At 42.1% G+C, this 72,089-nt stretch overlaps 1 protein-coding gene across 1 annotated transcript; it reads left to right on the top strand.

Moving 5' to 3' along the window:
* The first annotated feature begins 48,914 nt into the window (after positions 1–48,914).
* LOC123167846 (uncharacterized) lies at positions 48,915–51,538 on the top strand. The gene is made up of 2 exons (XM_044585707.1): positions 48,915–50,272; positions 51,168–51,538. Exons 1-2 carry the CDS (start codon positions 49,079–49,081, stop codon positions 51,273–51,275), a joined length of 1,302 nt encoding a protein of 433 aa, XP_044441642.1. The 5' UTR covers positions 48,915–49,078; the 3' UTR covers positions 51,276–51,538.
* Positions 51,539–72,089: the final 20,551 nt, after the last annotated feature.

The raw sequence follows: 72,089 nt of genomic DNA, 5'->3' as shown, positions 1-72,089 counted from the left end.
AAGACAGATGTGGATAATGATATTGTTAAATCTAAGCTATTTCCTTTTTCGCTTAGAGATCGCACTAAAACTTGGTTTTCGTCTTTGCCTAAAAACAGTATTGATTCTTGGAATAAGTGCAAAGATGCTTTTATCTCTAATTATTTTCCTCCCGCTAAGATCATCTCTCTTAGAAACGATATTATGAATATTAAGCAACTTGATCATGAGCATGTTGCACAATCTTGGGAGAGGATGAAATTAATGATACGTAATTGCCATACGCATGGTTTGAATTTATGGATGATTATAGAAAAAAATTATGCTGGATTGAATTTTGCTTCTAGAAATCTTGTAGATTCGGCCGCGGGAGGCACTTTTATGGGAATCACTTGAGGAGAAGCTACTAAACTCCTAGATAATATTATGGTTAATTATTTTCAATGGCACACCAAAAGATCTACTAGTAAAAAGGTTCATGCGATAGAAGAGATTAATGTTTTGAGTGGAAAGATGGATGAACTTATGAAGTTGTTTGCTAATAAGAGTGCTCCTATTGATCCTAATGATATGCCTTTGTCTACTTTGATTGAAAATAATAATAAATCTATGGATGTGAATTTTGTTGGTAGGAACAATTTTGGTAACAACGCTTATAGAGGAAATTTTAATACTAGGCCATATCCTAGTAATTCCTCTAATAATTATGGTAATTCCTACAACAACTCTTATGGCAATTTTAATAAGATGCCCTCTGATTTTGAGACTAGTGTTAAAGAGTTTATGATTTCTCAAAAGAATTTCAATGCTTTGCTTGAAGAAAAATTGCTTAAGATTGATGAGTTGGCTAGGAACGTAGATAGAATTTCCCTTGATGTTGATTCTTTGAAACTTAGATCTATTCCACCTAAACATGATATCAATGAGTCTCTCAAATCCATGAGAATTTCCATTGATGAGTGCAAAAAAAGAACAGCTAGGATGCGTGCTAAGAAAGATTGCTTTGTAAAAGCGTGTTCTTCCAGTTTTCATGATAATAGGGATGAAGATCTAAGAATGATTGATGTGTCTCCTATTAAATATTTGTTTTGCATATAATGATGGGACTCTAGATGAGTCAACTTTAGTTAAAAGGCGTCCCAATGATTCAGAGTTTTTAGATCTTGATGCAAAATTTGGTAAAAGTGAGATTGAAGAGGTCAAAACTTTACATAGCAATGAACCCACTATTTTGGATTTCAAGGAATTTAATTATGATAATTGTTCTTTAATAGATTGTATTTCCTTGTTGCAATCCGTGCTAAATTCTCCTCATGCTTATAGTCAAAATAAAGCTTTTACTAAACATATCGTTGATGCTTTAATTCAATCTTATGAAGAAAAGCTTGAATTGGAAGTTTTTATACCTAGAAAACTTTATGATGAGTGGGAACCTACTATTAAAATTAAGATTAAAGATCATGAATGCTATGCTTTGTGTGATTTGGGTTCTAGTGTTTCCACGATTCCAAAAACTTTGTGTGATGTGTTAGGTTTCCGTGAATTTGATGATTGTTCTTTAAATTTGCAGCTTGCGGATTCCACCATTAAGAAACCTATGGGAAGAATTAATAATGTTCTTATTGGTGCAAATAGTAATTATGTGCCCGTAGATTTCATTGTTCTTGATATAGATTGCAATCCTACATGTCCTATTATTCTTGGTAGACCTTTCCTTAGAATGATTGGTGCAATTATTGATATGAAAGAAGGAAATATTAGATTCCAATTTCTGTTAAGGAAAGGCATGGAACACTTTCCTAGAAATAAAATTAAACTACCTTATGAATCTATTATGAGAGCCACTTATGGATTGCATGCCAAAGATTATAATACCTAGATCTATTCTTGTTTTTATGCCTAGCTAGGGGCGTTAAATGACAGGGCTTGTTGGGAGGCAACCCAATTTTATTTTTGTTTCTTGTTTTTGTTCCTTTTTAGTAATAAATAATTCATCTAGCCTCTCGTCAGATGTGGTTTTATGTTTTAATTAGTTTTTGTGCCAAGTAGAACCAATAGGATCTTCTTGGGTGATAGTTGTTTGATCTTGCTGAAAAAGACAGAAACTTTGCACTCACGAATATAATTGTTAAAATTCACCAGAACATGATAAAATATCAATTCATTTTGCAGTAGATCAGTACACAAATTTTCCAGGTTGTACTAGTTTTTCAGGATTGTTGGAGTTCCAGATGTATTCGAACAAATCTGATTGCTACAGACTGTTCTGTTTTTGACAGATTCTGTTTTTCGTGTGTTGTTTGCTTATTTTGATGAATCTATGGCTAGTATTGGAGGGTATAAACCATAAAAAAGTTAGAATGCAGTAGGTTTGACACCAATATAAATAAAGAATGAGTTCATTACAGTACCTTATGGTGGTGATTTGTTTTCTTAAACTAACGGAGCTCATAAGATTTTCTGTTGAGTTTTGTGTTGTGAAGTATTCAAATTTTGGGTAAAGATTTGATGGATTATGGAATAAGGAGTGGCAACAGCCTAAGCTTGGGGATGCCCAAGGCACCCCAAGGTAAAATTCAAAGGCAACCAAAAGCATAAGCTTGGGGATGCTCCGGAAGGCATCCCCTCTTTCGTCTTCGTCCATCGATAACTTTACTTGAGGCTATATTTTTATTCATCACATGATATGTGTTTTGCTTGGAACGTCTTGTATTATTTGAGTCTTTGCTTATTAGTTTACCACAATCATCCTTGCTGTACACACCTTTTGGGAGAGACACACATGAATCAAAATTTATTAGAATACTCTATGTGCTTCACTTATATCTTTTGAGCTAGATAATTTTGCTCTAGCTAGTGCTTCACTTGTATCTTTTTAGAGCACGGTGGTGGTTTTATTTTATAGAAATTATTAATCTCTCATGCTTCACTTATATTATTTTGAGAGTCTTTTAGAACAGCATGGTAGTTCGCTTTGGCTATAAAATTAGTCCTAATATGATGAACATCCAAGATGGGTATAATAAAAACTATCATATAAAGTGCATTGAATACTATGAGAAGTTTGATACTTGATAATTGTTTTGAGATATGAAGATGGTGATATTAGAGTCATGCTAGTTGAGTAGTTGTGAATTTGAGAAATACTGGTTCTAAAGTATGTGATTCCCGTAGCATGCACGTATGGTGAACCGTTATGTGATGAAGTCGGAGCATGATTTATTTATTGATTTTCTTCCTTATGAGTGGCGGTCGGGAACGAGCGATGGTCTTTTCCTACCAGTCTATCCCCCTAGGAGCATGCGCGTAGTACTTCGTTTCGATAACTAATAGATTTTTGCAATAAGTATGTGAGTTCTTTATGACTAATGTTGAGTCCATGGATTATACGCACTCTCACCCTTCCACCATTGCTAGCCCCTCTAATACCGCACACCTTTCGCCGGTATCATACACCCACCATATACCTTCCTCAAAACAGCCACCAGACCTACCTATTATGGCATTTCCATAGCCATTCCGAGATATATTTCCATGCAACTTACCACCGTTCAGTTTATTATGACACGTTTCATCATTGTCATATTGCTTTGCATGATCATGTAGTTGACATCGTATTTGTGGGAAGGCCACCTTTATAATTCTTTCATACATGTCACTCTTGATTCATTGCATATCCCGGTACACCGCCGGAGGCATTCACATAGAGTCATATTTTGTTCTAAGTATTGAGTTGTAATTTTTGAGTTGTAAGTAAATAAAAGTGTGATGATCATCATTATTAGAGCATTGTCCCAAGTGAGGAAAGGATGATGGAGACTATGATTCCCCCACAAGTCGGGATGAGACTCCGGACGAAGAAAAAGAAAAGAAAAAAGAGGCCATAAAAAGAGAAAAATGCCCAAATAAAAAATAAAAATAAAATGAGGGAAAAAGAGAGAAGGGACAATGTTACTATCCTTTTACCACACTTGTGCTTCAAAGTAGCACCATGATCTTCATAATAGAGAGTCTCCTATGTTGTCACTTTCATATACTAGTGGGAATTTTACATTATAGAACTTGTCTTGTATATTCCAATGATGGGCTTCCTTAAAATGCTCTAGGACTTCATGAGCAAGCAAGTTGGATGCACACCCACTTAGTTTCTTTTCTTGAGCTTTCATACACTTGTAGCTCTAGTGCATCCATTGCATGGCAAGCCCTACTCACTCACATTGATATCTATTGATGGGCATCTCCATAGCCCATTGATACGCCTAGTTGATGTGACACTATCTTCTCCTTTTTGTCTTCTCCACAACCACCATTCTATTCCACATATAGTGCTATGTCCATGGCTCACGCTCATGTATTGCGTGAAGATTGAAAAAGTTTGAGAACATCAAAAGTATGAAACAATTGCTTGGCTTGTCATCGGGGTTGTGCATGATTAAATAATTTGTGTGATGAAGATGGAGCATAGCCAGACTATATGATTTTGTAGGGATAACTTTCTTTGGCCATGTTATTTTGAGAAGACATGATTGCTTTGTTAGTATGCTTGAAGTATTATTATTTTTATGTCAATATTAAACTTTTGTCTTGAATCTTTCGGATCTGAAAATTCATGCCACAATAAAGGAAATTACAATGAGAAATATGCTAGGTAGAATTCCACATCAAAAATTCTGTTTTTATCATTTACCTACTCGAGGATGAGCAGGAATTAAGCTTGGGGATGCTTGATACGTCTCCAACGTATCTATAATTTTTATTGTTCCATGCTATTATATTATCTGTTTTGGATGTTTAATGGGCTTTACTAAGCACTTTTATATTATTTTTGGGACTAACCTATTAACCGAAGGCCCAGTGCAAATTGTTGTTTTTTTGCCTATTTCAGTGTTTCGCAGAAAAGGAATATCAAACGGAGTCCAAACGGAATGAAACCTTCGGGGGAGTTAGTTTTGGAACAAACGTGATCCAGAGGACTTGGAGTGGACGTCAAGAAAGAAGCAAGAGGCCACGAGGCAGGGAGGCGTGCCTGCCCCTCTCGGCGCGCCCCCCACCCTCGTGGGCCCCTCGCAGCTCCACCGACCTACTTCTTCCTCATATATATACCCATATACCCCGAAAACATCCAGGAGCACCACGAAACCCTATTTCCACCGTCGCAACCTTCTGTACACGTGAGATCCCATCTTGGGGCCTTTTCCAGCGCTCCGTCGAAGGGGGAATCGATCATGGAGGGCTTCTACATCAACACCATAGCCTCTTCGATGATGTGTGAGTAGTTTACCACAGACCTCTGGGTCCATAGTTATTAGCTAGATGGCTTCTTCTCTCTCTTTGGATCTCAATACAAAGTTCTCTTCGATCTTCTTGTAGATCTATTCGATGTAATTCTTTTTGTGGTGTGTTTGTCGAGATCCGATGAATTGTGGGTTTATGATCAAGATTGTCTATGAACAATATTTGAATCTCCTTTGAATTCTTTTATGTATGATTGGTTATCTTTGCAAGTCTCTTCGAATTATCAGTTTGGTTTGGCCTACTAGATTGATCTTTCTTGCAATGGGAGAAGTGCTTAGCTTTGGGTTCAATCTTGCGATGTCCTTTCCCAGTCACAGCAGGGGCAGCAAGGCACGTATTGTATTGTTGCCATCGAGGATAAAAAGATGGGGTTTATATCATATTGCTTGAGTTTATCCCTCTACATCATGTCATCTTGCCTAATGTGTTACTCTGTTCTTATGAACTTAATACTCTAGATGCATGCTGGATAGCGGTCGATGTGTGGAGTAATAGTAGTAGATGCAGAATCGTTTCGGTCTACTTGTCGTGGGCGTGATGCCTATATACATGATCATGCCTAGGTATTCTCATAATTATGCACTTTTCTATCAATTGCTCGACAGTAATTTGTTCACCTACCATAATACTTATGCTATCTTGAGAGAAGCCACTAGTGAAACCTATGGCCCCCGGGTCTATTTTCCATCATATAAGTTTCCAATCTATCTTTTATTTTGCAATCTTTACTTTCCAATCTATATCATAAAAATACCAAAAATATTTATCTTATTATCTCTATCAGATCTCACTTTTGCAAGTGGCCGTGAAGGGATTGACAACCCCTTTATCGCGTTGGTTGCAAGGTTCTAATTTTTTGTGTAGGTATGAGGCGACTTGCGTGTAGTCTCCTACTGGATTGATACCTTGGTTCTCAAAAACTGTGGGAAATACTGACGCTACTTTGCTGCATCACCCTTTCCTCTTCAAGGAAAAACCAACGCAAACTCAAGAGGTAGCAATAACTCACCCGTCCACCTCCGCGGCCCACTCTCCCGCCCGCGCCGACTTACAACACCGCGGCCAACTCAGCTGTCTGTGCCGCCTCTGATGCTACAGTTGTATTTACCGTCCGTCCCTCGCAGTCTGGTCTACGTCAACACACCGGGCCGCGCTTGTGTGCACAAGTTGTTTAATGAGCGCGTGCAAGTCACCGCTCCTCCTGCCCGGTCTATTGTTACAACAACTCTCAAGAAGGTCATGATATAGTGTCAGCCTCTGCCTCCACCAGAGGGCTCATTGGATAGGCATACAAATCGCCGCCACTGCATTTTGGTTAAACAACCAACTGGGATGAACCGCTGGCCGGGTTACTGACATAAATCATAAGGGGTCATTTATAACCTGCCACGGTCAACCTCAAGTTTCCGTGGATTCACATCGTGTTATCAACGCCAAGGATATATAATGAGTTCTGCGGAGATCATTAACTCGCCACCTTCCTTCCAGCTTTAACATATTACAGCGTTTCGCTGTTCAGCTATACGCCGGTTTATATCACGGCCAAGTATGGAGAATCTCAAGACAACTCCTCGAGTCATCTTAAGACTCGGGGGGCTATAGTGACATGACTCGGCAAAATTGGAGGAAAAAATAACCCGGCCCCGGAGACTACTGCTATATTGATAAAAATTTAAAGGCTGTCAGAAAAATTTGCGGCTCAAAATGAAGAATGCCGGTTTAAAATCCGGTTCAAGGGAAATATGTTCTCTCACAAAGCTCTAAAGCTCTCAAATCCAGTTTAAAATTCCGGCTCAAGAAGAATATTATCTCTCGCAAATTTTGAGTTCTCAGAAAAAATTAAAGGTTGCCGAAGAGGACCTGCTGCCATGATGCGCGGTTCAAACATGGGTATCCTGCCATTATTGGCTCATTATGGTCACTTGCGGGCTTCCTGCTCGTATTCGAAGCATAGCGTTACTACCCTCTTGACCGAATATGTCACTTGGGGGGCTTCCTGTTCAAACATAGGCGTATTCGACCAAAGAGAACATAGCGTGACTACCCTTTTTGACCAGGTTATATTCAAACATAGGCGTATTCGACCAAAGAGAATATAACCTTTCCGGGTCATCCTACCTATAGCCAGCTGCTTCAACTCCATCGGGTAATCTTGATTGACCCGCCATACTCTTAATGATCAATCTTTACGGCGTATTCGACCAAAGATCCTGAGCTTGTTAAGGTTAATATGGCGGTTTTTCATGCGAGAGCACGGTTTACAGATAGTCAAGATAGATCCGGGCTTCATAAGCCGCCTTCCTTGAAACTTGGATAAATCGGCCCGTGATGTATGTTGTTATTCTAACCCCGCGTACTCCTGATAAGTCTATAAAGCAAGACCTGACTTTATCTGGGTTCAAATGTCGATTGGGTACTGTGAGTCAGGCTCACGGAAAGCACATACCTTCCAGTGGCTTAGGCTAGTTTCATTGAAGTATTCTGTCATCATACACATACATCATCATACATTGCATCATACACATACATCATCATGCATTGCATCATCATTACATCATCATAGCATGTATCATATGTGCATGGATATACCGGTTTATATGGCAGGAATTGGTTTTTTCAAACCAGGTTATATTATTCAAATTTTTAATAGCCAACATGGCTGGATTTTTATTATGGTTATCAATTACCAATATTATGATTGAGGTTTTAAAAAGTCGCTTCAGCGCAATGGCTATTATTTTATCAATGAATATAATTTACTCTACAATCGAAGGAATAGTCCCGAGTCGCTGCAGGCTTACGACCCGGCACTTGGGGGCTACATTATCCAAGTTGAGATTACAACAAATATGCAAGTCCCATGTCACTGCCAGCATGCACCATGGCACTTGGGGGCTAATGCACAGTCTTTTTTGCTCACCTTATTAAAGACCCGACTCATCACATTGTAATGAGCCGGCCCTTGGGGGCTACCACTCATGTCAAAAATTCAAGGTACACAAGCCTTAATCCATTATATTGAAGGGTTCATTGCTCAGTTGCTCAGAGGACAAGACTCTTAACCTTGTATGATGTTATTTTCAATGAAGTATCTGTTGGGGAACGCAGTAATTTCAAAAAAATCCCTACGCACACGCAGGATCATGGTGATGCATAGCAAGGAGAGGGGAGAGTGTTCTCCACGTACCCTCGTAGACCAAAAGCGGAAGCGTTAGCACAACGCGGTTGATGTAGTCGTACGTCTTCACGATCCGACCGATCAAGTACCGAACGCACGGCACCTCTGAGTTCAGCACACGTTCAGCCCGATGATGTCCATCGAACTCCGATCCAGCCGAGTGTTGAGGGAGAGTTTCGTCAGCACGACGGTGTGGTGACGATGATGATGTTCTACCGACTCAGGGCTTCGCCTAAGCACCGCTACAGTATTATCGAGGTGGACTATGGTGGAGGGGGGCACCGCACACGGCTAAAAGATCAAACAATCAATTGTTGTGTCTCTAGGGTGCCCCCTGCCCCCGTATATAAAGGAGCAAGGGGGGAGGTGCGGCCGGCCAGGAGGGGCGCGCCAGGTGGAGTCCTACTCCCACCGGGAGTAGGACTCCGTCCCTTTTCCTAATTGGATTAGGAGTGGAGGGGGAAAGAGGAGGGAAAGAGGAAGGAAAGGGGGGCGGCGCCCCCCTCTCCTTGTCCTATTCGAACTAGGGGGAGGGGCGCGCGGCCCTGCCCTGGCCGCCTCTCCTCTTCTCCACAAAGGCCCACTATGGCCCATTAAGCCTCCGTGGGGTTCCTGTAACCCCTCGGTACTCCGGTAAAATCTCGATTTCACCCAGAACACTTCCGATATCCAAATATAGGCTTCCAATATATCAACCTTCATGTCTCGACCATTTCGAGACTCCTCGTCATGTCCGTGATCACATCCGGGACTCCGAACAACCTTCGGTACATCAAAACATATAAACTCATAATATAGCTGTCATCGAAACGTTAAGCGTGCGGACCCTACAGGTTCGAGAACTATGTAGACATGACCGAGACACGTCTCCGGTCAATAACCAATAGCGGAACTAGGATGCTCATATTGGCTCCCACATATTCTACGAAGATCTTTATCGGTCAGACCGCATAACAACATACGTTGTTCCCTTTGTCATCGGTATGTTACTTGCCCGAGATTCGATCGTCGGTAACTCAATACCTAGTTCAATCTCGTTACCGGCAAGTCTCTTTACTCGTTCTGTAATACATCATCCCACAACTAACTCATTAGTTGAAATGCTTGCAAGGCTTAAGTGATGTGCATTACCGAGAGGGCCCAGAGATACCTCTCCGACAATCGGAGTGACAAATCCTAATCTCGAAATACGCAAACCCAACAAGTACCTTCGGAGACACCTGTAGAGCACCTTTATAATCACCCAGTTACATTGTGACGTTTGGTAGCACACAAAGTGTTCCTCCGGTAAACGGGAGTTGCATAATCTCATAGTCATAGGAACATGTATAAGTCATGAAGAAAGCAATAGCAACATACTAAACGATCGAGTGCTAAGATAAAGGAATGGGTCAAGTCAATCACATCATTCTCCTAATGATGTGACCCCGTTAATCAAATGACAACTCATGTCTATGGCTAGGAAACATAACCATCTTTGATCAACGAGCTAGTCAAGTAGAAGCATACTAGTGACACTCTGTTTGTCTATGTATTCACACATGTATTATGTTTCCGGTTAATACAATTCTAGCATGAATAATAAACATTTATCATGATATAAGGAAATAAATAATAACTTTAATATTGCCTCTAGGGCATATTTCCTTCAGTCTCCCACTTGCACTAGAGTCAATAATCTAGTTCACATCACCATGTGATTTAATACCAATAGTTCACATCACCATGTGATTAACACCCATAGTTCACATCGTCATGTGACCAACACCAAAAGGGTTTACTAGAGTCAATAATCTAGTTCACATCGCTATGTGATTAACACCCAAAGAGTACTAAGGTGTGATCATGTTTTGCTTGTGAGAGAAGTTTAGTCAACGGGTCTGCCACATTCAGATCCGTATGTATTTTGCAAATTTCTATGTCAACAATGCTCTGCACGGAGCTACTCTAGCTAATTGCTCCCACTTTCAATATGTATCCAGATTGAGACTTAGAGTCATCTGGATCAGTGTCAAAATTTGCATCGACGTAACCCTTTATGACGAACCTTTTTGTCACCTCCATAATTGAGAAACATATCCTTATTCCACTAAGGATAATTTTGACCGTTGTCCAGTGATCTACTCCTAGATCACTATTGTACTCCCTTGCCAAAATCAGTGTAGGGTATACAATAGATCTGGTACACAGTATGGCATACTTTATAGAACCTATGGCCAAGGCATAGGGAATGACTTTCATTCTCTTTCTATCTTCTGCCTGGTCGGGCTTTGAGTCTTACTCAATTTCACACCTTGTAACACAGGCAAGACCTCTTTCTTTGACTGTTCCATTTTTAACTACTTCAAAATTTTGCCAAGGTATGTACTCATTGAAAAAACTTATCAAGCGTCTTGATCTATCTCTATGGATCTTGATGCTCAATATGTAAGTAGCTTCTCCGAGGTCTTTCTTTGAAAAACTCCTTTCAAACACAACTTTATGCTTTGCAGAATAATTCTATATTATTTCTGATCAACAATATGTCATTCACATATACTTATCAGAAATGTTGTAGTGCTCCCACTCACTTTCTTGTAAATACAGGCTTCACCGCAAGTCTGTATAAAACTATATCCTTTGATCAACTTATCAAAGCGTATATTCCAACTCCGAGATGCTTGCACCAGTCCATAGATGGATCGCTGGAGCTTGCATATTTTGTTAGCACCTTTAGGATTGACAAAACCTTCTGGTTGCATCATATACAACTCTTCTTTAATAAATCCATTAAGGAATGTAGTTTTGTTTATCCATTTGCCAGATATCATAAAATGCAACAATTGCTAACATGATTTGGACAGACTTAAGCATAGATACGAGTGAGAAACTCTCATCGTAGTCAACACCTTGAACTTGTCGAAACCCTTTTGCGACAATTCTAGCTTTGTAGATAGTAACACTACTATCAGCGTCCGTCTTCCTCTTGAAGATCCATTTAATTTCAATGGCTCGCCGATCATTGGGCAAGTCAATCAAAGTCCATACTTTGTTCTCATACATGGATCTCATCTCAGATTTCATGGCCTCAAGCCATTTCGCGGAATCTGGGCTCATCATCGCTTCCTCATAGTTCGTAGGTTCGTCATGGTCAAGTAACATGACCTCCAGAACAGGATTACCGTACCACTCTGGTGCGGATCTCACTCTAGTTTACCTGCGAGGTTCGATAGTAACTTGATCTGAAGTTACATGATCATCATCATTAGCTTCCTCACTAATTGGTGTAGTAGTCACAGGAACAGATTTTTGTGATGAATTACTTTCCAATAAGGGAGCAGGTACAGTTATCTCATCAAGTTCTACTTTCCTCCCACTCACTTCTTTCAAGAAAAACTCCTCTAGAAAGGATCCATTCTCAGCAACGAATATCTTGCCTTCGGATCTGTGATAGAAGGTGTACCCAACATTTTCTTTTGGGTATCCTCTGAAGACGCACTTCTCCGATTTGGGCTTGAGCTTATCAGGTTGAAACTTTTTCACATAAGCATTGCAACCTCAATCTTTAAGAAACGACAGCTTAGGTTTCTTGCCAAACCATAGTTCATACGGTGTCGTCTCAACGGATTTAAATGGTGCCCTATTTAACGTGAATGCAGCTGTCTCTAATACATAACCCCAAAGGATAGTGGTAGATCGGTAAGAGACATCATAGATCGCACCATATCTAATAAAGTACGGTTATGACGTTCGGACACACCATTACACTGAGGTGTTCCAGGTGGCGTGAGTAGTGAAACTATTTCACATTGTTTTAACTGAAGGCCAAACTCGTAACTCAAATATTTCATCTCCGCGATCTTATCGTAGAAACTTTTATTTTCTTGTTACGATGATTCTCCACTTCACTCTGAAATTCTTTGAACTTTTCAAATGTTTCAGACTTGTGTTTCATCAAGTAGATATACCCATATCTGCTCAAATCATCTGTGAAGGTCAGAAAATAACGATACTTGCCGCGAGCCTTAACACTCATCGCACCACATACATCAGTATGTATTATTTCCAATAAGTCAGTTGCTCGCTCCATTGTTCCAGAGAACGGAGTCTTAGTCATCTTGCCCATGAGGCATGGTTCGCAAGCATCAAGTGATTCATAATCAAGTGATTCCAAAAGTCCATCAGCATGGAGTTTCTTCATGCGCTTTACACCAATATGACCTAAACGGCAGTGCCACAAATAAGTTGCACTATCATTATTAACTTTGCATCTTTTGGCTTCAATATTATGAAAATGTGTATCACCACGATCGAGATCCAACAAACCATTTTCATTGGGTGTATGACCATAGAAGGTTTTATTCATGTAAACAGAACAACAATTATTCTCCAACTTACATGAATAACCGTTTTGCAATAAACATGATCCAATCATATTCATGCTCAACGCAAACACCAAATAACACTTATTTAGGTTCAACACTAATCCCAAAAGTTATATGGATTGTGCGATGATGATCACATCAATCTTGGAACTACTTCCAACACACATCGTCACTTCATCCTTAACTAGTCTCCGTTCATTTTGCAACTCCTGTTTTAAGTTACTACTCTTAGCAACTAAACCAGTATCAAATACTGAGGGGTTGCTATAAACACTAGTAAAGTACACATCAATAACATGTATATCAAATATACTTTTGTTCACTTTGCCATCCTTCTTATCCGCCAATTATTTGGGGTAGTTCTGCTTCGAGTGACCAGTCCTTTTGCAGTAGAAGCACTCAGTCTCAGGCTTAGGTCCAAACTTGGGCTTCTTCACTTGAGCAGCAACTTGCTTGCTGTTCTACATGAAGTTCCCTTTCTTTCCCTTTGCCCTTTTCTTGAAACTAGTGGTCTTGTTAATCATCAACACTTGATGCTCTTTCTTGATTTCTGATTTCATCGTCATGAAAAGCTCGGGAATCGTCTACGTTATCCCTTGCATACTATAGTTCATCAGAAGTTCTACTAACTTGGTGATGGTGACTAGAGAATTCTGTCAATCACTATCTTATCTGGAAGATTAACTCCCACTTGATTCAAGCGATTGTAGTACCCAGACAATCTGAGCACATGCTCACTGCTTGAGCTATTCTCCTCCATCTTTTAGCTATAGAACTTGTTGGAGACTTTATATCTCTCAACTCGGGTATTTGCTTGAAATATTAACTTCAACTCCTGGAACATATCATATGGTCCATGATGTTCAAAACATCTTTGAAGTCCCGATTCTAAGCCATTAAGCATGGTGCACTAAACTATCAAGTAGTCATCATATTGAGCTAGCCAAACGTTCATAACGTCTGCATCTGCTCCTGCAATAGGTCTATCACCTAGCGGTGCATCAAGGACATAATTCTTCTGTGCAGCAATGAGGATAAACCTCAGTTCATGGATCCAATCCGCATCATTGCTACTAACATCTTTCAACTTAGTTTTCTCTAGGAACATATAAAATTAAACGGGGAGCAACATCGCGAGCTATTGATCTACAACATAGATATGCTAATGCTACTAGGACTAAGTTCATGATAAATTAAAGTTCAATTAATCATATTACTTAAGAACTCCCACTTAGATAGACATCCCTCTAATCCTCTAAGTGATCACGTGATCCATATCAACTAAACCATGTCCGATCATCACGTGATATGGAGTAGTTTCAATGGTGAACATCATTTATGTTGATCAAATCTACTATATGATTCACGCTCGACCTTTCGGTCTCAGTGTTCCGAGGCCATATGTGTTATATGCTAGGCTCGTCAAGTTTAACCTGAGTATTCCGCGTGTGCAACTGTTTTGCACCCATTGTATTTGAACGTAGAGCCTATCACACCCGATCATCACGTGGTGTCTTAGCACGAAGAACTTTCGCAATAGTTCATACTCAGGGAGAACACTTATGCCTTGAAATTTAGTGAGAGATCATCTTATAAAGCTACCGCCGAACTAAGCAAAATAAGATGTATAAAAGATAAACATCACATGCAATCATAATATGTGACATGATATGGCCATCATCATCTTGTGCCTTTGATCTCCATCTCCAAAGCATGGTCATGATCTCCATCGTCACCGGCATGACACCATGATCTCCATCATCTTGATCTATATCAATGTGTCGTCACATGGTCGTCTCGACAACTATTGCTCTTGCAACTATTGCTATCGCATAGCGATAAAGTAAAGCAATTATTTGGCGCTTGCATCTTATGCAATAAAGAGACAACCATAAAGCTTTTGCCAGTTGCCGATAGCTTCAACAAAACATGATCATCTCATACAACAACTTATATCTCATCACGTCTTGACCATATCACATCACAACATGCCCTGCAAAAACAAGTTAGACGTCCTCTACTTTGTTGTTGCAAGTTTTACGTGGCTGCTATGGGCTGAGCAAGAACCGTTCTTACCTACGCATCAAAACCACAACAATAGTTCGTCAAGTTAGTGTTGTTTTAACCTTCTCAAGGAACGGACGTAGCCACACTCGGTTCAACTAAAGTTGGAGAAACTGACACCCGCTAGTCACCTGTGTGCAAAGCACGGCGGTAAAACCAGTCTCGCATAAGCGTACGCGTAATGTCGGTCCGGGCCACTTCATCCAACAATATCGTTGTACCAAAGTATGACATGCTGGTAAGCAGTATGACTTGTATCGCCCACAACTCACTTGTGTTCTACTCGTGCACATAACATCAACGCATAAAACCTGGCTCGGATGCCACTGTTGGGGAACGCGGTAATTTCAAAAAAATTCCTACGCACACGCAGGATCATGGTGATGCATAGCAACGAGAGGGGAGAGCGTTGTCCACGTACCCTCGTAGACCGAAAGCGGAATCGTTAGCACAACGCGATTGATGTAGTCGTACGTCTTCACGATCCGACCGATCAAGTACCCAACGCACGGCACCTCCGAGTTCTGCACACGTTCAGCCCGATGACGTCCCTCGAACTCCGATCCAGCCGAGTGTTGAGGGAGAGTTTCGTCAGCACGATGGTGTGGTGACGATGATGATGTTCTACCGACGCAGGGCTTCGCCTAAGCACCGCAACTGTATTATCGAGGTGGACTATGGTGGAGGGGGGCACCGCACACGGCTAAAAGATCAAACGATCAATTGTTGTGTCTCTAGGGTGCCCCCCTGCCCCCGTATATAAAGGAGCAAGGGGGAGGTGCGGCCGGCCAGGAGGGGCACCCCAGGTGGAGTCCTACTCCCACCGGGAGTAGGACTCCCTCCCTTTTCCTAGTTGGATTAGGAGCGGAGGGGGAAAGAGGAGGGAAAGAGGAAGGAAAGGGGGGTGCCGCCCCCCTCTCCTTGTCCTATTCGGACTAGGGGGAGGAGCACGCGGCCCTGCCCTGGCCGCCTCTCCTCTTCTCCACAAAGGCCCACTATGGCCCATTAAGCCCCCGGGGGGTTCCGGTAACCCCTCGGTACTCCGGTAAAATCCCGATTTCACTCGGAACACTACCGATATCCAAATATAGGCTTCCAATATATCAATCTTCATGTCTCGACCATTTCGAGACTCCTCGTCATGTCCGTGATCACATCCGGGACTCCGAACAACCTTTGGTACATCAAAACATATAAACTCATAATATAACTGTCATCGAAACGTTAAGCATGCGGACCCTACGGGTTCGGGAACTATGTAGACATGACCGAGACACGTCTCCGGTCAATAACCAATAGCGGAACCTGGATGCTCATATTGGCTCCCACATATTCTACGAAGATCTTTATCGGTCAGACCGCATAACAACATACGTTGTTCCCTTTGTCATCGGTATGTTACTTGCCCGAGATTCGATCGTCGGTATCTCAATACCTAGTTCAATCTTGTTACCGGCAAGTCTCTTTACTCGTTTCGTAATACATCATCCCACAACTAACTCATTAGTTGCAATGCTTGCAAGGCTTAAGTGATGTGCATTACCAAGAGGGCCCAAAGATACCTCTCCGACAATCGGAGTGACAAATCCTAATCTCGAAATACGCCAACCCAACAAGTACCATCGGAGACATCTGTAGAGCACCTTTATAATCACCCAGTTATGTTGTGACGTTTGGTAGCACACAAAGTGTTCCTCTGGTAAACGGGAGTTGCATAATCTCATAGTCATAGGAACATGTATATGTTATGAAGAAAGCAATAGCAACATACTAAACGATCGAGTGCTAAGCTAAGGGAATGGGTCATGTCAATATATGTTATGAAGAAAGCAATAGCAACATACTAAACGATCGAGTGCTAAGCTAAGGGAATGGGTCATGTCAATCACATCATTCTTCTAATGACGTGATCCCGTTAATCAAATGACAACTCATGTCTATGGCTAGGAAACATAACCATCTTTGATCAACGAGCTAGTCAAGTAGAGGCATACTAGTGACACTCTGTTTGTCTATGTATTCACACATGTATTATGTTTCCGGTTAATACAATTCTAGCATGAATAATAAACATTTATCATGATATAAGGAAATAAATAATAACTTTAGTATTGCCTCTAGGGCATATTTCCTTCAGTATCTACAAAGTCCCTGCTCATTATTGCATAATGACCCGGCCCTTGGGGGCTACACTGGTTGAAGTTTTTATGAGCATAAGGCAATTTCAAGTCCCGGGTTGCTGCAAGCATGACAATCCGGCACTTGGGGGCTACATATGTGGAATATTCCGTTTTGACTGGTGACTGAGATGAACAAACTTGGATTTCTTCAAAGTGGCAACATTTATATATTGAAGCAAGTCTTAAGCTATTACTACGCTCCCTTCTTAAGACTTGGGGGCTACAGGGTGATATGCATATAAAGGAGGAACATCTTAAAATTCTCAGTTTTGAGCAAATCAGGAAGATGAATTGTGTGACCCAGCGTTGGCAACAATCATGACTCGGCGTCTATAACAGTCATGACCCGGAATCATCAGTTTTTATAACCCGACGATTTTGGAAATCATAGCTCGGCAAGTTCTACATTTTCAAGTCGGCTGAATATCAGTTGAATGTTTGAAGACCAATATTTTTGTCAAGTCAGAGCATTGAAGGCCGACTCAAATGGAGTCTTTATTTACAATATTTCTTCTACAAGAAAATTGATTATGAAGTTGGTCTATTGACCTGGACTTTCCAAAAGGAGGAAATAACAAGGACTTAAGTATGATCAACTGCCGGCTTACAAGAAACTGTTAACCCGGAGCACAACCTGTCAAATTTGTTCTTGAGTTATTTTGCAGGATCTGTTTAACATGGATAAATCCAAATTAAACTGGGGGATAATGTCGGGGATATACCCCGCGGTATGACCCGGCCAGAGTTATGGCCCGGCTGGGACTTGGCGCTTCACCGTTAACCCGCCGGAGGACTAGCGACTCACGGGTCTGGCGGCTCAATGGTCTGCCGACTCACTAGCCTGGTGACTCATTGGTGACCCGGTGGGTGTTTTAGATGGATGACAAGGCCCAAGGCCCAGAAGGCTGGCTCATGCTATGGTGGGCCGGCTCACGAGGAAAGGCATAAGGAATATTCCCTTACAAAGGAAGCAAGACTAGGACTCCACTTGTAATAGAGTAATCCTAATCCTACTAGGACTAGTCATGTAACACGCCCCTTCAACATATATAAGGAGGGGCAGGGCACCCCAAGAGGGACAGGAAAATAACTTCTAAGGCTAGACACAACTAGAGGAGAGCCGGTTTATGCGGCGACTCATGAGCATAATGAGACCTAGCCACAAACAGCATGTAGGGTTGTTACCGGATGATGTTTCCCGGGGCCCGAAGCTGTCTAAATCCTTGTCTTGCGTTGCTTCTCTCGATTCCGATCAACCCCTCTCAAGCTACCACATAGATGCGTTGGCCTCACGACTAAGTCCTCACACTAGGACATCTGCCGTGACAATTCCGCGACACCTCTCATTTTCCTCTCCCCCACTTCTAAAATGATTTTCGAAAAGATTTGCCTTTTCTTCGCCCCTCTTCCGTTTGTTTTCTTTGCTTGTTTTTTGTGTGCTCGTGTGTTGGATTGCTTGCTTTGTCACGATGACCCAGGAGAATACCAAAATGTGTGACTTTTCCAACACCAATAATAATGATTTTATTAGTACTCCGATTGCTCCCACTACTAATGCGGAATCTTGTGAAATTAATACCGCTTTGCTGAATCTTGTTATGAAAGATCAATTTTCCGGGCTTCCCAATGAAGATGCCGCATCCCATCTTAATAATTTTTTTGATTTGTGTGATATGCAAAAGAAAAGAGATGTGGATAATGATATTTTTAAATTGAATCTATTTCCGTTCTCGCTTAGGGATCGTGCTAAAACTTGGTTTTCATCTTTGCCGAAAAGTACTATTGATTTATGGAATAAATGTAAAGATGCTTTTATTTTCAAGTATTTTTCTCCCGCTAAGATCATCTCCCTTAGGAACGATATTATGAATTTTAAGCAACTTGATCAAGAACATGTTGCACAATCTTGGGAGAGGATGAAATTGATGATATGAAATTGCCCTACTCATGGTTTAAATTTATGGATGATTATACAAAAAAACTATGCCAGATAGAATTTTGTTTCTAGAAATCTTTTAAATTCGGCCGCAGGAGGCACTTTTATGGAAATTACTTTAGGAGAAGCTGCTAAACTCTTAGATAATATTTTGGTTAATTATTCTCAATGGCGTACCGAAAGATCTTCCACTAGTATAAAAGTGCATGCGATTGAAGAGATTAATGTTTTGAGTGGAAACATGGATGAGCTTATGGAATTGTTTGCTAGCAAGAGTGCTCCTATTGATCCTAATGATATGCCTTTGTATACTTTGATTGAGAATAATAATGAATCTATGGATGTGAATTGTGTTGGTAGGAACAATTTTGGTAATAACGCGTATAGAGGTAATTTTAATCCTAGGCCGTTTCCTAGTAATTCCACTAATAATTATGGTAATTCCTACAACAATTCTTAAGGAAATTATAATAAGTTGCCCTCTGATTTTGAGAATAGTGTTAAAGAATTTATGAGTTCGCAAATTGATGATTTGGCTAGGAACGTGGATAGAATTTCTCTTGATGTTGATTCTTTGAAACTTAGATCTGTTCCATTCAAGTATGACATAAACGAGTCTCTCAAAGCCATGAGAATTTCCATTGATGAGTGCAAGGAAAGAACCGCTAAGATGCGTGCTAAAAAAGATTGGTTTATAAAGCATGTTCTTCTAGTTTCCGTGAAAATAATGATGAAGATCTTAAAGTAATTGATGTGACTCCTATTGAATCTTCTAGTTTCCAATATAAATCTTGATAAAGGTGGGACTGGAGATGAGTCAACTTTAGTTTAAAGGCGTCCGAAGGATTCAGAGTTTTTAGATGTTGATGCAAAAATTGATAAAAGTGGGATAGGAGAGGTCAAAACTTTAAGTAGCGATGAACCCACTCTTTTGGATCTCAAGGAATTTAATTATGGTAATTGGTCTTTAATAGATTGTATTTCCTTGTTGCAACCCATGTTGAATTTTCCTCATGCTTATAATCAAAATAAAGCTTTTACTAAACATATCGTTGATCCTATGATGCAATCTTTTGAAGAAAAGCTTGAATTGGAAGTTTCTATCCCTAGAAAACTTTATGATGAGTGAGTGGGAACCTACTATTATGATTATGATTAAAGATTGTGAGTGCCATGATTTGTGTTATTTGGGTGCTAGCGTTTCTACGATTCCAAAAACTTTATGTGATGTGTTGGGTTTCCGTGAATTTGATGATTGTTCTTTAAATTTGCATCTTGCGGATTCCACTATTAAGAAACCTATGTGGAGGATTAATGATGTTCTTATTATTGCAAATAGGAATTATGTGCATGTAGATTTCATTGTTCTTGATATAGATTGCAATCCTATATGTCCTATTATTCTTGGTAGACCTTTCCTTAGAATGATTGGTGCAATTATTGATATGAAAGAAAGAAACATTAGATTTCAATTTCCGTTAAGGAAAGGCATGAAACACTTTCCAAGAAAGAAAATTAAATTGCCTTATGAATCTATAATGAGAGCCACTTATGGATTGCATACCAAAGATGATAATACCTAGATCTATTCGTGTTTTTATGCCTAGCTAAGGGCGTTAATGTTGGAGATATGCCCTAGAGGCAATCATGTATGATGATATTTCCTATGTGTTTATGAATAAAGATAGTCCTTGGACATTATCAATGATGTGTATCACAAAGTACGTGACTTGTTTGTGGGACTATGCATTGTATGATGACTATCCTAAAAGGTCCCTAGTCAAAAGGGCTGTGTGGACGCGCAGCCGATTAGACTAGCATATGACACGGTCGATGGCTTGGTCTCACTAGCCATGGAGCATTGGATGCTAACCGGATAATATGGACTTGGAAAGGTCTGGTCGGATTCGACGTAGTCGGATCCGAGTCGAGATAAGGTCCGAGTCGGACAGACCCAACTATGAGATGCAGCGATATGTCATCTGTGAGTCTCTAGTACCACATATGTTCTATGTCCTAAGACCTGAGCTGGCACATGTACTCGGGATGGTGACAGACCTGCTTTGGGCCGACCAAACCTACTCCGTGACTGGGTAGTTACAAAGGTAGGTTTCGGGCTTGTCCAGACCCATGCTGCGAGACGTGGTCGAGCAAGATGGGATTTGCCCCTCCGATTAGGAGAGATATACTCTGGGCCCCTCGTGTGATCCGACCAGGATAAGCATGGCCATGCGACAAGGATTATGAGATAATCCGGTTTGTGGTCGGCATAACTGGAACGAGAAAGAGGTCGGGCTAGCACAAGGATGACATACTCGCCTTGAGCCCGGCAACATATATCGTGTGGCAAAAGGAATGGGAGTGTGATGTACAGGTTCGCTAACCAGCTTCATAGTCTGCTTGGTGTTCGGCATGCCTTGCTAGAGGCCGCTACCAACCGTGCAGTTCGGAGGTGATCCGAACTACGACCAAGCCGGCTTGAACCTAAAGGGTCGCGCGCTTAAGGGAAGGAACCTACGAGGTAGGATCCGAGGACACTGGTCGGATGTGATCCGGGCTGTATTCGTATTATGGCCGAGTAGACTTGTGGGCTTTAGGATCTGTGCGAGGCCCAAGAGTTGAGCCCGCGACAAATGCCTATATATATAGTGGAGGTGCAGCACACTCATGCGATTGATCGCTTCGGCGCTGTCACTAGGGTTTGCATGTGTTGCGAATAGACACCTCCACTCGTTGTCGACTGTGTGATCGGACCTAGCAGTCCGCCGCACGATGTTCCTCCTGCACGCGCGGATACCATTAGAGGCGGTGCACCTGCGTCGTTCCGGCGAACCTGTGCGAGGGATACGATGACCGGTTGTTCGAGGGAGATCGGACGAGGAGAAGATGATCCACGTGGACGCGCTACCCCAACTCTTCTTCCGCTGCACGGCACTGCGCGTCTAGTGGTAACGAATTGTGATCCATCTCCCGTAGCATGTTCTTGGTTGTTCTGCACGTAGGAAAATTTTAATTTGCAGTCGACGCACCCTACCATAGAAGCCAACAGTGGTATCAGAGCTCTGTTATAGGATTTGGATTCAGATCGTACGCATATTAGATATGTGGAGGCGGCAGATGAGATCTGTTGTCATTGTTGAGATCGGCTGTGTGCACGGTTGATGAGATCAACTGCACATGGGGATCCATGAGGCTATGTTTTCTGTCAATCGGGATCGAGAGGTCGTGACACGATCTACCCCTACCGGTCGGTTATCCGCCATCGGGGTTAACAGTGAAACGTAAATCTGAATCGGTAAAATGCGTCGTGTGCGTAGCGCCTTGTATTTCGTACACGATCACACAAACCGGTAGAATGCGATTCTATGCATAACTTTATTTTGCAGGGTTTGATGTGAATAGTATGGCTCATGTGTATGTGATGCATGTGTGTAAATTATACATGGCCTGCGTGTCATGTTTGTCAGCCGGCAGGAGCCAAAGTGTTGTCATTATATTGTATAACGACCTGCGTGTCGACTTGTGACTCTATGTAAAATTCATTACTAGTTGTAGTAGTTGGATAATAGAGATCATGTTGGTGGCTTGGCGTCCCGGTATGACAAACAAGATGGAGTTCCTAGATGGTCATCGGAGTCGGAGCTGACCTGGAAGAACGTCCATGAAGGAGCCATACTATTTCACAATATGTGTTTATTTGTGATTGTTATGCTTCTTTGTTTATATGCATGTTAGAATGGTAGAAAGATCCCTCGTTAATATCAAGCGAATTGTCATCCCCGATGTTGCACCTTCGCACGTCAAGTACGTCTAGTAGTGGGCTCATAAAATTAAGGTGCTGTTGTGTGTCCTTGAACTGAAGGGTTCGTGTCGGACACGGACATGCACTACGTCAGGTTAACTTGACAAGGCTATCAAAACAGTTTTGGGCCTTGTGGCAAAGAAGGTTGGGGGCCGGGGTATGAGATACCTTCCCGACCGACAGGAGTCGAATAGAGATACGATTAGCAAGGAGTTGCTTACCTAATAGGCATGTTGTCTAGCAGTGACGCTAAAGCTCACTAGTCGCATGTGCTAGTCGGATCCTGAATCACTGAGAGTTTGCGGAGGGATGCCAACTTCAGTGGGAGTATTTTCGTTTAAGGCTAGAATTACTCTACATAAACACATTGCTTAGTGATTGCATATTTTCTGTTGTAGATTAATGGCACCACCTGCTCAACCCAACTTTGCATTGAAATCAATTCTGGAAAAGGATAAACTGAATGGAACAAACTTTACCACCTGGTATAGAAATCTGAGTATTGTTCTCAAGCATGATAAAAAGGAACATGTTCTAGAGGATCCACTTCCAGAGGAACCTGCCGATAATGCTAGTGCCACAGCTAAGAATGCCTACCAAAAACTCGTTGATGAATCAACGGAGATCAGCTGTCTGATGCTGGCTTGTATGGAGCCCGATTTGCAACAGCATTTCAAAAACGTTGAGGCTTACGATATGATCGAGAGTCTCAAGAACATGTTTTAGACACAGGCTAGGACCGAAAGGTTCAATGTCTGGTGATCCTTGATGGATTGCAAGCTGAAGGAAGGTGATCGACTGAGCCCACATGTGATCAAGATGATCGGATATGTGCAAGCTTTGGATAGGTTGGGCTTCCCGCTCTTGGATGAGCTGGCTACAGATGCAGTTCTAGATTATCTTCCGCCCAGCTATGGGACGTTCATCTCGAACTATCATATGCATGGCATGGACAAGAAGCTCACTGAATTGCATGGGATGCTAAAAGTGGGAGAGCAGGATATTAAGAAAGGCACGCATCAAGTGTTCATGGTGCAGATCGGCTAAGTTCAAGAAGAGTTGGTCTAAGAAGAAGGCTAAGGCAAAGGGCACGGAGATGGTAACCTCCACCGCTGCGCCAAAGTCTGGACCGGACTCGAAGACCATTTGCTATCATTGCAAGGAAACTGGTCATTGGAAGAGGGACTGTAGCAAGTGGCTTGCAGAGCATGGCAAGAAGGTCGGAAATGCTTCTTCAGGCAAAGGTACACTTGTTGCATATGTTATAGACATTTACCTTGCTGACATACCTAGTAGCTCTTGGGTATTTGATACCGGATCGGTTCTTCATATTTGCAACCCGATGCAGGGGCTGGTAAGAACTAGGCGTGTGGCACAAGGGGAGATTGACATCAGGGTCGGCAACAAAGCAAGAGTTGCTGCGTTGGAGGTCGGCACGATGCAGCTCCAGCTTCCTTCTAGATTTATTTTGGAATTGAATAATTGTTATTACATTCCTGCACTTAGTCGGAACATTATTTCTGCCTCATGTTTGATGAGTCAGGGTTATGAATTCCATTTAAAGGACAATGGTTGTTCGTTTTATTTGAATGGTATGTTCCACGGCTATGCACCCATTGTTGATGGGCTATTTATATTGAATCTGGAACAGGAACCAGTCTATAACGTGAATGTCAAGAGGCTTAAGCCTAATGAGATAAATCCGACATACTTCTGGCATTGCCGGCTTGGACACTGCTACCTCTTGAGCACTGCGTTGGTTTTCCCTTGAAGAGGAAAGGGTGATGCAGTAAAGCAGCGTAAGTATTTCCCTTAGTTTTTGAGAACCAAGGTATCAATCCAGTAGGAGGCCACGCACGAGTCCCTCGCACCTACACAAACAAATAAATCCTCGCAACCAACGCAATAAAGGGGTTGTCAATCCCTTCATGGTCACTTACGAGAGTGAGATCTGATACATATGATAAGATAATATTTTTGGTATTTTTATGATAAAGATGCAAAGTAAAATAAAAGGCAATAAAAATAGCTAAGTGTTGGAAGATTAATATGATGGAAGATAGACCCGGGGGCCATAGGTTTCACTAGTGGCTTCTCTCGAGAGCATAAGTATTACGGTGGGTGAACAAATTACTGTTGAGCAATTGACAGAATTGAGCATAGTTATGAGAATATCTAGGTATGATCATGTATATAGGCATCATGTCCGCGACAAGTAGACCGACTCCTGCCTGCTTCTACTACTATTACTCCGCACATCAACCGCTATCCAGGATGCATCAAGAGTACTAAGTTCGTAAGAACAGAGTAACGCTTTAAGTAAGATGACATGATGTAGAGGGATAAACTCATGCAATATGATATAAACCCCATCTTGTTATCCTCGATGGCAACAATACAATACGTGCCTTGCTGCCCCTACTGTCACTAGGAAAGGACATCGCAAGATTGAACCCAAAGCTAAGCACTTCTCCCATTGCAAGAAAGATCAATCTAGTAGGCCAAACCAAACTGATAATTCGAAGAGACTTGCAAAGATAACCAATCATACATAAAAGAATTCAGAGAAGATTCAAATATTGTTCATAGATAAACTTGATCAAACACCCACAATTCGTCGGTCTCAACAAACACACCGCAAAAGAAGATTTCATCGAATAGATCTCCACGAGAATCGTGGAGAACTTTGTATTGAGATCCAAAGAGAGAGAAGAAGTCATCTAGCTAATAACTATGGTCCCGAAGGTCTGAGGTAAACTACTCACAAATCATCGGAGAGGCCCTCCGTGATCGATGCCCCCTCTGGCGGAGCTCCGGAAGAGGCCCCAAGATGGGATCTCATGGGTACAGAAGGTTGCGGCGGTGGAATTAGCTTTTTGGCTCCGTATCTGGTAGTTTGGGGGTACGTAGATATATATAGGAGGAAGAAGTACGTTGGTGGAGCAACATGGGGCCCACGTGGGTGGAGGGCGCGCTTGGGGGGGTAGGCGCGCCCCCCTACCTCGTGCCTTCCTGGTTGTTGTCTTGACATAGGTTCCAAGTCCTCTGGATCACGTTCGTTCCGAAGGTTTCATTCTGTTTGGACTCCGTTTGATATTCTTTTTCTGCGAAACTCTGAAGTAGGCAAAAAACAGCAATTCTGGGCTGGGCCTCCGGTTAATAGGTTAGTCCAAAAAATAATATAAAAGTGTATAATAAAGCCCGTTAATGTCGAAAACAGAATATAATATAGCATGGAACAATAAAAATTATAGATACGTTGGAGACGTATCAAGCATCCCCAAGCTTAATTCCTGCTCGTCCTCGAGTAGGTAAATGATAAAAACAGAATTTTTGATGTGGAATGCTACTTGGCATAATTTCAATGTAATTCTCTTAATTGTGGTATGAATATTCAGATCCGAAAGATTCAAGATAAAAGTTTAGTTGTGACATAAAAGTAATAAATGTAATAAATGTAATTCTCTTAATTGTGACATAAAAGTAATAATACTTCAAGCATACTAACTAAGCAATTATGTCCTCTCAAAATAACATGGCCAAAGAAAGTTCATCCCTACAAAATCATATAGTTTAGTCATGCTCCATTTTCGTCACACAAGAATGCTCTCATCATGCACAACCCCGATGACAAGCCAAGCAATTGTTTCATACTTTAGTAATCTCAAACTTTTTCAACCTTCACGCAATACATGAGCGTGAGCCATGGATATAGCACTATGGGTGGAAGAGAATATAATGATGGGGGTTATGTGGAGAAGACAAAAAAGGAGAAAGTCTCACATCAACGCGGCTAATCAATGAGCTATGGAGATGCCCATCGATTGATGTTAATGCAAGGAGTAGGGATTGCCATGCAACGGAGGCACTAGAGGTATAAATGCATGAAAGCTCAACAAAAGAAACTAAGTGCGTGTGCATCCAACTTGCTTGCTCACGAAGACCTAGGGCATTTGAGGAAGCCCATTGTTGGAATATACAAGCCAAGTTCTATAATGAAAAATTCCCACTAGTATATGAAAGTGACAAAACAAGAGACCCTCTATCATGAAGATCATGGTCCTACTTTGGAGCACAAGTATGGAAAAAGATAGTAGCATTGCCCCTTTTTATTCTCCTTTTTTTTGGGCCTTGTTTTTTTTATTTGGCCTTTCTCTCTCTTTTTTTATTGGGACAATGCTCTATGAATGATGATCATCACACTTCTGTTTATTTACAACTCAATGATTACAACTCGATACTAGAACAAAGTATGACTCTATATGAATGCCTCCGGCGGTATACCGGGTTAGCAATGAATCAAGAGTGACATGTATGAAAAATTTATGAACGGTGGCTTTGCCACAAATACGATGTCAACTACATGATCATGCAAAGCAATATGACAATGATGAACGTGTCATGATCATGCAAAGGATAGTAGCATTGCCCCTTCTCTCTTTTCTCTCATATTTTTATTTTGTTATTTGGGCCTTCTCTCATTTTTTTGCCTCTTTTTTTTCGTCGGAGTCTCATCCCGACTTGTGGGGGAATCATAGTCTCCATCATCCTTTCCTCACATGGGACAATGCTCTAATGATGAAGATCATCACACTTTTATTTACTTACAACTCAAAAAAGTACAACTCGATACTTAGAACAAAATATGACTTATGTGAATGCCTCCGGCGGTGTACCAGAATATGCAATGAATCAAGAGTGACATGTATGAAAGAATTATGAAAGGTTGCTTTGCCACAAATACGATGTCAACTACATGATCAAGCAAACCAATATGACCGTGATGGAGCGTGTCATAATGAACGGAACGGTGGAAAGTTGCATGGCAATATATCTCGGAATGGCTATGGAAATGCCATAATAGGTAGGTATGGTGGCTGTTTTGAGGAGGATATAAGGAGGTTTATGTGTGAAAGAGCGTATCATATCACGGGGTTTGGATGCACCGGCGAAGTTTGCACCAACTCTCAATGTGAGAAAGGGCAATGCACGGTACCGAAGAGGCTAGCAATGATGGAAGGGTAAGAGTGCGTATAATCCATGGACTCAAGATTAGTCATAAAGAACTCACATACTTATTGCAAAAATCTACAAGTCATCAAAAACCAAGCACTACGCGCATGCTCCTAGGGGGATAGATTGGTAGGAAAAGACCATCGCTCGTCCCCGACCACCATTCATAAGGGGGACAATCAAAGAACACCTCATGTTTCAAATTTGCTACATAACGTTTACCATACGTGCATGCTACGGGACTTGCAAACTTCAACACAAGTATTTCTCAAATTCACAACTACTCAACTAGCACAACTTTAATATCACTACCTCCATATCTCAAAACAATCATCAAGCATCAAACTTTTCTTAGCATTCAGCACACTCATAAGAAAGTTTTTTACTAGTCTTGAATACCTAACATATTAGGATTAATTTCCCAATTTAACCAAATTACCATGCTGTTTAAGACTCTCAAAATAATATAAGCGAAGCATGAGAGAATAATAGTTTCTATAAAACAAAACCACCGCCGTGCTCTAAAAGATATAAGTGAAGCACTAGAGCAAAAACTATATAGCTCAAAACATATAAGTGAAGCACATAGAGTATTCTAATAAATTCCGAATCATGTGTGTCTCTCTCAAAAGGTGTGTACAGCAAAGATGATTGTGGTAAACTAAAAAGCAAAGACTCAAATCATACAAGACGCTCCAAAAAAAACACATATCATGTGGTGAATAAAAATATAGCTCCAAGTAAAGTTACCGATGGAAGTTGACGAAAGAGGGGATGCCTTCCGGGGCATCCCCAAGCTTTGGCTTTTTGGTGTCCTTAGATTATCTTGGGGTGCCAAGGGCATCCCCAAGCTTAGGCTCTTGCCACTCCTTGTTCCTTAATCCATCAAATATTTTACCCAAAACTTGGAAACTTCACAACACAAACTTAGCAGAAAATCTCGTGAGCTCCGTTAGCGAAAGAAAACAAAACGCCACTTCAAGGTACTGTAATGATTTCATTCTTTATTTATATTGGTGTTAAACCTACTTTATTCCAACTTCTCTATGGTTTATAAACTATTTTACAAGCCATATATTCATCAAAATAAGCAAACAACACACGAAAAACAGAATCTGTCAAAAACAGAACAGTCTGTAGTAATGTGTAACTAACGCAAACTTCTGGAACTCCAAAAATTCATCGAAAATAGGAAGACCTAGACAATTTGTTTATTGATCATCAGAAATTGGAATCAATATTTATCACGTTCTGGTGATTTTTAACAATTATTTTTGTGAATAGAAAGTTTCTGGAATTTTCAGCAAGATCAAATAACTATCATCCAAGAAGATCCTATAGGTTAAACTTGGCACAAACACTAATTAAAACATAAAAACACATCTAACCAGAGGCTAGATCAAATATTTATTCTTAAATAGAACCAAAAAGCAAAAAACTAAAAATAAAATTGGGTTGCCTCCCAACAAGCGGTATCGTTTAACGCCCCTAGCTAGGCATAAAAGCAAGGATAGATCTAGGTATTGTCATCTTTGGTAGGCAATCCATAAGTGACTCTCATAATAGATTCATAAGGTAATTTTATTTTCTTTCTAGGGAAGTGTTCCATGCCTTTCCTTAACGGAAATTGGAATCTAATATTCCCTTCCTTCATATCAATAATTGCACCAATCGTTCTAAGGAAAGGTCTACCAAGAATATTAGGAGATGAAGGATTGCAATCTATATCAAGAATAATAAAATCTACGGGCACATAATTCCTATTTGCAATAATAAGAACATCATTAATTCTTCCCATTGGTTTCTTAATGGTGCAATCCGCAAGGTGCAAGTTTAGAGAGCAATCATCAAAATCACGGAAACCTAGCAAATCACACAAAGTTTTTGGAATCGTGGAAACACTAGCACCCAAATCACACAAAGCATAGCATTCATGATCTTTAATTTTAATTTTAATAGTAGGTTCCCACTCATCATAAAGTTTTCTAGGGATAGAAACTTCCAACTCAAGTTTTTCTTCATAAGATTGCATCAAAGCATCAACGATATGTTTAGTAAAAGCTTTATGTTGACTATAAGCATGTGGAGAATTTAGCACGGATTGCAACAAGGAAATACAATCTATGAAAGAGCAATTATCATAATTAAATTTCTTGAAATTCAAAATAGTGGGTTCATTAATATCTAGAGTTTTGATCTCTTCAATCCCACTTTTACCAATTTTTGCATCAAGATCAAAAACTCCGAATTTTTGGAACACCTTCTAGGTAAAGGTGGATCATATTCAGTCCCATCATTATTAAGATTCATATTGAAAAACAAAGATTTAATAGGGGACACATCAATAACTTTTAGATATTCATCTTTATTTTCATAAAAATTAGAAGAACAGGCTTTCATAAAGCAATCTTTCTTAGCACGCATCCTAGCGGTTCTTTCTTTGCACTCATCAATGGAAATTCTCATGGCTTTGAGAGACTCATTGATATCATGCTTAGGTGGAATAGATCTAAGTTTCAAGGAATCAACATCAAGAGAAATTCTATCAACGCTCCTAGCCAATTCATCAATCTTAGGCAATTTTTCTTCAAGCAAAGCATTGAAATTCTTTTGCGAATTCATAAATTCTTTAACACTAGTCTCAAATTCAGAAGGCATCTTATTAAAATTTCCATAAGAATTTTTGAAGGAATTACCATAATTATTAGAGGAATTACTAGGGTACGGCCTAGGATTAAAGTTTCCTATATACGCGTTGTTACCAAAATTATTCCTACCAACAAAATTCACATCCATAGATTCATTATCATTCTCAATCAAAGTAGACAAAGGCATATCATTAGGATCAGAAGAAACACTTTTAGTAGCAAATAATTTCATAAGTTCAGCCATCTTTCCATTCAAAACATTAATTTTTTCTATCGCATGCACCTTTTTATTAGTAGATCTTTCAGTGTGCCATTGAGAATAATTAACCATAATATTATCTACGAGTTTAGTAGCTTCTCCTAAAGTGATTTGCGTAAAAGTGCCTCCCGCGGCCGAATATAAAAGATTACTAGAAGCAAAATTCAATCCGGCATAAAAAATTGTATAATCATCCACAAATTCAAACCATGTGTAGGGCAATTACGTATCATTAATTTCATCCTCTCCCAAGCTTGTGCAACATGTTCATGATCAAGTTGCTTAAAATTCATAATATCGTTTCTAAAAGAGATGATCTTAGCGGGAGGAAAATACTTAGAGATAAAAGCATCTTTGCACTTATTCCAAGAATCAATACTATTTTTAGGCAAAGATGAAAACCAAGCTTTAGCACGATCTCTAAGCGAAAAAGGAAATAGCTTCAATTTAACAATATCATTATCCACATATTTCTTCTTTTGCATATCACACAAATCAACGAAGCTATTTTGATGGGTAGCGGCATCTTCACTAGGAAGGCCGGCGAATTGATCTTGCATGACAAGATTCAGTAAAGCAGTATTGATTTCACAAGATTCGGTATCGGTAAGAGGAGCAATCAGAGTGCTAAGAAAATCATTATTGTTGGTATTGGTAAAGTCACACAATTTATTATTATCTTGAGCCATCGTGACAAGCAAGCAATCCAACACACTTGCAAACAAGAAGCGGGCGAAAAAGAGGCGAACGGAAAAGAGAGGGCGAATAAAATGGCAAGGGTGAAGTGGGGGAGAGGAAAACGAGAGGCAAATGTCAAATAATGTAATGCGGGAGATAAGGGTTTGTGATGGGTACTTGGTATGTTCACTTTTGCGTAGACTCCCAGGCAACGGCACCAGAAAAGGCTCGTTGTTGGGAGTCCAAATCTTGACTTGACCTTGCGTAAGCCTCCCCGGCAATGGCGCCAGATATCCTTCTTGCTACCTCTTGAGCACTGCGTTGTTTTTCCCTTGAAGAGGAAAGGGTGATGCAGTAAAGCAGCATAAGTATTTCCCTCAGTTTTTGAGAACCAAGGTATCAATCCAGTAGGAGGCCACGCACGAGTCCCTCGCACCTACACAAACAAATAAATCCTCGCAACCAACGCAATAAAGGGGTTGTCAATCCCTTCACGGTCACTTACGAGAGTGAGATCTGATAGATATGATAAGATAATATTTTTGGTATTTTTATGATAAAGATGCAAAGTAAAATAAAAGGCAATAAAAATAGCTAAGTGTTGGAAGATTAATATGATGGAAGATAGACCCGGGGGCCATAGACTAGTGGCTTCTCTCGAGAGCATAAGTATTACGGTGGGTGAACAAATTACTATTGAGCCATTGACAGAGTTGAGCATAGTTATGAGAATATCTAGGTATGATCATGTATATAGGCATCACGTCCGCGACAAGTAGACCGACTCCTGCCTGCAGCTACTATTATTACTCCACACATTGACCGCTATCCAGCATGCATCTAGAGTATTAAGTTCATAAGAACAGAGTAACGCTTTAAGTAAGATGACATGATGTAGAGGGATAAACTCATGCAATATGATATAAACCCCATCTTGTTATCCCCGATGGCAACAATACAATACGTGCCTTGCTGCCCCTACTGTCACTGGGAAAGGACACCACAAGATTGAACCCAAAGCTAAGCACTTCTCCCATTGCAAGAAAGATCAATCTAGTAGGCCAAACCAAGCTGATAATTCGACGAGACTTGCAAAGATAACCAATCATACATAAAAGAATTCAGAGAAGATTCAAATATTGTTCATAGATAAACTTGATCATAAACCCACAATTCATCGGTCTCAACAAACACACCGCAAAAGAAGATTACATCGAATAGATCTCCACGAGAATCATGGAGAACTTTATATTGAGATCCAAAGAGAGAGAATAAGCCATCTAGCTAATAACTATGGACCCGAAGGTCTGAGGTAAACTACTCACACATCATCGGAGAGGCTATGGTGTTGATGTAGAAGCCCTCCGTGATCGATGCCCCCTCTGGCGGAGCTCCGGAAAAGGCCCCAAGATGGGATATCACGGGTACAGAAGGTTGCGGCGGTGGAATTAGGTTTTTGGCTCCATATCTGGTAGTTTGGGGTACGTAGGTATATATAGGAGGAAGAAGTACATCGGTGGAGCAACGTGGGGCCCACGAGGGTGGAGGGCACGCCTAGGGGGGTAGGCGCGCCCCCCTACCTCGTGCCTTTCTGGTTGATGTCTTGACGTAGGGTCCAAGTCCTCTGGATCATGTTCGTTCCGAAAATCACATTCCCGAAGGTTTCATTCCGTTTGATATTCTTTTTCTGCGAAACTCTGAAATAGGCAAAAACAGCAATTCTGGGCTGGGCCTCCGGTTAATAGGTTAGTCCCAAAAATAATATAAAAGTGTATAATAAAGCCCTTTAATGTCCAAAACAGAATATAATATAGCATGGAACAATCAAAAATTATAGATACGTTGGAGACGTATCAGACACATTAGTCTGAAACGCATGAAGAAGCTCCATGATGATGGGCTCTTAACTTTGTTCGACTTCGGGTCGTTCGAGACATGTGAATCATGCTTGCTCGGCAAGATGACTAAGTCTCCTTTCGCAAAGAGTTGCGAGAGGGCGTCCGAGCTGTTGGAACTTATACATAGTGATGTGTGTGGTCCAATGAGCACAACTGCCAGAGGTGGCTATCAGTACTTCGTGACTTTTACCGACGACTTGTGTAGATATGGATATATCTATTTGATGAGGCGCAAGTCGGAAAATTTTGAAAAGTTCAAAGAGTTTCAGAACGAGGTTGAGAACCAGCTCGGCAAGACTATAAAGCTTCTACGATCTGATCGTGGAGGTGAGTACATGAGCCAGGAGTTTGATGATCATCTGAAAAGCCGAGGTATAGTACCTCAGCTCACACCTCCGGGTACGCCACAGAGAAACGACGTGTCGGAACGGAGGAATCGTACCTTGTTGGACATGGTTCGGTCTATGATGAGCAAATCGGATTTACCCTTGTCATTCTGGGGATACGCTCTAGAAACTGCAGCTTTCACACTTAACAGGGTACCATCAAAATCCGTTGACAAGACACCACATGAGATGTGGACCGGGAAGAGTCCTAGTTTGTCTTTTCTAAAGATTTGGGGTTGTGAAGCATTTGTCAAGCGACTTATGTCAGACAAGCTTACACCCAAGTCGGATAAATGCATATTCGTGGGTATCCGAGGGAAACCTTGGGATATAGCTTCTACAACTGTGAGGAGAACAAAATGTTTGTTGCTCGGAACGGGGTTTTCCTTGAGAAAGAGTTTCTCAGTCGGGAGGCCAGTGGGAGGACGGTTCGACTCGAAGAAATTCGAGGACCACTCGGGGATGGCTCGGCTGGTGATGAGATCATACCGGAGTCAGTCAAGGAACCCGTAGTGGAAGCGGCACCGGAACTACGGAGGTCGGAGAGATTGCGCAGAGTGCGTGATGTATTGTTTCTAGAAAGCGACGAGCCGGCCACGTATGCGGAAGCGATGGTGAGCCCAGATTCCGTGGCATGGCTAGAGGCCATGAGATCTGAGTTAAAGTCCATGGATGAGAATCAAGTCTGGGACTTGGTTGATCCGCCGCCTGGCATAACATCCATTGGTTGCAAATGGGTCTTTAAGAAGAAAACCGATGTGGATGGAAATGTTCAGATCCATAAAGCTCGGCTTGTCACTAAGGGTTATGGACAAGTTCAAGGAATTGACAACGACGAGACTTACTCGCCGGTAGCGATGCTGAAATCGGTGAGGATCGTACTAGATATAGCTGCATATTTCGATTACGAGATATGGCAGATGGATGTCAAGATGGCTTTCCTTCACGGAAATTTAACCGAGGACGTGTATATGATATAGCCAGAGGGTTTTGTCGATCCGACTAGCACTAGTAAGGTATGCAAGCTCAAGAGATCCATTTATGGGTTGAGGCAAGCATCTCGGAGCTGGAACATTCATTTTGATGAGGTCGTCACTAGTTTCGGTTTCATCAAAAGCGAAGAGGACTCTTGTTTATACAAGAAGTTAAGTGGGAGCTCGATAGTGTTTCTGATCTTGTATGTGGATGACATACTACTGATCGGAAATGATGTTTCGATGCTGAACTCGGTCAAGGAGTCATTGAATGGCAAGTTTTCGATGAAGGACCTTGGTGAGGCAATGTACATTTTAGGCATTAAGATCTATAGAGATAGATCGAGGAGGCTGCTTGGCTTAAGCCAGAGCACATACATAGATAAAGTGTTGAAGCGGTTCAACATGAGTGAGGCGAAGAAAGGGTTCTTGCCACTCTCACATGGTATAAGGCTAAGCGAGACTCAGAGTCCTTCGACATCTGATGAGCGAAGCAGGATGAGTAGGATTCCGTATGCCTCGGCAATTGGATCCATCATGTATGCCATGATATGTACAAGGCCTGATGTTGCTTTTGAAACAAGCCTAACAAGCAGATACCAAGCCAACCCAGGTGAGAGTCACTAGGCAGCGGTAAAGACTATTTTGAAGTACCTGAAAAGGACTAAAGAGATGTTCCTAGTTTATGGAGGTGAGGAAGAGCTCGTCGTAAGGGGTTACGCCGATGCTAGTTTCCAAACCGACAGAGATGATTGTCGATCACAGTCCGGATTCGTGTACGTCATGAATGGAGGAGTAGTGAGTTGGATGAGTTCCAAGCAAGATACGGTGGCCGATTCTACCACAGAAGCCGAATACATTGCGGCTTGTGAAGCTGCGAAGGAAGGTGTTTGGATCCGGAACTTTTGGATGATCTTGGAATTTTCCCAGCCTCGGTAAAACCGTTGGACCTTTATTGTGATAATTCTGGTGCCATCGCACAAGCCAAGGAGCCGAGGAATCACCACAAGGTCAGACACGTAGATCGGAAATATCACCTGATACGAAAGAAAGTAAAGAATGGTGATATAGAGTTATGCAAAATTCACACGGATGCAAATGTTGCAGATCCGTTGACTAAGCCGCTTCCACAACCCAAGCATGAGGGGCACGTTAGAGCTATGGGCATTCGATGTCTATTTGATTGACTCTAGTGCAAGTGAGAGACTGTTGGAGATATGCCCTAGAGGCAATCATGTATGATGATATTTCCTATGTGTTTATGAATAAAGATAGTCCTTGGACATTATCAATGATGTGTATCAGCAAGTACGTGACTTGTTTGTGGGACTATGCATTGTATGATGACTGTCCTAAAAGGTCCCTAGTCAAAAGGGCTGTGTGGACGCGTAGCCGACTAGACTAGCATATGACACGGTCGATGGCTTGGTCTCACTAGCCATGGAGCATTGGATGCTAACCGGATAATATGGACTTGGAAAGGTCTGGTCGGATTCGACGTAGTCAGATCCGAGTCGAGATAAGGTCTGAGTCGGACAAACCCAACTATGAGACGCGGCGATATGTCATCTGTGAGTCTCTAGTACAACATACATTCTATGTCCTTAGACCTGAGCTGGCACATGTACTCGGGATGGTGACAGACCTGCTTTGGGCCGACCAAACCTACTCTGTGACGGGTAGTTACAAAGGTAGGTTTCGGGCTTGTCCAGACCCATGCTGCGAGACGTGGTCGAGCAAGATGGGATTTGCCCCTCCGATCAGGAGAGATATACTCTGGGCCCCTCGTGTGATCCAACCAGGATAAGCATGGCCATGCGACAAGGATTATGAGATAATCCGGTTTGTGGTCGGCATAACTGGAACGATAAAGAGGTCGGGCTAGCACAAGGATGACATACTCGCCTTGAGCCCGACAACATATGTCGTGTGGCAAAAGGAATGGGAGTGTGATGTACAGGTTCGCTAACCAGCTTCATAGTCTACTTGGTGTTCGGCATGCCTTGCTAGAGGCCGCTACCAACCGTGCAGTTCGGAGGTGATCCGAACTACGACCAAGCCGGCTTGAACCTAAAGGGTCGCGCGCTTAAGGGAAGGAACCTACGAGGTCGGATCCGAGGACACTGGTCAGATGTGATCCGAGCAGTATTCGGATTGTGGACGAGTAGACTTGTGGGCTTTAGGATCTGTGCGAGGCCCAAGAATTGAGCCCGCGACAGATGCCTATATATAGTGGAGGTGCAGCACACTCATGCGATTGATCGCTTCGGCGCTGTCACTAGGGTTTGCATGTGTTGCGAACAGACACCTCCACTCGTCGCCAACCGTGTGATCGGACCTAGCAGTCCGCCGCACGGTGTTCCTCCTGCACACGCGGATACCGTTAGAGGCGGTGCACCTGCGCCGTTCCAGCGTACCTGGGCGAGGGATTCGATGACCGGCTGTTCGAGGGCGATCAGACGAGGAGAAGACGATCCACGTGGACGCGCTGCCCCAACTCTTCTTTCGCTGCACGGCACTGCGCGTCTAGTGGTAACGAACTGTGATCCATCTCCCGTAGCATGTTCTTGGTTGTTCTGCGCGTAGGAAAATTTTAATTTGCAGTCGACACACCCTACCGTAGAACCCAACAATTAAACAATAGCGCTTGTCGGGAGGCAACCCAATTTTATTTTTGTTTTTGCTTGTTAGGTTCTGTTTTGCATTAATTAATTCATCTAGCCTCTAGTTAGATGTGGTTTTGTGTTTTAATTAGTGTTTGTTCCAAGTAATACCTTTGGGATTGCTTACGATGATAGTTGATTTAATCCTGCTGAAAAACAAAAACTTTTGCGCTCAGGAAAACAATTCGTATTTTTTACTGAAGCATAGAAAAACTCTGAATTTTTTACACGGGATTGATATACGAATTTCCTCTGTTGTTCTAATTTTTCAGAATTTTTGGAGTTATAAAAGTATCTTCGCAGACTCTTCTGTTTTTGACAGATTCTGTTTTCTGTGTGTTCTTTGCTTCTTTTGATGAATCTATGGCTAGTATCGGGGGTATGAACCATGGAAAAGTTGGAATACAATAGATGTTACAACAATATAAATAAATAATGAGTTCACAACAGTACCAAAAGTGGTGATTTATTTTCTTATACTGACGGAGCTTATGAGATTTTTTGTTGAGTTTTGTGTTGTGAAGTTTTCAAGTTTTGGGTAGGATTTGATGGACTATGGAATAAGGAGTGGCAAGAGCCTAACCTTGGAGATTCCCAAGGTACCCCAAGGTAATATTCAAGTATAACCAAGAGCCTAAGCTTGGGGATGCCCCGGAAGGCATCCCCTCTTTCGTCTTCGTCTATCGGTAACTTACTTGAGGCTATATTTTTATTCACCACATGATATGTGTTTTTCTTGGAGCGTCTTGTATGATTTGAGTCTTTGCTTTTTGGTTCACCACAATCATCCTTACTGTACACACCTTTTGAGAGAGACATGCATGAATCGTGACTTATTAGAATACTCTTTGTGCTTCACTTATATCTTTTGAGCTAGGCAATTTTGCTCTAGTGCTTCACTTATATCTTTTTAGAGCACGTCGGTGGTTTTATTTTATAGAAACTGATGAACTCTCATGCTTCACTTATATTATTTTGAGAGTCTCTAAACAGCATGGTAATTTTCTTTAGTTATAAATTTATTCCTAGTATGATAGGCATCCAAGAGGGGTATAATAAAAACTTTCATATAAAGTGCATTCAATAATATGGGAAGTTTGATTCTTTTTGATTGTATTGAGATATGAAGATGGTGATATTAGAGTCATGCTAGTAAGTAGTTGTGAATTTCAGAAATACTTGTGCTAAAGTTTGTGATTGCCGTAGCATGCACGTATGGTGAACCGTTATGTGATGAAATCGGAGCATGATTTATTTATTGATTGTCTTCCTTACGAGTGGCGGTCGGGGACGAGCGATGGTCTTTTCCTACCAATCTATCCCCCTAGGAGCATGCGCGTAGTACTTCGTTTCGATAACTAATAGATTTTTGCAATAAGTATATGAGTTCTTTATGACTAATGTTGAGTCCATGGATTATACGCACTCTCACCCTTCCACCTTTGCTTGCCTCTCTAGTACTGCGCAACTTTTGCCGGTACCATAAACCCACCATATACCTTCCTCAAAACAGCCACCATGCCTACCTATTATGGCATTTCCATAGCCATTCCGAGATATATTGCCATGCAACTTTCCACCGTTCCGTTCATTATGACACGCTCCATCACGGTCATATTGGTTTGCTTGATCATGTAGTTGACATCGTATTTGTGGCAAAGCCACCTTTCATAATTCTTTCATACATGTCACTCTTGATTCATTGCATATTCTGGTACACCGCCGGAGGCATTCACATAAGTCATATTTTGTTCTAAGTATCGAGTTGTACTATTTTGAGTTGTAAGTAAATAAAAGTGTGATGATCTTCATCATTAGAGCATTGTCCCATGTGAGGAAAGGATGATGGAGACTATGATTCCCCCACAAGTCGGGATGAGACTCCGACGAAAAAAAGAGGCAAAAAAATGAGAGAAGGCCCAAATAAAAAAATAAAAATATGAGAGAAAATAGAGAAGGGGCAATGCTACTATCCTTTTACCACACTTGTGCTTCAAAGTAGCACCATGATCTTCATGATAGAGAGTCTCCTATTTTTGAACTTTGATATACTAGTGGGAATTTTACATTATAGAACTTGGCTTGTATATTCCAATGATGGGCTTCCTCAAAATGCCCTAGGTCTTCATGAGCAAGCAAGTTGGATGCACACCCACCTAGTTTCTTTTTGAGCTTGCATAAACTTATAGCTCTAGTGCATCCGTTGCATGGCAATCCCTACTCACTCACATTGATATTTATTAATGGGCATCTCCATAGCCCGTTGATACGCCTAGTTGATGTGAGACTATCTTCTTCTTTTTGTCTTGTCCACAACCACCCTCTATTCCACCTATAGTGTTATGTCCATGGCTCACGCTCATGTATTGTGTGAAAGTTGAAAAAGTTTGAGAACATCAAAAGTATGAAACAATTGCTTGGCTTGTCATCGGGGTTGTGCATGATTTAAATATTTTGTGTGATGAAGATGGAGCATAGCCAGACTATATGATTTTGTAGGGATAAGCTTTTTTTGGCCATGTTATTTTTAGAAGACATAATTGCCTTGTTAGTATGCTTGAAGTATTCCTGTTTTTATGTCAATATTAAACTTTTGTTTTGAATCATACGGATATGAACATTAATGCCACAACAAAAGAAACTACAAGGATAAATATGTTAGGTAGCATTCCACATCAAAAATTCTGTTTTTATCATTTACCTACTCGAGGGCGAGCATGAATTAAGCTTGGGGATGCTTGATACGTCTCCAACGTATCTATAATTTTTTATTGTTCCATGCTATTATATTATCTGTTTTGGATGTTTTATATACATTAATATGCTATTTTATACGATTTTTGGGACTAACCTATTAACCTAGAGCCCAGTGCCAGTTTCTGTTTTTTCCTTGTTTTACAGTTTCGCAGAAAAGGAATACCAAACGGAGTCGAAACGGAATAAAACTTTCGCGATGATTTTTCTTGGACCAGAAGACATCCGCAGGACTTGGAGTGCAAGTTAGAGAAGCCACGAGGCGGCCACTAGGATGGAGGGCGAGCCCAGGGGGGTAGGGCGCGCCACCCACCGTTGTGGGCCCCTCGTGAGTCCACCAACCTACTTCTTCCTCCTATATATTCTCATATATCCCAAAACCAACAGAAGGAGCCACGAAAACACTTTTCCACCGCCACAACCTTCTGTACCCATGAGAACCCATCTAGGGGCCTTTTCCGACGTCCTGCCGGAGGGGGATTCGGTCATGGAGGGATTCTCCATCAACACCATTGCCCTTCCGATGAAGCGTGAGTAGTTTATCTCAGACCAACGGGTCCATAGCTAGTAGCTAGATGGCTTCTTCTCTCTCTTTGATTCTCAATACCATGTTCTCCTCGATGTTCTTGGAGATCTATTCGATGTAATACCTTTTTGCGGTGTGTTTGCCGAGATCCAATGAATTGTGGATTTATGATCAGCTTATCTATGAATATTATTTGAATCTTCTCTGAATTGGTTTGGCCAACTAGATTGGTTTTTCTTGCAATGGGAGAAGTGCTTAGCTTTGGGTTCAATCTTGCGTGTCCTTTTCCAATGACAGTAGGGGCAGCAAGGCATGTTTTGAATTGTTGCCATTGAGGATAACAAGATGGGGTTTTCATCATATTGCTTGAGTTTATCCTGCTACATCATGTCATCTGACTTAAAACGTTACTCTGTTCTTATGAACTTAATACTCTAGATGCAGGCAGGAGTCGGTCGATGTGTGGAGTAATAGTAGTAGATGCAGGCAGGAGTTGGTCTACTTGATACGGACGTGATGCCTATATTCATGATCATTGCCTTAGATATCGTCATAACTTTGCGCTTTTCTATCAATTGCTCGACAGTAATTTGTTCACCCACCGTAATATTTTCTATCATGAGAGAAGCCTCTAGTGAAACCTATGGCCCCCGGGTCTATTTTCCATCATATAAGTTTCCGATCTACAATTTTAGTTTCCAATCTACTCTTTTTGCAATCTTTTACTTTCCAATCTATAAACCAAAAATACCAAAAATATTTACTTTACCGTCTATCTATCTCTATCAGATCTTAGTTTTGCAAGTAACCGTGAAGGGATTGATAACACCTTTATCGCGTTGGGTGCAAGTTGTTGATTGTTTGTGCAGGTATTCGGTGACTTGTGCGTTGTCTCCTACTGGATTGACACCTTGGTTCTCAAACTGAGGGAAATACTTACTTTACTTTGCTGCATCACTCTTTCCTCTTCAAGGGAAAAACCAACGCAAGCTCAAGAGGTAGCACCCGTCAACTCGCCACGCGGTGCGGCGCAACGCTAGCGTATGTATTTGTACGTACTTGGAGCGGACGTGCGTGTGTTGCCGCGGTTTGCCGTATAACATCTTTTCTAAAAAGGACGATCCTATCTTTTTTATGAAGGGGTATGGGTATCTTTGTCGTTGATGTGTTTAGAGCACCTCCAACACGCTGACCCATTTCTTCTGTGCATGTCCGTTTGGGTCGTTGCAGACACAAAAGTCGGCCCAATGCGCCGACCCAAACGGACGCGCGTCCGCATTTTGTCCGCTTGCCAACCCATTCCTGGCCCAATTTTTAGTTTGATTTGCGTCGGTGCGGACACAAAACGGACGCGCGTGACGCACGCCTACTCCCCGCTGGCCCGCTAGCCTGTGGCACAGTGACCATCATTTCCCTTCACTTTACCAAAACCTCCCGCCTGCTCGTGCTCCCTGCCGCTCGCCATGGACGACGCCCTCGATGCCGCCGCCGGCCTTGCCTCGCTTGCCTCGTCCGGCCTCACCTCCGGCCCCTCCGGCAAAGGCAAGCACCCCCCCCCCCCCCCGCGCGCAAGACCACAAGACCTCCGGAGCACATACTCTCGGCTATTTGCCGAGACGTGTTTCTGGACAACAGCAGGGAGGTGCTGTCGAATTTTTGTCTTGAAATGGTGTAGAGCATGGAGAACGTACTCAATCTACACATCCTTGGGTGGGATTAGGACTGATCATTACTTAATAGAGATGTAGGTGGATTCAATGTCATTGGCATAGTAAAGTAGTCAGCATCGCGTGACATATGCCTACAGCGCCCGTCGGCATATATGTGGGAACGGAGACTCGGTGGATGACGGCCGCTTGACGCCGTCATATCTATGCCGACGGCCCTAACGGCGGTCGTCGACATAGCTATGCCGACGGCCAAGCCGACGACATAGTCTTGGTCCACGTCATCGATATGCGGCACGTGCCACATCATCGATCTGAGGTGTGTCGGTTGGGCACACCTCATCGATCCGGGGGCACAGCTATGACGATGCACGGAATGATGGTGAGACCATTGTTAATGAAAATGACATACTTATGCTACAAAAGTTCCTCGAAGACGTTGACGACGAGGAAGAGCCTCCACCTTCGTCAGACAACAAAGATGATATGCGTGATAGTGATGATGAGACCGATCGAGGAATCAGTTACAACAGTGATGATTCGTATGGGTTCTAGCATATGTACATTTCATGTCTTTTTTCTATGGTTTATTAATATGCATTTTTATGCTTATTTATTAATGTGTTTTATTCCTTATTATTATGCTTTTTTCTTCATTATTAATGTACTGATTGTTTATTCTCTTTTCAATGCAGGTTAGCGGAACATGGGCAAGGGGAAGGCCGACGGCACGGGTTTCCTAGCCAAGGTCGTCAGCATGGCTAGTCGGAGTGCTCAACCCCGTACTCCCCCCCCCCCTCCCGACTACTTGAGGATGACTCCTCATAGGGAGGTCAAGGGAGAGGTGCCCTTAGATGAGTAGGGGGTGGGGGAGAGCCCCTAGAGGGGGAGGGGGTGAGGGGAGAGCCCCTAGAGGGGGTCGGGGCAAGAAATAGCGCTCCCTCACCAACTTAGGGGTGCTATCTTCGAGGCCCTCCTCTAGTGAGGTACCCTCTATCGAGGAGGAGGTTGGGGAGGGGGACGAGGAGGCAGGCGAGCAGGATGGTGGTGGCAGCGAGGGGGTTGTCAATAAGATGGTGGTTGCTGGCTCTCCTCCCTCGCCTCGTCCGGCCTCACCTCTGTCCCCTCCGGCAACGGCAACCACCGCAAGACCATCACGCCACCCAAGAAGAAGAAGCAGCTGACGCCCGAGGAGCGGGCCGTGCAGTCAGCCAAGAGGAAGGACCAGCGGCACGTAGCAAACGCAAGGGACGAAGCAGCGGCCATCGCCGCCCTCGGCGTCGCCGCACAGCAGGAGGAAACCAACGCCCGAGTCACCACAACAACGAGGGAGGCCCTAATCTGCCTAGGTTTAAACCCTGGCCATCATGTGCTCGTCAGCGCCGCCGTGGCTGCGGCCAGCACGGGCTTGTCCGCATTTCCTCGGGTGGTGCTACCAGAGTCGCCGCGCGCGTCTGCCACGCACCCGATTCCCGACTTCCACGTCTATCCGCAAGCCTCCTGCTTCTTCAGGGAGTGCTCACCGAAGGTGAGCGTGGTGGCACCGCCCACGCCCGCGCCTGCACCTGTGGTCATTAGCCTCAACGCCACACCCATGGCTGGTGCATGATCCTTCGAAGGGGTGAGGAAACGCCCGCGGGAGATGCCAGCCGACATGCTCCCCGGCGCCCGCAACGTGTTCAATAGAATGCCACCAGTCGTCGACGATGAAACGACCAACCGTTTCATCATCGAGAACATCATCTCCGAAGGTGGTGCGGCAACCACTGGCTCTGCTAGCGGTGATGCCGCGGCTTCCTACGATCCTAATGAGACCTAAAGCCAAAACAGTCGAGCGTCATGTACGTCGGCGACCTATGATCAAGCTCATATGCACGGCGCCTTCATGGAAGATCAGGTCACCTGGGAAGCTTCCCGCTCGACCACGAGTTCCTGGAGGACTACGACCTCGAGGAAGTGGATAAGATGGACATCAACGGAGAGCCTTTGTTCGAGGACGAGCTTGCCAACCAAGCCGCCGGGGTGAAGTCGAAGCGCAAGAGCAAGGGGACGAAGGCATACACGCCATCCTAGGACAAGCTCTTTTGTGAGTGTTGGAGGGACATTAGGCAAGACCCCAAGGTCGGCGCCGAACAAAAGGCATCAACCTTTTGGATCTGTGTCCATCGTGAGTTCCATGAACGCAAGAAGTTTGCGTTGTACCAAATGCATAGCAAGTGTGGTTGGGTGTCGCATTCAAAGCGATGGAGGGTGATACAACAAGAGCGCAACAAGTTTTGTGCCACCCTTGAGAGCATCAAGGCACGCCCGTGAGCGGCATTGACATGCAAGACATGGTATACATGCGTCCCTCTCTGTTTCCAATCCCGTTATGCTTGCATGTCCATTTGCATATCCATTCTCCCATATGCTTGTATGCTCTTCATTTGTAGGCATTATAAGCTTTGGAGGCATTCAAAGTCCAACATGACGGCAAGTCCTTCAACCTCTCCCATTGTTGGAGAGGAGAAGTTCAATGCGCAATATAGCACCCTCATGGCGCGTGAAGGGAAGGCAGCAGTGGAGGAGATTGGCGAGGGCGAAAAGCCACGACCACGGGGGAAGACCAACTTCAAGAAGGAGGACAAGCGGGATGCAGCGTCGATCGCCTTGCTTGCAACTGTGGAGGGCATGATGAGTAAGAAGGACTCGAGAGAGGAGAAGCGTCGGCAAGACAAGGAAGAGCAAATGAACGCCTTCATGAAGATCCAAAGGAGGAGGCTTGAGATGGAGGTGGAGAAGAAAGTCAGGATGCTTGAGATGGAGGCAGAGAAGCAAGCCAAAATGCTCGAGATCGAGACCGCCAATGCCATGACCAAGGCGAAAGAAGTGGCGCTCGCTAGCATGATGACGGGGGTGGAGATCATGAAGGTGAACACCGTGTCGCCTAGAAAGGGGCCATGGTTCGAGAAGATGCAGGCCGACATGCTCAAGTTCGACGATGAGTGATCTATGGTGGAGAGCGCCATCCCTTTTTTGTATGCCGGAAAGTGTGTTGGCATGACTACGGCCGAGATGGCATGGTCGAATTCCCACCCCTTTTGTGTGATGACATGTGTGTCGGCCGTTGACAAGTGCATCAGCATGAACTATGTGGTGAGTTTTTTTAAGCTGACATAGTACGCCGGCCGCTGGCATTGGTGCCGGCATGAACTTTAGGCGACGGCATGGGTGTTGGCATGATGTATAGCCGCAAGTCATTTAAATTTATACACGGACATAAAATAGGTCAAGCGTGTTGGGCGCACTGCCAACCTAAAAGTAAAACAGGATGGATGCCGAGTGCGCGACCGACCCAGACGTACAAGGAATGGATAAAATCATCGTCTCTTTGGGTCGGCGCATTGGAGTTGCTCTTACCGGTGAACCGAAAGTGGTTTGATCTTTTAATTAGTGTCGGGCGCAAAATGCTAATCCTTTCCAGAGCTGTAAACAAGAAGGTCTGTCTAGGTCTCAGTCGACTTAGACTTCGTGAAGTCTAAGTCGGCTGATGTCACCTAAGGTAGATTGGGCCTTTTTCGTTTTTCTGTTGTTTGTTTGTTTATTTATTTAGGTTGGGCTGTTTGTTTCTTTGTCTTTGTATTTTCTTGGTACGGAGAAAAAGTGCTCAACAAGACAAGTAAATTCCGTCACTAGTATAGCTCATCGTTTAGTTCTTCTCTTTGTGTGCCATCTTGCTTCTCTTTTTCTTTTTCTTTTTTGTAATTTCTTTCAAAAGTACATTTTGTATATTAGGAAAAATTTCATTCTTTAATGTAACAAAGAAACAAAATGAAAACAAGACAGCTAAAATAGTGTGGCCTTGTTTTTCAAAAGAAAAGAATATTAAGTTGCATACAAAGACAAAGAATATTTGGAGGACATGCAAATGTGTGCATCCGACGTGGGTAGCATTGTTTTTTTAACAAATCAAGGGTGACACTTGCAGTTGCAAGCCTAGTGTAGTTGCATTAGGTGGCGACACTTGTAGTTGCAAAGCCTAGTGTCGTACATGTAACTACCCCCTCTCCTGATGCCCACTTACAAAACAAAAATGTTAATTGCACTGGGTGTGTAGGCATATAGTTGCAGTCAAAGGCGACACTTGTAGTTGCAAGCCTAGTATCGGACATGCAACTCCCCCCTCCCTGTCGCTCCCTTACAAAACAAAAAAATGGCCAGTAGCGGTCGGGTGTGTAGGCATGCAGTTGCAGTCGAGGGTGACATTTGTAGTTGCAAGCATATTGTTGCACATCCAACTCCCCCCTCTCCTGCCGCTCACTTACAAAAAAAAGGTCAGTTGCGGCCGGGTGTGTAGGCATGCGGTTGCAATCGAGAGCAACACTTGAAGTTGCAAGCCTACTGTCAGCCATGCAATTGTAGTCGAGCGACACTTGTAGTTGCAACTCTATTGTCGGACATGCAATTCACTCCCTCTCCGACAAAAACACAAGGCTAGTTGCATTCGATAGGGGAAATGTTGTTGCATTCGAGGGCCTCACTTGTAGTTGCAAACCTAGTACCATGCATGTATGCACCTCCCATCCCCTCTCCTGCCGCTCACTTACAAAACAAAAAACTCAGTTGCAGTCGGGTGTGTAGGCATGCAATTGCAGTCGAGAACGACACTTGCGGTTGCAAGCCTACTGTCGAACATGCAATTGTAATTGAGAGCGACAGTTGTACTTGCAAGCGTATTGTCGGACATGCAATTCATCCCCTCTCCAACAGAAACAAAAGGCCAGTTGCAATTGATAGGGGACATGCAATTCCAGTCGAGGGTGAGACTTGCAGTTGCAAACCTAGTATCGGACATGCAGCTACCCCCTCTCCCGGCACCCACTAACAAATCAAACATGTCGGTTGCAGTCAGGTGTGTGTGCATGCAATTGCAGTCGGGTGTGTAGGCATGCAGTTCCAGCCGAGGGCGACACTTGCAATTGCAAGGCTACTGTTGGACATGCAATCCCCCCCCCCCCTCTCCGAAAAAACACAAGGCCAGTTGCAGTCAGGAGGGAGACATGCGGTTGCAGTCGAGGGCGACATTTGCAGTTGCAAGCCTGGTATCGCACATGCAACTCCCCCTCCCTTTCCCGCTGCCCACTTAAAAAATAAATGTTAGTTGCAGTAGGGTGTGTGAGCATGCAATTGCAGTCAGAGGTGACACTTGCAGTTGGATGCCTAGTGACCGACATGCAATTGCCTTCTCTAAAGACTAATAAATTCAGTCAATGGCGACACTTACAATTCCGCCTAATAGCAGGCATACAAGAAAAATATTTCAATGCAATAAAAGAGAAAAAATAAATAAATAAAAAGAAAAAAGGATTTTTTTTAGCAAGCAAATAGAAAGAAGAAAATAAAAATAAAAATGAAACAATAAGAATTGAAAAAATATGTATGCAAAATAAAACCAATCTCACGAGGACACCGATTTTTTGTAGTTAACAATCACTTACAAAAATATAAAAAAAGAGGGAGGAAAGTAAAATAAAAATACAAAAATAAATCCATAAAAAGCCAGGCCATCAGTCCATGCATAAAATAAATAAGGAGGAAAGAGCGGGCCAACGTGCATTAAAACAACCCGTCACCCAAAAACTGGAAGCAAACTGATTGGACATGAGAGAAAAAACAAAAGAAATAAAAAAACTAACATACAAACAAAAAGCGGCAATTAAGGTTCTTTTCCTATCGAATCGACTAAGACTTGACTAATTGTTGATCGACTGAGAATAGCAAATTCACATAAAATAGATAATTTTTAAATTTGATATTTCCTTCTTTACTTTTTTTAGACTGGCATACTTAACACAAAGCCAAAGCTAAAAAAACTAGAAAAAAATGCTATGAATGCTTGTTCTATGCAAAAACCCGTGAGTGCATGCACATCTCAAAAAGGAAAAATTCTGGTTCTCAAAAAACAAGACATGGATGTTGCACTAGAAAAACTACATCCAAAAACTATACAATAGGAATCTAATATATCAACAACAACCACACATACGCAAGTGGATTCTAGAAAACAAAAGATGAAATACTCATAAAAGATGGTACTGCAGTACATATATTTTTTCTTTTTCTTGGGAAAGTATACAGTTCTTTTCCTAGTCAGGAATCTCTCTTACACATTGTAAAATTTACAGGCAAGAAAATGACACACCACCCAAAGCCTGCCACTCCCCTGCCCAGCCCAGCAAACCGCCCAAAGCCAACAGAAAAAAACAAGGAGCGAAAGCAGCCCACCCAGTTCGTCCTCTACAGGGGCCAATTTACAATTAAACGCATGTTACACGCATCTAAAAGCAGCAATAAATCTGACGGTTAAGGAGTGGACTGAGACTTGTACTATTAGGTTGGATTCAGTGCTAATGGACCGAAGCTAGGTAAAGTAACATCTTTTGTTTCACTGGGCTGGTCTGCGGTAAAACGCATCAAATGCCGTGGTCAATAGACATCACGTCGGGGGTGTGCCTTGCTGCCTCGTTTGTGGACTCGATTGCGCTCCTAGCCTAGCAGCTAGGCATCAGTAGGAGTAGTAGCTGCAGTGCGATGCGACGTTGCATGGTTACATGGGGCCATGGCGTGTTGGAGCCTCCCTGTTTGACCACATTTTTGAGAAACCTCCCAGCTTTCCCACTTGCGCCTACTCTGGTCTGGATTGGCAAGCATGGACGGTGCGTGCGCATCTAGATCTGATCTCCCCAGCCCCATGGCTCGTTCCACATAAACTCTCCTCCACCTCCCAGGCTCCGACCACCTCGCCACCGCCATTCTGCCTGCCTACGCCGCTGAGATGACAACCGACAGCCCGCCCGGCCCCAAGCGCAAGCGCGATTCCGAGCCCACCTCCCTCGTGTCCCTCGGCGACGACATGCTCGCCGAGATCCTCAGCCGCCTCCCGTCGCTGCCCTCGCTCGCCAGCGCCGCCCTCTCCTGCCCGCGCCTGTGCGGCGTCGCCTCCTCCCCTGCCGTCTTGAACCCCTTCCTTTCCCGGGCTCCGTTACTCGGCTACTTCGTGTCGGTCACCGACGGCGCCGTCCCCACCTTCCACCGCGCGCTCCTCCGCCGCGACCGCCACCTCGCCGCCGTCGTCCGCCGCGGCGACTTCCATCTCACGGATCTCGAATACGATGGGCGCCTCATGGACTGCCGCCACGGCCTCCTACTCCTCAGCAGCCACAGTCAGCTGGTGGTGTTCGACCCCGTCTCCCGCTCACGACTGCGTATACCTATACCCGACAACCACATCTCCCGCGACTCGCTCCATTGCTTCCTGCCGGCGTGCGGCGGCGGTCAAACCCCCTTCAGTGTGCTCTCCCTGGAGAAGAAGGGCGGCAGGGTGCGCGCACGCGTCTACAGCTCCCGCACGGGCGAGTGGTGCTCCCACTCGTGGGCGCCCAAAGGTATTAATGGACCGAGGGAATCCAAGCTCGGCTGGCCCATGCACGCCGGTGGGCGCATCTATTGGAGGAGCATTACAGGAGATCAGCTCACCGCGCTCGATGTCGGCGCCATGGAGTTCTCCCACGTCGAGCTCCCACATAACCTGCACTATGAGCCATGGTCGTACGCCGTAGGAGAAACGGAGGACGGCACAACCTGCCTCGTGGCCATGAGTCGCAAGCTCGTCCTGCAGGTATGGTTCCGCATGGAGGAGGACAAGTCCTGGGAGCTACAGTTGGAGGTGGATGCTTCCAAATGGTATCTGCTTCGAGGCGGAGTGCAGAAGGTCTGCGATGTGACCGCCGGCGTCGTGCTGCTCTCCATGGGCACGAAGAATGGCGGGCTCCACTATTACGGGTTTCGCCTGAAGAACGCCCTCCGACCAGGAGAATGGGCACGGACGATGGCGCTCTTCATGGGCACGGAGAATGGCGGCCTTAATGTCCGGGAATGCACCACCAGGCCCGAGTTGGAGGCAGACTTCTTCACATTCGATGCACGGGTGCACCCCTATTTCATGGCATGGCCACACCCCACCCTCAAGGTGCGCCAAAATTGTTTCTCCTCTCATTTTCTTGCTTGACTGCACTTTTATCTCTTGCAAAACATCTTTTTTTCTAGAGGTAGTACTGTTTATTAGAACATTTTGCTAATAATCACTTGTTTGTGGATGTGTATTTAGACAATGGATGTATATGCATCTATATGAGCCAAAGTGAATTCCCGATTTCTTAGTTGTTGATCCAGTTACGGATCTAAATTTCAGAAAAGTGGCTAGAACCCACTAACCAAGCTAATGTTACCCGGCCGGGCATCAATGTTAAGAATTCTATACAATGTAGTTTCTGTTGCCTACGAGACAATGACCGTGTCTATTACTGAAAAATCCATTTACAGTTTTTCCAAAATTGCCAAACTGAAGGACGAAAGTTCCTTCCCAATCGTAAAAAGTACTCATTACCCACTAGTACGGTCATTGGTGTTTCCGCTTCTCTTCACATGTTCTCCCCAAATTGGCTGACAACAGTTAAAGATTATCGAGTTGTTTTGGCCACTGTCAAGGTAGAGCAGCCCATACCATAACTGTGACCCGCGCAGCTTGGCTGACTTAGGTAGAGTGGCTAAGTCACAGCTTACAGTATGTGACTTGGCTACTCTGAACCGCCGGATCGTATGTGAGTGGCCTAAGTCATTTCACTGTACGTGAGCATCAAATCCGAGTCGTTGATTTGAAATCAGACGGCTCACAAGTGGACAAGTCAGCTTCAAGTCAGCGAATCCCCGGCAAACTGCAACCCCAGTCAGCCAAACACGAAAATGGTTGCAATGAAATGATATGTTGGCAGTTTTGAATCGCATTTGGGGGTCTCCAATTCAGTACCTCCAACTTACAACTTACTCCGTATTTGATTTTGTCTTTTGATATTTGCCGTTTTCAGGCTAGTAGCTCTAACACGAAGGAAACAAGTCTGAAGGATCAAGAAGCTGGTGGCTCGAAGAAGAAGAAAACAAGCATGAAAGATCAAGAAGCTGGCAGCTCCAAATAGAATTAACAAGTCTAAAGCGCTATGGATCTGAATGCTTATGCATTGGAGTCTTCAGATAGTACTACTTTTGGTTCTGGCCTCCTGAGTTTGCACTGCTAAGTTAGTTGATCCAGTTAGCCATCTCCTGGCATGAATAAGAACTTGTGGTCCTGTTAGTTAAGTTCCACCCACTTTATGTTAATCCATATCATGGTTTCTAGTGGTAAAGTTATGTGAGCATTGTGAAGAAAACTTGTGCCCAATTATGTCTTATGTTTCCCAAGCTGAAGTGGTTCCATATTTTGCTGTCTTCCATGCATGTTTGTGGCAAGATCACGAACAGCAAGATTGCATCGTGACATTCTAGTTCTACCAGCAAATATGCTCGTGCATTGTAGTGGGAGAAACAAACTCTCGTGCACCCCTAATGAGTTCCCACTTTTTATATTTATACCATCGTCGATGGTGGTCACTTGTCCATCTATTTACGACAAACGTGATAAATCTCAAGGCGGGGTGTTTGGTCATTTGGTCATCACATTTTAGCATGGAAAAATTGTACAATGTAAACATGGCCAAGCAAAATTTGTAACATGAGGTTCAAAAGGAACAAAGATCATTCTCAAGGCGGTGAGTTTGGTCAGTTGCCAAGCGCCTCCACTGTGCATGTTGTGTTGCCAACCAATTCAACACCAATATGTGAATGAATGCCACACGCTGCGCCCTCAAATCACAATCCAAACACACGCACATGTAGGTTAATTACCACACCTATTTGTTCCTTCTTTTAATTCCAATTCCTTTCTATGCCCATTTATTTAATCGGGGTCCTCTCTCTCCATCGGCACATCCAGCCATAGGGATGAAAATGGAGTGGAAAGTTTCTGCTTTTCCGGAGGAAAAATGAAAACGGAGAGAAAATATGAAAATGAAAACGAAAATTTGCAAAACGGAAATGGAAATGGAATTTTTTATGCGGAAACGAAAACAAAAACGGAATGATGTTTTCCGGTGGAACACACGTGGAAACGGAACTTTGCGTTTCCGTTAATATGGAATTTCGGTTTCTACTATAGGGCCATGGCTGCTCTGTAGCCCAACTACCAAACAACACACAATGACACAATGAGTACAATGATCATAATGTATCATTTAAGTACCAACTTTTACTACCACACACATACTTAACTAGACCCTGTACGGAATTGTCATTTACGACTATAATACTACCCAATATTACCAACACAACCATATTATTTTGTAGACATGTTAACAATTTCATCGATTTGTTTGTATTTGTCTGTATTTGTCAGGTTTTAAGTTCCGTCAAGACACAGTTTTGTTTTCATGTCCGCTCCATATTCGCTCCGTGTTTGTTTCCGGTAGTATCCGTTTCCGTATTCGTTTCCGGGGTTTCTGTATTCGTTTCCGCTCCTACAAAAAAATATGAAAACAAATATGGTAGCATCCAGTTTCGTCCGTTTCCGCGTCGTTTTCATCCCTATCCAGCCATAGAATTCCTAGCCCACAACTCATTTAATTAATGGGATTTTTCCTTCATCCAAATTAATTATCCGCATATTTGTTTATTGATTCTCGAGGAGGCTCCTTGTTTTTCCAGGCAACTCACGGAGGCATTCCAATGGGCGAGAATTCGTGTAAAGAGGCTAGGTGGGATTATCTAATTAGCCTTGTCCTTATACTCTACATGGCTAATCGTGAGACTGAATCCCCACGCAACTATATTTTTCGGCCTAGAAAAGGCCGCGGAATTTTATTCGGGCCAAAACAGGCAGCGGGATTTTTTTCGGCCCAAAAATGGCAGTGAGGCGAGAGCCGGACTGAGCCCAAACGAAAGCTTGTTCTTATGTCTTGGCGGACAAGCTTTTTTGGGCCAACGTTGGAGCGTGGGCGAGCAGCTGGATATGACCCTTCTCTCCAAGAATTAGTACCACCATAAAAATAAAAATAGTCTCAAAATATAGAACATAGGTGAATGTACGAGTTTTTCTATATGAGGCATGTTGCGTCAAGTTATCATGGAAACACATCGAAGAGGAGCAGACGAGTAACTGGACTAGCCCACTTTAGCCGCGAGTGAGCGATTGGTAGAATCCGGTTTTAGCAACCTCATGGAAGAATCCTGACGAGTAACTACTGGATTTTCAAGTTGTTTCCTTTTTTCCCTTATTCTTTTTTCTTTTCATTTTTCCTGTTTCTTTATTTCTCTTCCTTTTCTCCTTTTGTGTTTTCTATTTCCCTTTTGTTTTGTTTATTTTCCTTTCTTAAAAAATGTTCATATTAAAAAATCATAAATTTCAAAAATATTTATGCGTTTTATAAATAGTTCAAAACTTCTGAAAAATGTTCCCGTTTTGAAAACAAATCACAAATACTAAATATGTTTGCTTATTAAATTTAAAGTGTTCACACTTTTCCAAAATTATGTTAAAGTTCAAATATTGTTGCTAACTTCATTTTTTTCATAAATTCAGAAAATATTCAAGATTTTAAAAAATGATCCAGCTTTCAAAAGTTGTTTGCAGATAAAATAAAAATGTTTGCCTTTTTCAAATTTTGTTCCGAGTTTCAAAAATGTTCCCATTTACAAAAAATGTTTGTTGTTTCAAAAAATGTGTCGTGTATTTCGAAATATGTCAGAATTTTCAAAAATTGTGAATTTCAAAATATTTGATATATTAAAATTGTCCTTGTTTTGTCAAAAAATGTTCAGAATTTCTATCGACCCAGTTGCAGTATGAAAGTATATTCTTAGGTTCAACTCACTCGCTGAGGCAAACGGCTTATGTATATCCATAGTAGGACTTGGGCAACGATCGTCGTCATCTATCGTTTGTAAATATAAGGCAAATACAGACGCAACACAGACATAATCACCTGCGGATCATTGCGAAAAACATGATTCAGATAGTTCGCCTAAGTTCTCTATTGCATTGGTATTTGCCCTTTTACGGATCAATCATAGACTATGTTGTTCATAAGTTGCTTCCTTTCTTGGATCCAGTTGTCTTTGTGCCAAGGGCGCAACGGTCATCTATTCTTATTCATGTTGATGCCCTTTGGGCATGATTTATAAAACAAACATTTATTAGACGAGTTGCTGATGGCTTGCTTAACTTCCTGGTCGTAGTTCTATTTGCGCCAATGGCCCAGCGGGTCATCTAGTGTTGTTAAAACTTAATAGAGGCGGAGGCGAGTAGCTTAAGGCATATTGGGTGCTACATGTGAGATTTTCAAGAGGCCCAACTTGGACAATTTGTAACCCAAAAACTTGGCATTCCCTATTTAGCGTTGAAGGCGCCCATTAATGTGTGTTTTGCAAACCGACGCAAAACATTCTCCGCGCCTGGGCCGGCCCATTTCCTTTTCTTTATTTTTCTTTAAAAATAGGAAAACTTAGTGCACGACAACGGGATCAAACCAGGGACCTTAAGTTCACAGAGCACGCGCCAACTACGACATCGCACCACCTTTGACTAAAAACTTTGTTTTCTCCTTTTATTATTTCTCCAGTTAACCGAGCCCCCGGTTTTGGGAAGCTTCCAAAACTGTTTTTTTTTCTCTCTTTTTAACGGTTTGGTTGATTTTTCTTTTCTTTTTTGTTTGCCTCTTCTTTTGCAAATGCGTGAAATTTTTTCAAGTTTTCCAAATCCATGGACTTTTTAAAACCTGATGTACTTTTTTTTCATATTCGTGTACTTTCTTAAAATTTGATGAAGTTTTTCCACGATTGATGAACTTTTTTTCTAAATCAATGAACTTTTTTTCAAAATCGCTGAAGTTTTCTCAAAATTTATGAAGTTTTTTCCAAATCGATGAAAATTTCCAAAATCAATGAACTCTTTTTCACATTTGTGAACTTTTCTTCTAAATCAATGAACTTTTCTCAAAAGTTGGTGATCTTTTCCCCCGAAATTGATGAACTTTTTTTGAATTCAACAGACTTTTTCAATTTTTCTAACCTTTTTACCATTCTGGTGAACTTTTTATTTGCAAATATATATGTTTTAGAAACAAATACGTTTTATTTTTTTCAAATGGTCTATATGGGTATGTTAATGTCGTACTAAAAGAATTATTAACTCACGGTGTTTTTAAATTATGGACAACTAGGTCGTCTTGATACAAGTGGTTGGCCGGCTCAGACTTCAGCGATGATGGTGGCCATGCAAGTTCGAATCGCACCTCTCCCATATTTATTCTAAATTTTCTTTTCTTTTCGTGTCTCGTTTTTTAGGATGTTGTCGGGCCGGCAGGAGCCCTAGGCAGCGTGAAAGCGCCGAGTAGGAGCTCCCCAAAAACTTCTCCAACTTTTACGCTACAAGCACGGTAGTGAATATTTTGGAATTTGGCCCTGAAACCCAAATGGAAGGAGTAGCTCATTGTAAGTAAAGGCACGAAATGCCCAAAGCAAGCTTCAGTTATTATTTTCACAAAATATTATGTATTAGATGACCAGTTCTACTCCCTCTTATGGAGTAGATGACATGATCCCTAGTAGAGTATTTGCATGTAACCATATTGATCATTAAATGTTTTTAAATGTAATGATTAAATGTTTTTAAATGTAATCAATGGTCGCTAAAGAATTTGGTTGCAATTAATAACCAAACGGATGTATCCACAATTGTGTCATACATTGCAATAAAACTTTGTTAGATTTAACCCCTTATTAGTTGCTCAATGCTCTCGAGTGACGATGTGGATGTGCTCACATAGCAGCGATTTAATGGTTCCACTTTTCTAATTTGTTTGGAAGTGTTTTAGTGGTTCTAAATAAGGATGTGAATACGCGCATATAGCAAAACATTTAATTATCGGTTCCAAAAAAATTAATGTGCTCATATATGCATAGTTTGGCTAACAATCAATATGATATAAAAGTACCATCTTTACAAATTGTGTATGTTACTATTTACTAAAGATTTGCATGATCCATGCATACACAAAAAGCAACGGTTATGTATCAATTGCTACTAAATTTGGATGTATGGATAAGGATGAACTTTAATACCTTCCATGTCATGAAAAAAATTATTGATCACCAAAGTTTCTCGTACACTATTCTAAAAGTGTCTCTGACAATTGGACCTAACATGACTACACATAGATGAAACTCTTTTGTGTGAACTATGTAGTATTAGTCAAGCCCTCTTGTGGAAAATGGACAAGTTTTATGGTCCTTGAGGTGATAATTTTGTTTATAAATGTCCACTTCTATATAAGGGAACTACATCTCCACATATCTCCCACTAATATGTCGTTAGCCAACGGTTTCAGTAAATCTTGTAGATCCTTTTGGTTCCTACTTATAGCAGTAGGTTTGTTTGTCATTATAGGATTTGGTATGTCGAGGAGGGGTAGGCGGTTGGGTATCGCTTATGTCCATGACGACAAAGAGCGTGATGTCACCTTCTTCAAGCGACGTGGTGGTTTATTCAAGAGCGCCGCCGACCTCAATGCCATCACGGGTGCTAGCGTTGTTGTCATCCTGGAGACAGGAAATAAGAAAATGTACTCATTCGGGACGCCATCAGCTGGCCCCATTGTCGATGCTTTTTTGTCAGCAGCACCGCTAGGAAATCGACTCACTGAGAAGGAAACAAGTTCCAAGATTGCCCGACTACAAAGTGAGGTGGCTCAGCTTGATATGGAGCATGGGATGGAGGATAAGAGAAATCAACTCTCCATTCAGCACGTGAAAAAATTCCAAGAACAGTACCCAGGTATGGTGGCAAACCTTATCTTCTCGAAGGAACAAGATCTCAACCTGGAAGATGCTAAAAAGCTCTTCAATGAACTCTCTCGTGTCCATGAGGACACTAGACGCCGGCTGCCTAAATTGCATCATAGCTACAAAGCCATAACTGGTGGTGCAAGCGTGATTCAAAACATGCTACCATCAAGTGGTCCACTGCTGAAGAGCTTGAAGACTATCCCTTCATCAGTGCACTCAATGTGGGATCACCATCTTCCGCAACACCATATGCCTTCCACTCCGCTAATATCACCACCAGATCACAACGTGGAACCAGTTTTTCCTCGGGCACCACAAATGTTCCATGTTGCATCAGCAACTTCAGCACCACAGTTTGCTTCCCAGCTACAAGGCATACCTAATCAGGTACAGGATCTGCCTCCAACAGATTTGCATGTTGAGGACTATATAAGCCCTTGCGACACAGTGCACTCACCAAAAAACAATGCAAGCCCTATCTCAACAACTGAGCATAATATGGAAGCCTCTCCACTATTGGTCTACTCAAGTGGCAACGATTTTGTTGTGGATGGCCCATTTGGCCATGATCAATGGGGTTTTGCTCTACCAGATCAACAGCTCTACAATAGATTTCTAGGGATGGATAGTTACTTGGGCATTAATGGTACCGATGTAGGACAATCTTCTGTGGGTAATGGTGGATGGGTTGATGCTCCTGCAGAATCTTCTCCTGGCAAGCAAGATGTCGATGCTCGTATAGAGTATGGAGGACTTCCTTAGATGCTAGTTAGCAATTACATTTTAGTGCGACATTGAAATAAAATCTACTTACATTTTCATTTGGAAAATTGTTACCGTTTGGACTATTTACTAAGCCCCATTCAAGGCAATAATATGCATGTTCGGTATTCCATGTCTCGGATCATGAAGATTGTTTTATTTATGCGTCTCTTATTGTTTTCATAATAATCAAACATTTTATTTTTCTTGTTGGGATGATATGCATCTTATAGATGAAAGAAGGGAACCTGGATAAAGAATAAATACTCTCTTCGAATATTGCAATCAAACCATTAAGGATGGCAATGGGTGGAGTTTGGACCGGGTTGAACAATATAAAATCTATATCCATATCCATATCCATGAAGACAATCTCTGCCCACCCAGGAAAAAACCCACGGGCGAAATATTGTGTCCATGTCCAAACCTGATGGTATCCATCGTGTCCTCTCAAGACATATACATAAGACATAACGCAACGTTCACATAAACTCTCCCATTCTTCACCTCATGGCACGCTAGGCTTCACTTATGGAAATCAAAGTCCACTAATAACCTAACCTCATCTAGTATTTTTTCTTCCTTGGGAACAAGGTAGACCTTCCTAGATTGTCAAGTTTTAATGAATCTTAATCATTCACATCCCTTTTGATTGAAATTAACTGATTTGGAAAAACATAATTACTAATTACATTGCGTATGTACAGATCATGTCATGTGTCCAAATGTGAACTGTTTACTGATTTTTCTACGGCCACCAACTAACCACCGAATTGTCCACCTCTTTAAATCTACGCTCCAATCACTACTCATAATTTCCAGAAATACTTGCAAAACTCATGAACAAGCACATGTTGCACATCCGTGTACAGGAACACCAGGCGTAGCTCGAAAAACGTTCTTATATTATGGGACGAAAAGAGTAGGAACACGAAAATTAGCTCGAACGCTGCCTTGCTGCATCCCCATGCCATTGTGCTCTTTGTTCTTGCGTGCATGCGTGCTCTGCATGACGTGTGCTCTGCATTGTCGTGCTCACTGCCCTGCCTTGCCGTTCACTGGCTTGTGTTAGCCCACTGCTGCACCTTGTGGTCAATGTGTGTGGAGCCAGAGGATTCGAGGTGATATGGAGCTGCGTTGTCGCAGGCCAGTTGAGCTAGCTGCTGCAGTGCTCCACCATACGTGGAGGTCGTGGCTGACTGCGTCGTCCATCTCTAGGGCTGCGAGAGGAGTAAGTTGAGTAGACTAAAATGATGCTTAACAATGAGTCATCTAACGAGGTGATAAAAGGATGATAAATGCGTTGGAGATTGAATGTCAACTAATAAAAGTTACGGTGAGAGTTTGATACGTCCATTTTGCATCATGCTTTTATATTGATATTTATTGCATTATGGGCTGTTATTACACGTTATGTCACAATACTTATGCCTATTCTCTCTTATTTTACAAGGTTTACATAAGGAGGGAGAATGTCGGCAGCTGGAATTCTGGGCTGGAAAAGGAGCAAATATTAGAGACCTATTCTGCACAACTCCAAAAGTCCTGAAACTCCACGAAAGTTATTTTTGGAAATAATAAAAAATACTGAGCGGAAGAAATACGTCAGGGGGGGCCTCCACCTGTCCACAAGGGTGGGGGCGCGCCCTACTCCCCTGGGCGCGCCCCCTGCCTCGTGGGCCCCCTGTTGGCCCTCTGGTGGCCATCTTCTGCTATATGAAGTCTTTCGTCCGAAGAAAAATCATAAGCAAGCTTTCGGGACGAGACTACGCCGCCACGAGGCGGAACCTTGGCGGAACCAATCTAGGGCTCCAGCAGAGCTGTTCTGCCGGGGACACTTCCCTCCGGGAGGGGGAAATCATCGCCATCGTCATCACCAATGCTCCTCTCGTCGGGAGAGGGCAATCTCCATCAACATCTTCACCAGCACCATCTCCTCTCAAACCCTAGTTCATCTCTTGTATCCAATTCTTGTCTCTAAGTCCGGGATTGGTACCTGTAGGTTGCTAGTAGTGTTGATTACTCCTTGTAGTTGATGCTAGTTGGTTTATTTGGTGGAAGATCATATGTTCAGATCCTATATGCATATTAATACTCCTCTGATTATGAACATGAATATGCTTTGTGAGTAGTAAGGTTTTTTCCTGAGGACATGGGAGAAGTCTTGCTATTAGTAGTCATGTGAATTTGGTATTCGTTCGATATTTTGATGAGATGTATGTTGTCTATCCTCTAGTGGTGTTATGTGAACGTCGACTACATAACACTTCACCATTATTTGGGCCTAGAGGAAGGCATTGGGAAGTAATAAGTAGATGATGGGTTGCTAGAGTGACAGAAGCTTAAACCCTAGTTAATGCATTGCTTTGTAAGGGGCTGATTTGGATCCATATGTTTCATGCTATGGTTAGGTTTACCTTAATACTTTTGTTGTAGTTGCGGATGCTTGCAATAGAGGTTAATCATAAGTGGGATGCTTGTCCAAGTAAGGGCAGCACCCAAGCACCGGTCCACCCACATATCAAATTATCAAAGTACCGAACGCGAATCATATGAACGTGATGAAAACTAGCTTGACGATAATTCCCATGTGTCCTCGGGAGCGCTTTTGTCTATATAAGTGTTTGTCCAGGCTTGTCCTTTGCTACAAAAAGGATTGGGCCACCTTGCTGCACTTTATTTACTTTTGTTACTTGTTGCTCGTTACAAATTATCCTATCACAAAACTATCTGTTACCTATAATTTCAGTGCTTGCAGAGAATACCTTACTGAAAACCGCTTATCATTTCCTTCTGCTCCTCGTTGGGTTCGACAATCTTACTTATCGAAAGGACTACGATAGATCCCCTATACTTGTGGGTCATCAAGACTCTTTTCTGGCGCCATTGCCGGGCAGTGAAGCGCTTTTGGTAGGTGGAATTTGGTAAGTAAAAATTTATATAGTGTGCTGAAATTTACTGTCACTTGTTACTATGGAAAGTAATCCTCTGAGGGGCTTGTTCGGGGTATCTTCACCCCGACCAGTAGAGCAAAGAGTTGCTCCTCAACCTACTGAGCCTACTGAAAATGAAAATGTCTACTTTGAAATTCCTTCGGGTATGTTAGAAAAACTGCTAGCTAATTCTTTTGCAGGAGATGGAACAATGCATCCTGATGAGCACCTAATCTATGTGGATGAAGTTTGTGGATTATTTAAGCTTGCAGGTATACCCGATGATGTTATTAAGAAGAATGTCTTCCCTTTATCTTTGAAGGGATATGCATTGACATGGTATAGGCTATGTGATGATACGGGGTCATGGAACTACAAACGATTGAAATTGGAATTTCATCAGAAGTTTTATCCTATGCATCTTGTCCATCGTGATCGCAATTATATATATAATTTTTGGCCTCGCGAAGGAGAAAGCATCGCTCAAGCTTGGGGGAGGCTTAAATCAATGTTATACTCATGCCCCAATCATGAGCTCCCAAGAGAAATAATTATTCAAAGTTTTTATGCTCGGCTTTCTGATAACAATCGCACCATGCTCGATACTTCTTGTGTTGGCTCTTTTATGATGAAGACTATTGAATTCAAATGGGGTTTATTGGAAAGAATTAAACGCAACTCTGAAGATTGGGATCTCGACGAAGGTAAGGAGTCAGGTATGACACCTAAGTTTGATTGTGTTAAATCTTTTATGGATACTGATGTTTTCCGTAAATTTAGCACTAAATACGGACTTGACTCTGAGATAGTAGCTTCTTTCTGTGAATCTTTTGCTGCTCATATTAATCTCCCTAAGGAGAAGTGGTTTAAATATCATCCTCCCATGAAGTAAAAGTAGCTGCACCTATTAAAGTTGAAGAAAAGACTATCACTTATAATGATCCTATTGTTCCTACTGCTTATGTTGAGAAACCACCTTTCCCTATTAGAATAAAGGATCATGCTAAAGCTTCAACTGTGGTTCGTAAAAGCAATATTAGAAATTATACACCTCCTGAGCAAGTTAAAGTTGAACCTAATATTGCTATTGTTAAAGATCTCTTGGCCGATAATATTGATGGGCATGTTATTTATTTCCATGAAGAGACTGCTAGAATTGCTAAACCTTGTGCTAAAGATAAACATAGACCTGTGGTAGGCATGCCTGTTATTTCTGTTAAAATAGGAGATCATTATTATCATGGCTTATTGATAACCCAAAAGTATAGGGGATCACAATAGTTTTCGAGGGTAGAGTATTCAACCCAAATTTATTGATTCGACACAAGGGGAGCCAAAGAATATTCTCAAGTATTAGCAGCTGAGTTGTCAATTCAACCACACCTGGATAACTTAGTATCTGCAGCAAAATATTTAGTAGCAAACTAATATGGAAGTAACGGTAACGGTAGCAAAAGTAATATTTTTGGGTTTTGTAGTGATTGTAACAGTAGCAACGGAAAAGTAAATAAGCGAAGAACAATATATGAAAAGCTCGTAGGCATTGGATCGGTGATGGAGAATTATGCCGGATGCGGTTCATCATGTAACAGTCATAACATAGGGTGACACAGAACTAGCTCCAATTTATCAATGTAATGTAGGCATGTATTCCGAATATAGTCATACGTGCTTATGGAAAAGAACTTGCATGACATCTTTTGTCCTACCCTCCCGTGGCAGCGGGGTCCTAATGGAAACTAAGGGATATTAAGGCCTCCTCTTAATAGAGTACCGGAACAAAGCATTAGGACATAGTGAATACATGAACTCCTCCAACAATGGTCATCACCGGGAGTGGTCCTGATTATTGTCACTTCGGGGTTGCCGGATCATAACACATAGTAGGTAGACTTGCAAGATAGGATCAAGAACTCACATATATTCATGAAAACATAATAGGTTCAGATCTGAAATCATGGCACTCGGGCCCTAGTGACAAGCATTAAGCATAGCAAAGTCATAGCAACATCAATCTCAGAACATAGTGGATACTAGGGATCAAACCCTAACAAAACTAACTCGATTACATGATAGATCTCATCCAACCCATCACCGTCCAGCAAGCCTACGACGGAATTACTCACGCACGGCGGTGAGCATCATGAAATTGGTGATGGAGGATGGTTGATGATGACGATGGCGACGAATCCCCCTCTCCGGAGCCCCGAACGGACTCCAGATCAGCCCTCCCGAGAGGTTTTAGGGCTTGGCGGCGGCTCCGTATCGTAAAACGCGATGAATCCTTCTCTCTGATTTTTTTCTCCCCGAAAGTGAATATATGGAGTTGGAGTTAGGTCGGTGGAGCGTCAGGGGGCCCACGAGGCAGGGGGCGCGCCCCCACCCTCGTTGACAGGGTGTGGGCCCCCTAACGTGGATTTTTCTTCCAGTATTTTTAATATTTTCCAAAAAGATGTTCCGTGGAGTTTCAGGTCATTCTGAGAACTTTTGTTTCTGCACATAAATAACACCATGGAAAGTCTGCTGAAAACAGCGTCAGTCCGGGTTAGTTCCATTCAAATCATGCAAGTTAGAGTCCAAAACAAGAGCAAAAGTGTTTGGAAAAGTAGATACGACGGAGACGTATCAACTCCCCCAAGCTTAAACCTTTGCTTGTCCTCAAGCAATTCAGTTGATAAACTGAAAGTGATAAAGAAAAACTTTTACAAACTCTGTTTGCTCTTGTTGTTGTAAATATGTAAAGCCAGCATTCAAGTTTTCAGCAAAGATTATAACTAACCACATTCGCAATAACTCTTAGGTCTCATGTTTACTCATGCCAATGGCATAATCAACTAGCGAGAAATAATAATAAATCTCGGATGACAACACTTTCTCAAAACAATCATAATATGATATAGTAAGATGGTATCTCGCTAGCCCTTTCTGAGACCGCAAACATAAATGCAGAGCACCTTTAAAGATCAAGGACTGACTAGACATTGTAATTCATGGTAAAAGAGATCCAGTCATAGTCATACCCAATATAAATTAATAGTAATGGATGCAAATGACAACAGTGCTCCCCAGCTGGTGCTTATGATAAGAGGGTGATGACTCAACATAAAAGTAAATAGATAGACCCTTCGCAGAGGAAAGCAGGGATTTGTAGAGGTGCCAGAGCTCGATTTTAAAGCAGAGATAAATAATATTTTGAGCGGCATACTTTCATTGTCAACAAAACAACCAAGAGATGGCGATATCTTCCATGTTACACACATTATAGGCGGTTCCCAAACAGAATGGTAAAGTTTATACTCCCCCTCCACCAACAAGCATCAATCCATGGCTTGCTCGAAACAACGAGTGCCTCCAACTAGCAACAGTCCCAGGGGGAGTTTTGTTTGCAATTATTTTGATTTAGTTTGCATAAAGCATGGGACTGGGCATCCCGGTGACCAGCCATTTTCTCGTGAATGAGGAGCGGAGTCCACTCCTCTTGAGAATAACCCGCCTTGCATGGAAGATACGGATAGCCCTAGTTGATACGTGAGCTATTCGAGCATACAAAACAGAATTTCATTTGAAGGTTTAGAGTTTGGCACATACAAATTTACTTGGAACGGCAGGTAGATACTGCATATAGGAAGGTATAGTGGACTCATATGGATTAACTTTGGGGTTTAAGGGATTGGATGCACAAGCAGTATTCCCGCTTAGTACAAGTGAAGGCTAGCAAAAGACTGGGAGGCGACCAACTAGAGAGCGACAACAGTCATGAACATGCATTAAAATTAATAAACATTGAGTACAAGCATGAGTAGGATATAATCCACCATGAACATAAATATCGTGAAGGCTATGTTGATTTTGTTTCAACTACATGTGTGAACATGTGCCAAGTCGAGTCACTTAAATCATTCAAAGGAGGATACCACCCCACTATACCACATCACAACCATTTTAATAGCATGTTGGCACGCAAGGTAAACCATTATAACTCATAGCTAATCAAGCATGGCATAAGCAACTATGATCTCTAATTGTCATTGCAAACATGTTTATTCATAATAGGCTGAATCAGGAATGATGAACTAATCATATTTACAAAAACAAGAGAGGTCGAGTTCATACCAGCTTCTCTCATCTCAATCAGTCCATCATATATCATCATAATTGCCTTTCACTTGCACGACCGAACGAGGTGAAAATAATAAGAGTGCACGTGCATTGGACTAAGCTGGAATCTGCAAGCATTCAATAAACAGGAGAAGACAAGGTAATATGGGATCTTGGTTAAATCAACAATAATGCATATAAGAGCCACTTCAACAATTTCATTATGGTCTTCTCCTATCGACCCCCAAAGAAAAGAAAATAAATAAAACTATTTACACGGGAAAGCTCCCAACAAGCAAAAGAAGAACGGGAAATATTTTTGGGTTTTCTTTTTTACTTATTACTACTACAGCAAGAAAAGTAAACTAGATAAAAGCTACACTAATTTTTTTGGTTTTTCTTAAGGTTTATCAAACACACAAGAAGAAAGCAAGAAAAAGGAAAATAAACTAGCATGGATAATACAATGAAAAAGTATGAGCACCGACATCTAGCAATGAGTGTGTGAACATGAATGTAATGTCGGTGAGAAATACATACTCCCCAAGCTTAGGCTTTTGGCCTACGTTGGTTTATTGCCACGGATGGCCTGGCGGATATCCATAATTGTAGACGGGGTCGTACTGAGATGAAGAAGACTCTGATTGCCACTGATTGGCAATCATCTCCGGATCCCACTGGTAATTAGACTGTCGTGGAGGTTCAAATTGTGGTTCCAGCTCCGTGACTGATGTAGGGTTCCTGTAGGCGTGAATGGCCGCTAGCGGAACGAGGTACGGACCTGCAGATAAATTAAACAAGGAGGGAGCAGGCAAGGTAATAGTCTCAGGGTGATGTTTATCAAAGAACAATTTGTATTTAAGCGTCCCTTCCCTGTTCTTAACAATAAAGTCACGCACTACCATACTCTTATAATCTAAATAAGCAGTGGGCAGCAATTTTTCTTCTTTTTCATAGTGCCTAATAGGTATGTTATAATGTGCAGCAAGGCGCGAAGCGTAAATACCTCCAAAGATGGGGCCCTTTGTACGGTTCAAACTTAACCGTTTAGCAATAATACCGCCCATACTAACAGTGTTATCGCAGAATAAACCATGGAACAAAATGATAATATCAGGAACACTAAGGTTTCCACAGTTTCCGCGACCAATTAAGCAACGACTAGCAAATATGGCAAAGTAGCGTAAAACAGGAAAATGTATGCTAGTGATTCTTGCATCGGAAACCTTCCTAGTTTCCCCTACAGTGATAATGTCAATAAACCCGTCCACATCTTTACGATGAGGTTCCTCTAAACTACCCTCGAAAGGTATTTTGCAAATCTTGCAAAATCCATCCAGTGGCATCTTCTTAGCCACATCATATAAATGAAACTCTACTGAAGGAGGTGTTTCCTTAGGATAATAGGAGAAGTTTTGCACAAAAGTATTGGTGAGTAAGAGATACTGTTCGCGTTGGTCGCGGAGGAAGTCAGTGAGGCCTGCATTCTCAGCCAATTCATAAAAATCATCATAAATCCCGGCTTCTCTCAAGAAATCATCCGAAGGCCATTCACACGGCCGAACCTCCGTGGTGCGAGGCAGATTATATTTGGGCCTCTGTGCTTCTTCACTTTGCTTTTCCTTCGAGCTTCGGCTCGATGAGCCCCTCAAAAATCTCTTCATTATTTTCTGAAAAATTCTGAAATTTTTAGTAACTTCAAATAAAAGTAAACCAAGCTCAACAAAATTGATAACAACTACTCCTACAAGTGCCTAGAGCCTATATCATGCATTATAACTACTTGGAACCATATAAATTTGACATGCAAGCTCAAGAACATGGTCACCTAGGCAGCACAAATTTGCAATGAATAGAGCACTAGAACAAAAACTAATTGGACCAATGGAGGAGTCACATACCAAGGAACAATCCCCCCAAGCAGTTTTGTGAGAGGTGCCTTGAGCAAGGAGATCGAAAATCGCAGCAAAATGAGCTAGAACTCGTGCTTGAGCTGGATGGTGATTTTTTTGGGAGGAAGAAGAAGTGTGTGGGTGCAAGAATAAGTGGAGGGGAGCCACCATGGGCCCACGAGGCAGGGGGCGCGCCTTGTAGGGGTGGGCGCGCCCTGGACCCTCGTGGCCTGGTGCTTGCTCCCCCTGTTGTGTTCTCAGTGCCAGATATTCTCAAATATTCCAGAAAAAATCATATTCCATTTTCAGGGCATTTGGAGAACTTTTATTTTCGGGGTATTTTTATATTGCACGGATAATTCAGAAAACAGGCAGAAAAATACTATTTTTACTTTATTTCAACTAAATAACAGAAAGTAGAGAGAGGGTACGGAAGGTTGTGACTTATAGTTTCATCCATCTCATGCTCATCGAAAGGAATCCACTAACAAGGTTGATCAGGTCATGTTAACAAACTCATTCCGAATAACATGGAACCGGAGAAATTTCGAAAAACACTATGTTACCTCAACGGGGATATGCACATCCCCAATAATAAGGATATCATATTTCTTCTTGACAGTAGGGAGAGGAAATTCAAAACCTCCAAAAATAATCGATGGAATTTTTCCAATAGAATTGATACTATGAACTTGAGGTTGTTTCCTCGGAAAGTGTACCGTGTGCTCATTACCGTTAACATGAAAAGTGACATTGCCTTTGTTGCAATCAATAACAGCCTCTTCAGTATTCAAAAAAGGTCTTCCAAGAATAATAGACATACTATCGTCCTCGGGAATATCAAGAATAACAAAGTCCGTTAAAATAGTAACGTTTGCAATCACAACAGGCACATCCTCACAAATACCGACAGGTATAGCAGTTGATTTATCAACCATTTGCAAAGATATTTCAGTAGGTGTCAACTTATTCAAATCGAGTCTACGATATAAAGAGAGAGGCATAACACTAACACCGGCTCCAAGATCACATAAAGCAGTTTTAACATAGTTTCTTTTAATGGAGCATGGTATAGTGGGTACTCCTGGATCTCCTAACTTCTTAGGTATTCCACCCTTGAAGGTGTAATTAGCAAGCATGGTGGAAATTTCAGCTTCCGGTATCTTTATCTTATTAGTAACAATTTCTTTCATATACTTAGCATAAGGATTCATTTTGAGCATATTAGTTAATCGCATACGCAAGAAGATAGGTCTAATCATTTCAGCAAAGCGCTCAAAATCCTCATCATCCTTTTTCTTGGATGGTTTGGGAGGAAAAGGCATGGGTTTCTAAACCCATGGTTCTCTTTCTTTACCGTGTTTCCTAGCAACAAAGTCTCTCTTATCATAACGTTGATTCTTTGATTGTGGGTTATCAAGATTAACAGCAGGTTCAATTTCTACCTCATTATCATTGCTAGGTTGAGCATCATCATGAACATCATCATTGACATTTTCACTAGTTTCATGTTCATTACCAGATTGTGTTTCAGCATCAGAAATAGAAATATCATTTGGATTCTCAGGCGGTTCAGCAATAGGTTCACTAGAAGCATGCAAAGTCCTATCATTTTTCTTTTTCTTCTTTTTAGAATGACTAGGTGCATCTATATTATTTCTCTGAGAATCTTGCTCAATTCTCTTAGGATGGCCTTCAGGATACAAAGGTTCCTGAGTCATTTTACCCATTCTAGTAGCCACTCTAACAGCATAATCATTATTCTTACTTTTTAATTCATTGAGCAAATCATTTTTGAGCTTTAAGTACTTGTTCTACTTGAGTGGTAACCATAGAAGCATGTTTACTAATGAGTTTAAGTTCACCTTTAACTCTAGACATATAATCACCCAAGTGTTCAAGCGTATCGGAATTGTATTTCAATTGTCTACCAAAATAAGCATTGAAGTTTTCTTGTTCAACAATAAAATTATCAAACTCTTCTAAGCATTGTCTAGCAGACTTATAGTGAGGGATATCACCTTCATCAAATCTATAGAGAGAATTTACCTTTACTACCTGTGTCGGGTTATCAAGACCATAAGTTTCTTCAACAGGTGATGGATTAAGATCATATGTTTCTTCAACAGGCGGTAGATTAAGACCATGTATTTCTTCAATAGGAGGTAAATTCTTAACATCTTCAGCTTTAATACCCTTTTCTTTCATAGATTTCTTTGCCTCTTGCATATCTTCAGGACTGAGAAATACAACACCTCTTTTCTTCGGAGTTGGTTTAGGAATAGGCTCAGGAATAGGCTCAGGAAGTGTCCAATTATTTTCATTTGTCAACATATTATTTAATAGAATTTCAGCTTCATCCGGTGTTCTTTCCCTGAAAACAGAACCAGCACAACTATCCAGGTAATCTCTGGAAGCATCGGTTAGTCCATTATAAAAGATGTCAAGTATTTCATTTTTCTTAAGAGGATGATCAGGCAAAGCATTAAGTAATTGGAGAAGCCTCCCCCAAGCTTGTGGGAGACTCTCTTCTTCAATTTGCACAAAATTATATATGTCCCTTAAAGCAGCTTGTTTCTTATGAGCAGGGAAATATTTAGCAGAGAAGTAATAAATCATATCCTGGGGACTACGCACACAACCAGGATCAAGAGAATTAAACCATATCTTAGCATCACCCTTTAATGAGAACGGAAATATTTTAAGGATATAAAAGTAGCGAGTTCTCTCATCATTAGTGAACAGGGTGGCTATATCATTTAATTTAGTAAGATGTGGCACAACAGTTTTAGATTCATAGCCATGAAAAGGATCAGATTCAACCAAATAATTATATCAGGATCAACAGAGAATTCATAATCTTTATCAGTAACACAGATAGATGAAGTAGCAAAAGCAGGGTCAGGTTTCATTCTAGCATTAAGAGATCGCTGCTTCCATTTAGATAATAATTTCTTAAGATCACTTCTATCATTGCAAGCAAGAATGGCTCTAGCAGATTCTTCATCCAAAACATAACCCTCAGGCACAACAGGCAATTCATATTTATTAGGGGGAGAGTCTTCATCATCACTATCTTCAATATTATCAGTTTCAATAATTTCATTCTCTCTAGCCCTAGCAAGTTGTTCATCAAGAAATTCACCAAGTGGTATAGTAGTATCAAGCATAGAAGTAGTTTCATCATAAGTATCATGCATAGCAGAAGTGGCATCATCAATAACATGCGACATATCAGAATGAATAGCAGAACCAGGTTTAGGTGTCGCAAGCTTACTCAAAACAGAAGGTGAATCAAGTGCAGAGCTAGATGGCAGTTCCTTACCTCCCCTCGTAGTTGAGGGATAAATTTTTGTCTTAGCGTCTTTCAAGTTCTTCATAGTGACCAGCAGATATAAATCCCAAGTGACTCAAAGAATAGAGCTATGCTCCCCGGCAACAGCGCCAGAAAATAGTCTTGATAACCCACAAGTATAGGGGATCGCAACAGTTTTCGAGGGTAGAGTATTCAACCCAAATTTATTGATTCGACACAAGGGGAGCCAAAGAATATTCTCAAGTATTAGCAGCTGAGTTGTCAATTCAACCACACCTGGATAACTTAGTATCTGCAGCAAAATATTTAGTAGCAAAATAATATGGAAGTAACGGTAACGGTAGCAAAAGTAATATTTTTGGGTTTTGTAGTGATTGTAACAGTAGCAACGGAAAAGTAAATAAGCGAAGAACAATATGTGAAAAGCTCGTAGGCATTGGATCGGTGATGGAGAATTATGCCGGATGCGGTTCATCATGTAACAGTCATAACATAGGGTGACACAGAACTAGCTCCAATTCATCAATGTAATGTAGGCATGTATTCCGAATATAGTCATACGTGCTTATGGAAAAGAACTTGCATGACATCTTTTGTCGTACCCTCCCGTGGCAGCGGAGTCCTAATGGAAACTAAGGGATATTAAGGCCTCCTTTTAATAGAGTACCGGAACAAAGCATTAACACATAGTGAATACATGAACTCCTCAAACTATGGTCATCACCGGGAGTGGTCCCGATTATTGTCACTTCGGGGTTGCCGGATCATAACACATAGTAGGTGACTATAGACTTGCAAGATAGGATCAAGAACTCACATATATTCATGAAAACATAATAGGTTCAGATCTGAAATCATGGCACTCAGGCCCTAGTGACAAGCATTAAGCATAGCAAAGTCATAGCAACATCAATCTCAGAACATAGTGGATACTAGGGATCAAACCCTAACAAAATTAACTCGATTACATGATAGATCTCATCCAACCCATCACCGTCCAGCAAGCCTACGATGGAATTACTCACGCACGGCGGTGAGGATCATGAAATTGGTGATGGAGGATGGTTGATGATGACGATGGCAATGAATCCCCCTCTCCGGAGCCCCGAACGGACTCTAGATCAGCTCTCCCGAGAGGTTTTAGGGCTTGTCGGCGGCTCCGTATCGTAAAACGCGATGAATCCTTCTCTCTGATTTTTTTCTCCCCGAAAGTGAATATATGGAGTTGGAGTTGAGGTCGGTGGAGCGTCAGGGGGCCCACGAGGCAGGGGGCGCGCCCAGGGGGGCAGGCGCGCCCCCACCCTCATGAACAGGGTGTGGGCCCCCTGACATGGATTTTTCTTCTAGTATTTTTAATATTTTCCAAAAAGATGTTCCGTGGAGTTTCAGGTCATTCTGAGAACTTTTGTTTCTGCACATAAATAACACCATGGAAAGTCTGCTGAAAATAGCGTCAGTCCGGGTTAGTTCCATTCAAATCATGCAAGTTAGAGTCCAAAACAAGAGCAAAAGTGTTTGGAAAAGTAGATACGACGGAGACGTATCACTTATGTGACATGGGTGCTAGTGCTAGTGCAATACGTATTGACTTATACAAAGAAATTATGCATGATATTGCACCTACTGGGTTAGAAGATAATGATGTCACAATTAAACTTGCCAATAGAGATACTATTTCACCCATGGGAATTGTTAGAGATGTTGAAGTCTTGTGTGGGAAAACTAAATATCCTGCTGATTTTCTTGTTCTTGGTTCCCCACAAGATAGCTTTTGTCCCATTATTTTTGGTAGACCCTTCTTGAACACTGTTAATGCTAAGATAGACTGCGAAAAGGATGTTGTTACTATTGGTTTGGGTGATATGTCTCATGAGTTTAATTTCTCTAAATTTAGTAGACAACACCGTGAAGAGGAATTGCCTAGTAAGGATGAAATAATTGGTCTTGCTTCTATTGCCGTACCTCCTAGTGATCCTTTAGAACAATATTTGCTAGACCATGAAAATGATATGTTTATGAATGAAAGAAGGGAAATAGATGAAGTATTCTTTAAACAGGAACCTATCCTGAAACACA

This window comes from Triticum aestivum, chromosome 7D (assembly GCF_018294505.1).
Source record: "Triticum aestivum cultivar Chinese Spring chromosome 7D, IWGSC CS RefSeq v2.1, whole genome shotgun sequence".
Lineage (NCBI taxonomy): Eukaryota > Viridiplantae > Streptophyta > Magnoliopsida > Poales > Poaceae > Triticum > Triticum aestivum.
This window is presented reverse-complemented; position numbering and strand designations above follow the sequence as displayed.

Bases quoted from the DNA above. Each gene is read 5' to 3' on its own strand.
- LOC123167846 (XM_044585707.1), top strand. From the start codon at position 49,079: ATGACAACCGACAGCCCGCCCGGCCCCAAGCGCAAGCGCGATTCCGAG. The intron at 50,273-51,167 runs GTGCGCCAAAAT...TGCCGTTTTCAG, and splicing joins GGCCACACCCCACCCTCAAG to GCTAGTAGCTCTAACACGAA.